Below are 72,089 nucleotides of genomic sequence, written 5' to 3'. Positions count from 1 at the left end.
AAGATAATAAATCGGAGGCTCATCCGTAATAAACTATATTACTTAACCAGACGTATCAATTTTCATTGTTATTTGATCAAAGTTTTTTTTAAAAACTGCCCATGTTAATCACTATATGGATTTTATTTTTTATACTTGTTTATAAAGTGTTCTGGTTAGCTTTACTTTTCTGAAAGCGTTATAAAATAATAAAAAAAATGAAATGAATTTAGTTATAGAAAAAAAAAATGCAGACAAAACAATGAATGGAATAAAACTACCACAATGAACAAAGTAGTAAAGCATATAAAACAATGAATGTAATAAAACTACCACAATGAACAAAGTAGCAAAAGCAGACAAAACAATGGAATAAAACTACCACAATGAACAAAGTAGTAAAGCATATAAAACAATGAATGTGATAAAACTACCACAATGAACAAAGTAGCAAAAAACAGACAAAACAATGGAATAAAACTACCACAATGAACAAAGTAGCAAAGCAGACAAAACAATGGAATAAAACTACCACAATGAACAAAGTAGTAAAGCAGACAAAACAATGGAATAAAACTACCACAATGAACAAAGTAGTAAAGCATATAAAACAATGAATGTGATAAAACTACCACAATGAACAAAGTAGCAAAGCAGACAAAACAATGGAATAAAACTACCACAATGAACAAAGTAGCAAAGCAGACAAAACAATGGAATAAAAAGTAGCAAAGCAGACACCACAAATGAACAAAGTAGTAAAGCAGACAAAACAATGGAATAAAACAGACAAAACAATGGAATAAAACTACCACAATGAACAAAGTAGTAAAGCATATAAAACAATGAATGTGATAAAACTACCACAAATGAACAAAGTAGTAAAAGACAGACAAAACAAAGTGGAATGGAATAAAACTACCACAATGAACAAAGTAGTAAAGCAGACAAAACAATGGAATAAAACTACCACAATGAACAAAGTAGTAAAGCAGACAAAACAATGAATAAAATAACAACTACCACAATGAACAAAGTAGTAAAATGCAGACAAAACAATGGAATAAAACTACCACAATGAACAAAGTAGTAAAGCAGATAAAACAATGAATGGAATAAAACTACCACAATGAACAAAGTAGCAAAGCAGACAAAACAATGGAATAAAACTACCACAATGAACAAAGTGGTAAAGCAGACAAAACAATGGAATAAAACTACCACAATGAACACAGTAGTAAAGCAGATAAAACAATGAATGGAATAAAACTACCACAATGAACACAGTAGTAAAGCAGATAAAACAATGAATGGAATAAAACTACCACAATGAACAAAGTAGTAAACCTGATATCAACATAAATTAACAGAAGAAAATAATACATGAAAGCTAAAAAGTTAAACATAATAATAAGAAAATATAACAGCAGAAGAAAACCTGCTGTAAATGCAGAAAACTAAATAAAATTAATAATAGAAGCAAATCGAATAGTGGAATGAAGCAACGTGTGAGCGCAGACAGCCCTCGTGTAGCTTTGCGTGAAATTCAAAACAAAACAACATTTGAAATCTAAAAAATTAAACATAATAAAAGGTAAAATGTTTAGCCAAAAAGAGCTATTTATAATAAAAAATAAGCGTATTGATTTTCCAGAATGTTTGAGGTTGATCTAAAAGTTCATAAGATCACCTTTCGTTACGTAAAAACTCAGACTTACATTATTTTGAACTTTAATCCAAACAGTACTTGTAGCAATTCTTAGAAAAAATATTACCTCAGACTTACATTATTCTGAATTTTAATCCAAAGAGTACTTGTAGTAATTCTGTAAATTCTCATTTTATCTAGCCTCGACTCCCTATAAAACAAAATTACTGAAAGTATTGAACTAGACAAAGGCTCAAAAGTAATGTTGGCGGGAGGCAACGCTAAGCCTGACTTTGGAACCAGACATATAAAAGTTTGAATTAACAGTTGCTAAGATTATATAAAAGCTTAGACTGCTAAATAACTTACTCTGGTGAGTTGTAAATAAGGTTTAGCGATTTTCTATAACAACCAACAGTCAAACAGGCGATGCTGTCTCGCGTAACAATTTCACAGCCTCTTTGAAGGAGATGTCCCGCAGTGACATGTCGTTCACCTAGAAAATCCGTAGGAGACAAAGGAAATGTTGTATTTTTTTCATATTAAATCGTGCTGGAATAAACTTTGAAACTCATAAAATGATTCGACTTATAGCCAACAAAACATCTCCCCTCTTTAGACGGCCATCTTGGAAAGCTGCACCATAGCGAAGAACATCTGTTACAACTATGGCCTCCTATAAGATAAGATGTGAGGTATTAAATAACAATTATTATTGTATTAGACTCACGACAAGTTCTATTGATAAGCTGCTTTCTCACTAAAGATCTTAAACTGTTTATTCTCCAAGCGAATAATTTACTTGTAAAACAAATTCTGATCTATAACGTAGAGTTAATATTTAAAATAAGCCATATAACGTTTAATTAATTCTAGTTATGCCATTCAATTATAAATCTATAGTTTTGTTTTTATTTAATACAGGCCGTGCATAGTTTGGTAATTAGAGCTCCTAACTCGCAATCTGTAGGCCACGACTTCGAAACCGCGTTTCTGAACGTGCTTGCCCTTTCAGTTATGGGGTTTACAGAGCCACAGTCAATCCCACTACTCTTTCACGGAAAGAGTTAACGGTAGGTGGTGTTGTAATTAGGGCGAGTGTTTCATGGTCCGCCACCAGAGAGTGACACGTGTAACGATCTCATTGTCCTACAAACCAGATACGATTATGTTAGGAAGTAGTATCAAATAATGCGTTGCTAGGAGATGCCATGTGATAATATAGTTAAGGGTTATTCAACATAGAGCGTGTTGCTAGGCGACGAACTAGTAACAGAGGGTGCACTCCTAGAAACAGATATTGTAACCAAGGGATCTATTAGTAGATGTTATTACCAAGCTTATATAGGATTGGAAACTATTACTTTCGTAGAACTGCTTATAGATTTCAGTTGTTCTCAACTTATGTTTACAGTTTTAATATATTTACCTGCATTGGTCTTACAAAAGTGGACGGTGCTTTCATAGGCAGAAGGTATTATTTGGTAAATTATTAAATTGGACAAAGGCGCATTGTGGGGTGTCTTAAGATGTGATTACATCAAACAATTTAGTTTAGACTTAATTATGTGTTCTATAATTTACAAATTAATTATGTGTCCTATAATTTACAAATAAAACTCTTATTTTATTATTTCAGTGTGACAACTATTATGACACTGTTATCAGTTTTTATCACACGTATTATCTTAATTTGTCCAATATTTGAATGAGACATTCTTTATAACCAATAATTTACCCTGCATCCATCATTATATGTATTAAACATTTCACTAATTCATTTATTCTCTAGTTTTTTGGTTTTATATTGACTTACATAGCATATTTTTGAATTTTGTGTCACAAGCCTAGTGTGTCACACATGACAAGTTATAAGATGTCTTCAAATAACGTTCACTTTCATTAAACCTAGTATGTCATACACCGACAAGTTATATATAACATGTCCTGAACTAACGTTAGCTGTCATAAGCCAAGTGTGCAGTGGCGGATTTAAGGTTGTGTGAGCCCAGTGGCTAATAATTTACATACAGTAAAATCTTGACAGTTATTGGTTTTTAACAAACTACGCACACTTTTCTGTCATCATAGCAATGTGCGTAAAAAAACAACAAATTGCCAAATCGTTAGTCTTAACTAGTAATTTACGCACTTTCTTGTACTAGTGTTTTGTATATAAGAACCAAACCTATTTTTCTTTATAGATATTTGGATTAATTAAGTTTTTCTGCAATGTTTAAATATTTTTAAAAGTACATTTTAAAGAATATTCAACATTGTTTTACCATAGAATTTGGAACTAATGTATATCTCTTAAGATGTCCGAATATTGTGATATATTATTGTCTGTTCTGGAATAGCTAGGTGGTTAGTACGATCGACTCGTAATCCGAGGGTCGCGGGTTCGAATCCCCGCCACACCAAACATGCTCGTCATTTTAACCGTGAAGGCCTTATAATGTCACGGTCAATCTCACTGTTCGTTGGTAAAAGAGTAGCCCTAGAGTTAACGGTTTTTGACTTTCACACAGAGCTACACGAGCGATATCTGCGCTAGCTGTCCTTAATTTAACAGTGTAAAACTAAAGGGAAGGTAGCTAGTCATCATCACCAACTTTTGGGCTAGTCTTTTATCAACTAAGAATGAGATTGCCCATAACATCACAACGTCCCACGGCTGAAAGGGCGAGCACGCTTGGTAGGATGGGGATTCAAACCCGTAACCCTGAGATTACGAATTGAATGCCCTAACCACCTATCTACACTGGAATTTGTTGTTTTTTTCAGCAATGGAACTCGAACAGAAATCGTCGCATTTCTAATCTTGGTAAGCTAACCACTAGGTTTCACCCAGAGCGAATAGATATTATTGGAATTACGGCCAAAAATGTCGTTAACAGTAATGGTTCCCAACTAATGCATTCTAATTATGATAGTTTTCTGATATTGACTAGGAACGTTAAGTATCTTTTATCAGCCTGTCACGGAGACTAGTATCTTTAAATATCAAATTTCTTTCTCGTTCTGATTTTTATTATTAGGTCGCTTGCTTCTGGTCACGAACAGTTCCGTCGAGAAGTATGAAGATGTCTTCCTTCTCACTGATCGTCACCAAACAACCTACGTTCGAAATAAAACCGGTAAAGAATCAATTTCATTCTAAACAGGATTTTATCATTCCTATTGTCATGTTACACACCAACAAGTGTCAGCGTCTTGAAACTTTAAGCATCAACAAAGGTCAGCGTCTTGAAACTCTAATCACCAACAAAGGTCAGCGTCTTGAAACTCTAATCACCAACAAAGGTCAGCGTCTTGAAACTCTAATCACCAACAAAGGTCAGCGTCTTGAAACTCTAATCACCAACAAAGGTCAATGTCTTGAAACTCTAATCACCAACAAAGGTCAGCGTCTTGAAACTCTAATCACCAACAAAGGTCAATGTCTTGAAACTCTAATCACCAACAAAGGTCAATGTCTTGAAACTCTAATCACCAACAAAGGTCAGCGTCTTGAAACTCTAAGCATAAACACAGGTCAGCGTCTTGAAACTCTAATCACTAACAAAGGTGAGCGTCTTGAAACTCTAATCACCAACAAAGGTCAGCGTCTTGAAACTCTAATCACCAACAAAGGTGAGCGTCTTGAAACTCTAATCACCAACAAAGGTCAGCGTCTTGAAACTCTAATCACCAACAAAGGTCAGCGTCTTGAAACTCTAATCACCAACAAAGGTCAGCGTCTTGAAACTCTAATCATCAACAAAGGTCAGCGTCTTGAAACTCTAATCACCAACAAAGGTCAGCGTCTTGAAACTCTAATCACCAACAAAGGTCAGTGTCTTGAAACTCTAATCACCAACAAAGGTCAGCGTCTTGAAACTCTAATCACCAACAAAGGTCAGCGTCTTGAAACTCTAAGTATCAACAAAGGTCAGCGTCTTGAAACTCTAATCACCAACAAAGGTCAGCGTCTTGAAACTCTAATCACCAACAAAGGTCAGCGTCTTGAAACTCTAATCACCAACAAAGGTCAGCGTCTTGAAACTCTAATCACCAACAAAGGTCAGCGTCTTGAAACTCTAATCACCAACAAAGGTCAGCGTCTTGAAACTCTAATCACCAACAAAAATCAGCGTCTTCAAACTCTAATCACCAACAAAGGTCAGCGTCTTGAAACTCTAATCACCAACAAAGGTCAGCGTCTTCAAACTCTAATCACCAACAAAGGTCAGCGTCTTCAAACTCTAATCACCAACAAAGGTCAGCGTCTTCAAACTCTAATCACCAACAAAGGTCAATATCTTGAAACTCTAATCACCAACAAAGGTCAATGTCTTGAAACTCTAATCACCAAAAGGGTCAGCGTCTTCAAAATCTAATCACCAACAAAGGTCAGCATCTTAAAACTCTAATCACCAACACAGGTCAGCGTCTTGAAACTCTAATCACCAACAAAGGTCAATGTCTTGAAACTCTTATCATCAACAAAGCACATCATCGTCTTAAAACTCTAATCACCAACAAAGGTCAGCGTCTTGAAACTCTAATCACCAACAAAGGTCAATGTCTTGAAACTCTAATCATCAACAAAGGTCATCGTCTTGAAACTCTAATCACCAACAAAGGTCAGCGTCTTGAAACTCTAATCACTAACAAAGGTCAGTGTCTTGAAACTCTAATCACTCAACAAAGGTCAGCGTCTTGAAACTCTAATCACCAACAAAGGTCAGCGTCTTGAAACTCTAATCACCAACAAAGGTCAGCGTCTTGAAACTCTAAGTATCAACAAAGGTCAGCGTCTTGAAACTCTAAGTATCAACAAAGGTCAGCGTCTTGAAACTCTAATAACTAACAAAAGTCAGCGTCTTGAAACTCTAATCACCAACAAAGGTCAATGTCTTGAAACTCTTAGCATCAACACAGGTCAGCGTCTTGAAACTCTAATCACTAACAAAGTTCAGCGTCTTGAAACTCTAATCACCAACAAAGGTCAGCGTCTTGAAACTCTAATTACCAACAAAGGTCAGCGTCTTGAAACTCTAATCACCAAGAAAGGTCAGCGTCTTGAAACTCTAATCACTTACAAAGGTCAGCGACTTGAAACTCGAAGCACCAACAAAGATCAGCGTCTTGAAACTCTAACATTTTACTTTTAATTCTAACTAATCACCCTTCACCTGTTTCCTTGATGAAATGTTTCACAAAATTTATGTAAATTTGTGTTTTGCGAAGTGTTAAACTGAGAGACAATCGTATAATTAATTTATATCTATTTTAGTTTGATTTCCCCGTTGTTCATTTGATTCATGTTGTCTCTAAAGAGTCGCTCGTGCCATCAATACTTTGAAAAAAAATCGTTTGCACGTTGCTGCACGTTACTGGCATTTCGAAAACGACCACATCAAATAGAACTCGAAACGTAAACACAAATTCCTTGATTCTTTTGAAGAATAAAAATAATTTTCCTTTGACATATTAATGGTCGTCATTGTTTTCAAACACGTTGCAAAGTATGCTTCACTTTTTTAATAATTGAATGACAATTTTAGAAAACTAAATGTTGTCCTTTTGTTTGTCTCTTGTTGATTACTCTATCGACAAACTGTGGTGTGTCGATCAAACTCCGATTTGATATTTATAAACCTTTACAGTTAATGATAAAACAAAACACAAACGTGATAATAGGAAACATTTATTAAATGTTTGGGAATCCTCAAAATAAAACATAATTTAATGATAAAACAAAACACAAACGTCATAACAGGAAACATTTATTAAATGTTTGGGAATCCTCAAAAAAAAATAATTTAATGAATAAAACAAAGCACAAACGTGATAACAGGAAACATTTATTAAATGTTTGGGAATCCTCACAATAAAATATAATAATAAAACAAAGCACAAACGTGATAACAGGAAACATTTATTAAATGTTTGGGAATCCTCACAATAAAACATAATAATAATAAAACAAAACACAAACGTGATAACAGGAAACATTTATTAAATGTTTGGAATCCTCACAATAAAATATAATAATAAAACAAAGCACAAACGAGATAACAGGAAACATTTATTAAATGTTTGGGAATCCTCAAAATAAAACATAATAATGATAAAACAAAGCACAAACGTAAAACAGGAAACATTTATTAAATGTTTGGAATCCTCAAAATAAAACATAACTTAATGATAAAACAAAGCACAAGTGTAAAAACAGGAAACATTTATTAAATGTTTGGCAATCCTCACAATAAAACATAACTTAATGATAAAACAAAGCACAAGTGTGAAAACAGGAAACATTTATTAAATGTTTGGCAATCCTCACAATAAAACATAACTTAATGATAAAACAAAGCACAAGTGTGAAAACAAGAAACATTTATTAAATGTGTGGGAATTCTCACAATTTCATCATCAGTAACGTGGGATAGAAAACAAGCAAACAATATTTGTAATTACAACAGAATAATTACAACACACAAGAATAAAGAACTTGAATATATAATTATAAGTTGAGGAAACGAAAATGTGGCACAACTGAAATAGTCAAATGAAATGGAGGTTAAATATAGTGAATACTGTGTAATATTTAATGATGAAGCAGAGTTTTTATGTATAACGTTTCTTTACCTTTAGGTCACGTAGCGGCCTTTGCTAACCTACAAGACATAGGTTTTTCTGTAGGATTTCTGCATCAATAGAGTTCTCAAGTGAAAGTACAAACACATTGTTGATGGTTCACTTTTAAGTTTTATTTAACCATCTCATAAGTGTAGATACCAGAAGAAGTTGTGTTGAAAAGTTATATTTAGCCTATTTTCAAATGGGGTATTCTGACTTTCAATATGATGTACAGCCAATAAAATCACTTTTAGCAGCGACTTGTTGCTGTTTCCCAATAGCTTTTGATGTGGTAATTAATCAACACAAGCAGGAGCCACAGTTTTTATCAACAAACTCCTACTAACGTCACGCGCTTCCTGGCGCTAACATCGTAAGGTTTCAGTTTTGACGTCTTTTCAATGTCAGAGTAAGAAGTATTACTTTTAATTGTCTCACAAGCACGAGGGTTGATTACATTTGAAACAATATTTGAAATGTTAGACCCTCTTCCAGCAGAATGGTTCTGTTTTAATTCAAAAAAGTATTCTCGTCAGTATTAAATCTCTACAGGATAGCACAAGTTTAGTGGAGTTCTTTACTGGTATACAGATATTTCCTTAAATCTCTACAGGATAGTACTAGTTTAGTGGAGTTCTTTACTGGTATACAGATATTTCCTTAAATCTCTAAAGGATAGTACTAGTTTAGTGGAGTTCTTTACTGGTATACAGATATTTCCTTAAATCTCTAAAGGATAGTACTAGTTTAGTGGAGTTCTTTACTGGTATACAGATATTTCCTTAAATCTCTAAAGGATAGTACTAGTTTAGTGGAGTTCTTTACTGGTATACAGATATTTCCTTAAATCTCTAAAGGATAGTACTAGTTTAGTGGAGTTCTTTACTGGTATACAGATATTTCCTTAAATCTCTAAAGGATAGTACTAGTTTAGTGGAGTTCTTTACTGGTATACAGATATTTCCTTAAATCTCTAAAGGATAGTACTAGTTTAGTGGAGTTCTTTACTGGTATACAGATATTTCCTTAAATCTCTAAAGGATAGTACTAGTTTAGTGGAGTTCTTTACTGGTATACAGATATTTCCTTAAATCTCTAAAGGATAGTACTAGTTTAGTGGAGTTCTTTACTGGTATACAGATATTTCCTTAAATCTCTAAAGGATAGTACTAGTTTAGTGGAGTTCTTTACTGGTATACAGATATTTCCTTAAATCTCTAAAGGATAGTACTAGTTTAGTGGAGTTCTTTACTGGTATACAGATATTTCCTTAAATCTCTAAAGGATAGTACTAGTTTAGTGGAGTTCTTTACTGGTATACAGATATTTCCTTAAATCTCTAAAGGATAGTACTAGTTTAGTGGAGTTCTTTACTGGTATACAGATATTTCCTTAAATCTCTAAAGGATAGTACTAGTTTAGTGGAGTTCTTTACTGGTATACAGATATTTCCTTAAATCTCTAAAGGATAGTACTAGTTTAGTGGAGTTCTTTACTGGTATACAGATATTTCCTTAAATCTCTAAAGGATAGTACTAGTTTAGTGGAGTTCTTTACTGGTATACAGATATTTCCTTAAATCTCTAAAGGATAGTACTAGTTTAGTGGAGTTCTTTACTGGTATACAGATATTTCCTTAAATCTCTAAAGGATAGTACTAGTTTAGTGGAGTTCTTTACTGGTATACAGATATTTCCTTAAATCTCTAAAGGATAGTACTAGTTTAGTGGAGTTCTTTACTGGTATACAGATATTTCCTTAAATCTCTAAAGGATAGTACTAGTTTAGTGGAGTTCTTTACTGGTATACAGATATTTCCTTAAATCTCTAAAGGATAGTACTAGTTTAGTGGAGTTCTTTACTGGTATACAGATATTTCCTTAAATCTCTAAAGGATAGTACTAGTTTAGTGGAGTTCTTTACTGGTATACAGATATTTCCTTAAATCTCTAAAGGATAGTACTAGTTTAGTGGAGTTCTTTACTGGTATACAGATATTTCCTTAAATCTCTAAAGGATAGTACTAGTTTAGTGGAGTTCTTTACTGGTATACAGATATTTCCTTAAATCTCTAAAGGATAGTACTAGTTTAGTGGAGTTCTTTACTGGTATACAGATATTTCCTTAAATCTCTAAAGGATAGTACTAGTTTAGTGGAGTTCTTTACTGGTATACAGATATTTCCTTAAATCTCTAAAGGATAGTACTAGTTTAGTGGAGTTCTTTACTGGTATACAGATATTTCCTTAAATCTCTAAAGGATAGTACTAGTTTAGTGGAGTTCTTTACTGGTATACAGATATTTCCTTAAATCTCTAAAGGATAGTACTAGTTTAGTGGAGTTCTTTACTGGTATACAGATATTTCCTTAAATCTCTAAAGGATAGTACTAGTTTAGTGGAGTTCTTTACTGGTATACAGATATTTCCTTAAATCTCTAAAGGATAGTACTAGTTTAGTGGAGTTCTTTACTGGTATACAGATATTTCCTTAAATCTCTAAAGGATAGTACTAGTTTAGTGGAGTTCTTTACTGGTATACAGATATTTCCTTAAATCTCTAAAGGATAGTACTAGTTTAGTGGAGTTCTTTACTGGTATACAGATATTTCCTTAAATCTCTAAAGGATAGTACTAGTTTAGTGGAGTTCTTTACTGGTATACAGATATTTCCTTAAATCTCTAAAGGATAGTACTAGTTTAGTGGAGTTCTTTACTGGTATACAGATATTTCCTTAAATCTCTAAAGGATAGTACTAGTTTAGTGGAGTTCTTTACTGGTATACAGATATTTCCTTAAATCTCTAAAGGATAGTACTAGTTTAGTGGAGTTCTTTACTGGTATACAGATATTTCCTTAAATCTCTAAAGGATAGTACTAGTTTAGTGGAGTTCTTTACTGGTATACAGATATTTCCTTAAATCTCTAAAGGATAGTACTAGTTTAGTGGAGTTCTTTACTGGTATACAGATATTTCCTTAAATCTCTAAAGGATAGTACTAGTTTAGTGGAGTTCTTTACTGGTATACAGATATTTCCTTAAATCTCTAAAGGATAGTACTAGTTTAGTGGAGTTCTTTACTGGTATACAGATATTTCCTTAAATCTCTAAAGGATAGTACTAGTTTAGTGGAGTTCTTTACTGGTATACAGATATTTCCTTAAATCTCTAAAGGATAGTACTAGTTTAGTGGAGTTCTTTACTGGTATACAGATATTTCCTTAAATCTCTAAAGGATAGTACTAGTTTAGTGGAGTTCTTTACTGGTATACAGATATTTCCTTAAATCTCTAAAGGATAGTACTAGTTTAGTGGAGTTCTTTACTGATATACAGATATTTCCTTTAAATCTCTAAAGGATAGTACTAGTTTAGTGGAGTTCTTTACTGGTATACAGGTATTTCCTTAAATCTCTACAGGAGTTTAGTGGAGTTCTTTACTGGTATACAGATACTTCCTAATTTTTTACGAAGTGTATGTATTGTTTACAAATCTGGGGTTTGAAGCTGAGTGTAACCATGTTGTTGGATTATACGGACTGTGAACCTGATGGTTAATGATTCACCGTACAAACAAACATGTTCACACTTTACGCCCATGAGTGCACTATACAAGTGTCGGTCCAATCCAAATATTTTGTCAAACAAAATAACAGTAGCCTGAGATTTGGTGGCGAGTGCTGCTTTCTCTCCTGTCTATCAGGTCAAAAATTAAAGAGTGCTATACGTAGGTAACCCTTTTGTAACCTTGCATGAAAATACGAGACAAAATGTAGTTCGCAAACTATGTTTCATAAAGTTTCAAGCAAAACATTTTACTCTTGAATATACAGAAGTGACAAGTATTGTTACTGATATCTAAAGAATTACCCTAATTTGGTTCAAATTTATTAAGTTTCAATCTCCTCAGTGTGGGTTTCTTAAAGAGTTAAGAATGAAGTCTCCATGAGAAATCTCAGACTAATTTAAATTTCGTTAATAAATATAATACTGCCGGCAGCTGAACAGTAAATATAAGGGCTTAAGAATGCTAAATTTCAGGGTTCACTCCTGTGGAAATACAATGAGGATGGACCATTGTGAATCTCTATGCTTAAAGTAAGTAAACAATGTTATTGTATAGATTGTTCTTCTGAAGCAGACTACTACAGTTATAAATGTCTCGTTATTGTAGACATTTGGTGACGTCACTTACAGTAGACTTATAAACTTAACCCGACCTAAGAATTGGTCATCAGTTTTTAATATCTTACCAAATAGGTGTCATTTCCCCCTGTGACACTAATCCCCAGTTCATTGTTGTCTTTCTTGAGGACAATAGTTGTATCTACAAAATCCTCAATAGTGGTGACAGCTGGATGCTGAGAAAAAAATACAAATGTTGTTATTGTTCATGGAAAAATGAAAAAAAATAATTATACAGTTTCATAAAACCGAAACTAAAAGAAAACTGCAACAAATTTAACTATGAATAACTGTAAATTATCTAGAGTTCGAAACGTGAAGTACATACAAACTGTAAATTATCTAGAGTTTGGAACGTGAAGTACATACAAACTGTAAATTATCTAGAGTTTGGAACGTGAAGTACATACAAACTGTAAATTATCTAGAGTTCGAAACGTGAAGTACACCTTTTTATTTCATTACTTTGACTTTCAAAACACGTTAGCGAAACACTGTAGTATCAATCTTTTATTAGAGATTTAATTTCCTATTATTGTAATAAACATGGATGTTTTTAAATAACAGGATATTTAATACTTTTATGTGAGATAACCTTGAGGTTTTATTTATCCCCATACATGTGGTGTTGATCAGAACTTTTAAAATATCTTGAATCAGACTAAACATGCGACAAAGTACGAAAACACTTGAAACTATCACTATCACAAATATACTAAGTACCCTTACCATTTATGACGCGAGGTTACTTTCATAACTATAGTTAAGGTTTCTGGTTATTATTGCTATTTGTAAGTGACACACTTTAATGACTGTTACCAAAGCCTTAAAACTCTCTTAACAATAGTTATCGTTTATTCCTTACTATGTGATATTTAAATATTTATCTCAAAATTTTCTTCACGCACCACAATGACCCACAATACTGGAACCACATCAGGTCCTCTAAAACTTGATTCGTGGACTGTATTATTAAACATTGCATGCTAAACAAAACTCTATTTAAGGAATAATGTATTCATCAAGAAACACATTTTCAGCCTGACTTACGCGGCCATCATCTGAAAAATCACAGGAGTTACTGGTCTACAGTGTTTTTTAAAGCAAAAACTATTTAAATGGCAAAACTGTAATTTGATAACCCCCAAACCAAATTCGTTCTAGTATTTATTGCAACTATAAAACTTATACAAGCCAAGTAATATTGGCAATAAAAACTTACTGAATTCTAGTTTTACATAATATGAAGTTTCATAAAGCAACTTTGTTCTTCAGTTATACAGAACAGACTTCATTACAGAATGAAATGCACAATCTTTTGTTCCACATTACTTAATACTTCGACTGACCATGTATCACTTCTCTCAAGCCAACACCATTTGCCACTGATGGCTTCTTCCAAATGTGATCGAACTTCCACGTTTCTAACCTAACGAGTCTTTTTCTGTCCATTAGCTCTTAGGGAACGAAACTGTAGTTCTAACAAACACAAATTTTGTTGCTCAAAATGTTGGTGCTTACACTCTTATCGTTGTAATTTTACAAAAAATGAAGCATTACGCTTCTGTTATTCACGTAAAAGCGTGAATTTATAAAACAAAGAAAATCGTAATTGGAATGTAAAATAAAAGAAAACCTGTTAAAACAGTAGTTTAAATTAAGGTAATGTAATGATAACTAGAAAATCTTATGAACTTACTTTCAGAAGACATTGGTATTTCAAAATACATACATTCATAATTAAGCTTACATGTATGAAGTATGGCTTTTTAAAATTATAGCTTTAATAGTACATACTTCTAACATGCGATTGAAATCACTTTATCTGACAATGGACGAGAACTTTAAAAGTGTGAAATCACATTTATTTTCAGAGTTAACATTTGATTCTATGACCACCTGCCTCTTCCTAAGCCTAACTATTGATAACTTATTGCACCCTTGTAGATCTTCACTTTTCTCTTTAGAACGCCCTCCAGTGGTTTAACGGTAATTTTGCAGAATTTCCATACTAAAAAAGTCGGATTTTGATACCTATGTTGGGCATATCATAGATATCCCATTGCATAGTCTTGTGCTTAAAAATAATCAAACCTAATCTCCAGATAATTTTTTCTCACGTCTCTATTAAACCAGTTTCTAGCCCTTCAATATTTTTTATACGTTATCTAAATTTTCTGATAAACTTACTGGATTCGTTACCAAAGGTCAAACAGAGTGTAACCTCTCCAATGGTTTTATTACTTCCTACAAGGCCAGCAGACTTTGCATTAAAGTTTTGACTTTGGCAATCACACCCTTGTGCAAATTAATTGAAACAAGACAGAAAATTACGATTTTTCAATTTTTTGCGTTTTATTTCTGAGAATCCAAAAAATTACTCACAAATTAATACATGATATGACGGTCTTTATTTTTCAGAAGATCATTACTCCGCTTTGTCATTGAATCCACGAGTTGACTGTAATCTTTACTAATTTTTGGATCGCGGTACCACACCTCAATTAGCTTATCTTTCGTAGTATAGTATTTTCCCCGAAGACTTTCTTTACAAATCGCTCAAAGATTTTCAATAGGATTTAAGTCCGGAGAGTTTCCAAGCCAGTCCAGCACCTTTATTCGCGTTTTAGTCATAAAATTCTTCACAAGTTTCAATGTGTGGCACGGAGCCAGATCTTGCTGAAAAATGCCAGATCCATCTGGAAATCTCTTTTTTCAATTCTGGAACGACTCTTCTCTGCAAAACTTCGATGTACTGTGGTTCTCGCCTCATACCTTCTACGACATGTAAGCCTCCGACGCAATAGCAGCTGAAAAAGCCCCAAAACATCCTCTTTAAGGGATGTTTTACGAACTGATTGATGTGATATTCCCGAAGTTTCTCACCTGGAGATCTGCGAACATGCAGACTTCTTTGACCCTGTACGAAGAAATGAGTTTACTCACTGAATAACACCTTCCTCCATTGTTCTTGCGTCCAGTTCTTGTATTTCAGACCCCATTCATACCGTTTTTCTTCATTGAGTTGGTAAGAAGTTGTTTAATAACTGATAAACTTACTTCTTATACCAAAGTATAAATTTCATCATATATCCCAAAAATAAATCGACCGTACTGCAAAACACAGCTAATGACGCCGTTTGTGTGAAAAACTTACTATTGAAGGAAATCAGCGAGGCTAGAAAGGCCGCCATGCTAAAAATATATACAAATATATAGTTATGCAATCTGTCTATATATATATACATACAAATATATAGTTATATAGTTATATATATACATACAAATCTGTTATGCAATCTGTCTATATATATACATACAAATATATAGTTATGCAATCTGTCTCTATATATATACATACAAATATATATATACATACAAATATATAGTTATGCAATCTGTCTCTATATATATACATACAAATATATAGTTATGCAATCTGTCTCTATATATATACATACAAATATATATATATATATACATACAAATATATAGTTATGCAATTTGTCATATATACATACAAATATATAGTTATGCATACAAAAATATATAGTTATGCAATCTGTCTCTATATATATACATACAAATATATAGTTATGCAATCTGTCTGTATATATATACATACAAATATATAGTTATGCAACTTGTCTCTATATATATACATACAAATATATAGTTATGCAATTTGTCTCTATATATATACATACAAATATATAGTTATGCAATTTGTCTCTATATATATACATACAAATATATAGTTATGCAATCTGTCTCTATATATATACATACAAATATATAGTTGTGCAATCTGTCTCTATATATGTACATACAAATATATAGTTATGCCATCTGTCTCTATATATATATACATACAAATATATATTTGTCTCTCTATATATACTGTTACCTAGGTGAATCAGTTGTTGTTAGTTAAGCACAAAGCTGTACAATGGGCGATCTGTGTTATGCTAACAACTGGTATCAAAACCCGGTTCCTAGCGTTGTATGTTCTTAAACATACCGCTGTGCTATTGTGGGGACTAGTGAATGAGATCTGATGTGTACCAGATAAGAGAGAGGGAAACTGTTTTTTAATAACTAAAACTCATTAAAAACTTCCATATTTAGGTAAACTCTCCCTAAATTACTAGTTCAGATGTAAACAACTGTTACATTTCTTGAGAAGTTGGTTGGCTGATTGTGTGGTGGTTATGGTTAACAACAGTTTGAGGTTTCGTGGTGTTCACCTCTTTGTTCACATCACTTTCATTTGTTGTTACTTTACTTTAAGTTCTAGATGTCAGGTATTTCTATTAGCGTGACTTTCTGAGTGAGACAAGAATTTAACACAAGCAGTACAATTAGCCAAACGATACACTTAGTAATAACGCGCGAAGTCAATAAAGTTTCTTTGTTTTGAATTTTGCGCAAAGCTACACGAGGGCAACCTGCGTTAGCCGTCCCGAATTTAGCAGTGTAAAACTAGAGGGTAGGCAGCTAGTCATCACCACCCACCGCAACTCTTGGACTACTCTTTTACCAACGAATAGTGGGATTGATCGTCACGTTATAACATCATTTTGAGTGAAAGAGCGAGCATGTTTAGTACGACGAGGATTTGAACCTGTGGCCCTCATACAAGTCGAGCGCCCTAACCATCTGGCTATGACGGTCACAAGTCAATAAAGACAAATAGATGTTGTTGTGTTTTTAATCTATAATTGGATATCAACCCTTGTTATGTTTAGAAGCCAATACGGGAAACAAATACAAGTTTGTCGCTATTATCAGAAATAATTACCAACTGGTTTATAATTCAGTTTTTAGTTGGTAATATGTTACCTTAACAGGACAGTAAATGAAACTGGAATGTTTTTGATAAAATTACATTTCAAAGTCACCAATGATTTCACATTATTCATACTGTATCGTATTTTGAGAACAAAATACTATCGAGAACAAATAACAGGGGTAAGCCAGCCACTAGGATTCTTGGTTGGTGGTTGTATTGGTCTCTATGGTGAAAGTAAGTTGTGATTTTCGGTTGATTTTTATGAAGTACCTTGATTAAATAACACATAACCTTATGAAGTAGCATTTAACTCTAAAATAACAGCTTGACCGACCACTTTACAGCTGTATTACTTTTGTGGTGTTTAATATAACACATGACCTTATAAAGTAGCATTTAACTCTAAAATAACAGCTTGACCGACCACTTTACAGCTGTATTACTTTTGTGGTGTTTAATATAACACATGACCTTATGAAGTAGCATTTAACTCTAAAACAACAGCTTGACCGACCACTTTACAGTTGTATTACTTTTGTGGTGTTTAATATAACACATGACCTTATGAAGTAGTACTTAACACTAAAATAAAAGCTTGACCGACCACTTTACAGCTGTATTACTTTTGTGGTGTTTAATATAACACATGACCTTATGAAGTAGTACTTAACACTAAAATAACAGCTTTATTTTACAGATACATTACTTCACCAAGCTGTATGTGACATGGATTAACGTTTTTTGATGAATCGTTTTAATATATAGATATTTCGTAAAAGGAATTGTTGATTTTCTAGGTGAACAGCACAAAGAACCAATTATAACAGTGTGACAGACTCTCACAGTTATTTACGTTGTTTTCATCCAATTACATAGTAGTCCAGTTATACATAACAACAGTTACAAAATAAAATACAGATGTAGAAAAATGTCCGAGTCTCACGGTTTCTTGTAAAATACATGATTTTACGATATTTTAAGAATGGTCACCTCCTTTGTCATTCAATAATAAGTCGGCTGCAGTTTTCTGTTAACCAAGGCTATCAGTCTTAGTTTATCATTAGTATATGTGGACTAATTGAATATATTTTAACGGTTTGCGATTCTCATGTGTATTAGGAGGAAATTCTATTGTATGTTTGTGTGTGTGTGAGTTTTCTTCTTCGTGCAATTCGATTGATAACTACGTGATACATTGCTTATACACTGACCAGTGAAGTGACTGTGATCAGTTTGTTTTTTTTCAGAACTTAACTGTGATAGCTTCTTGAGGTGTTTCGAAGTTAGTTAATTAAGATATGATAAAATATAATTTTAAAAAATACAATGTGCTCTTTAAAACAAAGTATGGACAGCTCATTACGAAAAAATGCTGTATGAACAAATGTTTAAAGGAATGGAAACAAAACTGACCTGTTATTAAATAAACAATCACACACACAGTACCGGATTGGTGTATAAGCCACATAGGTTCAAATCTAGAGTCACACTAAGCCTTATTCCTGTCCTTCACACACACATATCAAAATGAAATCTAATTTTGATTAAAAAAAAAACATGGATACGGCTTCTAGATGTATAACTGAGAATGTTTTCTCTGCTTAACGTGAACAACAGATAAAGAAAGCACTTGTCTGCATAGAGTAAGGATCTGTTAAATCAGTAAACAGAGAAAGCAAAAATAGGCTTGGCTTTTGTTATGACAGCGTGAAGAAAAATATTTTGATCTAAACAGTGGAAGGACAAGAACCTAACCCTTTGACTTCAGAATACTCAAGTCCTTTACAATAAACGTGGGTCAGAAGTAATGAATTATAAACTACCAGAAGAATAACCTGTTTGTTGAATCCAAGGTTAACAACTTTACATACGGAATAAAAATGAACCTCAAATACATTAAGAAAAGTTAATAAACTTCGGTTAATCTACTTCAGTATTAAAAGTTTGGTATTTAGATTTTATTTAATGATTGAATACTAACTACGACTGGTTGGTTTTGAATTTCGCCACAACAGGGCTATATGCGCCAGTCGTCCCTAATTTAGCAGTGTAAGACTAGAGGGAAGGCAGTTAGTCATTACTTCCCACCGCCAACTCTTGGGCTACTTTTTTACCATCGAATAATGGGATTGACCGTCACATTATAACGTCCTTACGACTGAAAGGGCGACCATGTTTGGTGTAACGCGGATTCGAACCCGTGACCCTCGGATTACGAGTCGAGTGTCTTAACTACCTGGCCATTAACTACGATAAAATTTCAATTCATTCTCGAGGTGACGTTTTCCTTTTGCTGACTGTGAGTGACCGAGTGGTTTGAGTATCGGAATTTGAATTGAAGGATCCAATGTTTCTGTCCCGTTGCGCAAGATCGGGCTTCGTACTTTGGAGTCGTGAATGATTTTTAAAAAGCGACAGTTTTGTTTGAATGGTTGTTGTTAAGCAAAGCAGCTAAATAATATGTTATCTGTGCTACGACAACTATGTGTATCGAAACCAAATTTTTGAGTTATAAGATTTTGGGATTACTACTGGGGTGGGAGGTGCTGTTAAATCACATTATTTTATTTAAACTTGATGGGTGATGTTCACTCGCTGCCGCCTTCTTTCAGCCCTATTTTAGAAACAGTGTTCAGGTTTGTGCGACTATTCAAGACACCAATAATTCAAGTTGCTCCTACCCAGGTCGTGAAGATTTTATAAAACACAATGAGAAGGCGCTGATTTACAATCATATAAGAATATAGTTAGACGGTTAAACCTAATTGAATGTTTTATAATTAGAACGTGTATGAATGTAACGAGGACACCTTATAAACTTTAGCAGGTGTAAAATACGTTATTAGGCAAACTTTGTTATGCCGGACTGTAGATCCGAGGTTCTGTGGTTCGAGTCACGTTACCGCCAAAGAAATTTGTGCTCTGACCTTTGAGCCCGTGGATCCGTTATAAGAATGAGATTCGAATCACAATAATCGATTAGAGTAGCTCACAGATGGGCGGTATGTGATACTGACTACCTTCCCTGAAGTCTGTCTCCGTATTAAGGATGGCCAGAGGAGATAGTGCTGGAGTGACTCAGAATATTATTTTTACACAGTTGCTCTATATGAATGACTTACACAGGTTTACTTCTTATGCGCCTCAGTAAATTTTCCATCGTATTATTTAAATATTACGGTATCAGACAGCACATTTTTACAATGTTTTACACACATAGAAAAGAAATGACTTAATTAAAATTCTTCAAGTGTGTATTAATAGATGAGTAAGAACGGACCAACTTCCTAATGTACAGTAATGGACACTTGTTTTCCTAATTAACATTACTGTTTAAAGTACTTGTAAGGTCAAATAATCCAGAAAAGAAAAACTGTCGCCACTGATAAGGACTCGTGGGTTTTGCTGCAGTGAAAGCACGTTGCTTGTCGCATCGATTCTGAACATCCGTCAATTCTCGTTTACGTTAGAGTGTTTCTGTTAACAAAAGTATTGTCATTACGTGCCACGTTTTAGGTTCTACAACGTGTCAATAGGAACGTCTACTTGTCCTCTACTCATAACTTTATACCTACCCACTGAAGCTAGAGGACAAAAAGCACTTTATTCCTCACTGTATGTATACAATCAATTTCTTTTAAATATATGAAACATATAATTTATTCATATTTTTTTCGATATATTCATATTAAAAATCACAACAAAAGGTTTTTGATGGTTTACTAAAATTACTCTTTCGTTTTATTAAGTTTATTCTAAAAGTAAGTCATCCTTATTGTTAATAATGCTTTGTTTGTTTTGGAATTTCGCACAAAGCAACTCGAGGGCTATCTGTGCTAGCCGTCCCTAATTTAGCAGTGTAAGACTAGAGGGAAGGCAGCTAGTCATCACCACCCACCGCCAACTCTTGGGCTATTCTTTTACCAACGAATAATGGGATTGACCGTCACATTATAACGCCCCCACGGCTGGGAGGGTGAGCATCCTTTGGCGCGACTCGGGCGCGAACCCGCGACCCTCAGATTACGAAGCGCACGCCTTAACGCGCTAGGCCATGCCAGGCCCTGTAATAATGCAACATTATCTTATAAGACAGTTGTATGTCATTATACACATGATTATTAAAAACTGTTTAATTAAAAAAACCCGAAGAGTTATACAGAAACTAGAGGGAAAGTTTAAAAGTGTTTAATTTCAGCTACAAATCCCTATTTTCACTCGAACCTTTAATTTGTTTATTTTTGTCACGTATTTTCATTTTAAGCTGTTTAACTTCTTTCTGTAATTTGATGAAAATCTGTATCCCACATCTCAATATTAATTATTTTGATAATCGTTTTATATTCACATATATCCATGATGGACATAAACCTGTCTAATGGCAAGTGTACTTTTAGATTGGTCCATCATGGACATAAACCTGTCTCAAGGCAAGTGTACTATTTATATTGGTCCATGATGGACATAAACCTATCTCATGGCAAGTGTACTATTTATATTGGTCCATCATGGACATAAATCTGTCTAATGGCAAGAGTACTATTTAGATTGGTTCATGGAGACTGGATGTAATTGATATCTCATGCACCAACAGTGTGTTGTATCGTGATGCACATACCAAATGTTATATATATGATTTTAAAATATCCATAGCTACTATAGTTATATATTTAATGTAAATATAAGACAATGTGTTGTAATAAGATATATAGTTTTAATATTTCTTATCCATGTTATATTTCTTCATCTGACTCTCCGATAGTCAGAGCCAGACAGGTCACAGTTCAGATGTCCTTTTAACGTGACACAAGGTTCAAAATGTGTTAATTAATATTTATGAATTGAATTAATAAATATTTACCTCCTTTGTTTGGGTTGTGTCACTTTATACACTTTATCTGAAACTAAATATTCTTGAAATAAAATATACATATATAAAATGCATGTCTCACTTTCCTTCAGAATCGCTGTTATTTTTACCATTGTCACTTCTTCAAGCATGGTTACTCCATCTGCAGTCACGTAATGTTGGCTACAATTCGACACTTACCATCAGCCACCACCGTGACTGCCGATCCGATGTTCGAAACTGAGCTTAGTGCTATGTACGGTTTAATAAATTCTGTCGGGGGAGACAACTTAGACGTTTCTATAATAAGGCCGAAATCAATCGTGCATTGGTAAAAAATAACTGTGATCTTCAGTGTCGTAAATAGGAGGAACAATACACAAACAAATGATACACGAGTTGTAATAATCACAATGCTACATGTGTCAGTGCTGACATATAAACATTAAATTACATCCACGGCTTGAAAACAGCTATATACATGTAATAAATTATGAGGCTCCACACAAAGTACACACTACATTAAAATGTTTGTTTTGAATTTCGGGCAAAGCTACACGAGGGCTGTCTGTACTAGCCGTCCCTAATTTAGCAGTATAAGATTAGAGAAAATGCAGCTAATCATCATCACCCACCGCCAACTGTTGGGCTACTCTTTCACCAACGAATAGTGAGATTGACCTTTGCATATAACGTCCCCAGGGCTGAAAGGATGAGCAAGTTTAGTATGACGGTTATTCGAATCCGCGATCCTCAAATAGCGACTCGAGCGCCCTAACTACATGGTCATGTGGAGCTCAAATTATAATGACTGGGTGTCAACCGTTATTCTGTGTAGGTGTAATTTGATACGTAATCAGATAAAGTTAAAAAGTACCTTACGCAATTTGTAATGATGCGTTTAGTAATACTGTCCAGGTTTTGTTACAATATTCACAGCCAGTTTTGCCATAGGCTGGCGGAACAATATTAAATAACAAAGAACAAATGTAGCGATTCCTATTATAAACCACAAACGTGGTTCATGCAACTTATGATTATTACATATTTTTCAACTCAAGTTAGCAACAACATTAAAAAAAAGAAGAACAAAAAACTGTAAATAAACCATCAGAATAATTTCTTTCTATATAAAATTACTAAAATGTAATAGCTAGTCCAGTAATTTGTTAAATTACTTTCTGAGTACTTTTAAATTATTGTCGCGTGTGTTATGTAATAGATTATGTTTAAAACACTTTCAGTGACCCAAGCCTTGCAGTCGAGCTCAGAAAAGTCGAAACTGCACTCCACAGCTGAAGACACTGTAAATCATAGAATGCATTAGGGCTTTAAGCAAAACTTTTGCAAATAAAGAAATATGCTTTTACTAATTTTTATCATACTCAAAATCACGCTTGGCATATTGCGATTAGGTACGTTTAAAGAATGACATTCAATTCATTTAGCGTGTGTGTGAGGGAACAGTACTACTGGTCAGTAGTTTAAAATTATTTGTTGTTTTTAGTAAGCACAAACCTACACAATGGGTTGTGTTGTACCCACAACTGGTATCAAAACCCGGTTCCTAACGTTGTGAGTTTTCAAACATACCGCTGTTCTATTGTGGGAAATAGTGAATCAGATCTGAGGTGTACCAGATAAGATAGAGGGAAACTGTTTTTCATAACTAAAACTCGTTAAAACTCTCCCTAAATTACTAGTTCAGATGTAAACAACTGTTATGTTTTTTGAGAAGTTGGTTGGTTAGCCTATTTCTTAGATTGATCATTGTGTAGTGGTTATCCGCTGAACTACTGGGGACTTTTAAAATTAAAAACAGCGGCCAGTAGCTTTACTTTTTAATAACTTTGTATTCATACAAAATATAGAAAATCAGTGTAATATGAGAAATAATATATAATATAATAATATTTGTTTTCGTTTGATAAAATACATAAAACACTTTCGTTAATAGTAATTTACTTCTTTGGTGGCCCGGCATGGCCAAGCGCATTAAGGCGTGCGACTGAGGGTCGCGGGTTCGCATCCGAGTCGCGCCAAACATGCTCGCCCTTTCAGCCGTGGGGCGTTATAATGTGCGTTCAACCCCACTATTCGTTGGTAAAAGAGTAGCCCACTAGTTGGCGGTGAGTGGTGATGACTAGCTGCCTTCCCTCTAGTCTTACACTGCTAAATTAGGGACGGCTAGCACAGATAGCCCTCGAGTAGCTTTGTGCGAAATTCCAAAAAAGATAAACAAACAAACAAACTTCTTTGGTTGCCAATCATTAGAGAAAACAAAAATAAACATTCGTTTAACCGCTTCTCATAATGTTACATTTTTCTCACAATACATTTTTTCGTTTTATTTCTTAAACAAATTTTTTGATGAACATTTCTCTTACTAAAACAAAACTATGAAAATATTATATTGGACTTAGATATAATTCTCTCTAACAATAACATATAATCACGCCTCCATATAGCCGGGTATTTAATGCGCTCGACTCGTGATCCAAATCTCCATCACCTAAAATATGCTTGCCCTTTCAACCGTGAAGGCATTATAATTTAACGGTCAATCTCACTTTTCGTCGGTAAAAGAGTAGTCCAAAAGTTGGCGGTAGGTAGTGATGCGTAGTTTTACACTGCTGAATTAGAGACGGATCTCTTAGATATTCGTTGCGCAAAACTAAAAAAAGAACAAATATATATAATTTTTCTTTTAGCAAAAATTAAACTTCGGAACTAGGATAATAAATGTCTCATTTTCTTAACCTAATACTTACAATTCATTTTCCTCTTTGAAAAGTTAAAAACAGTTCAGTGTTTTCAGTAACGCAGGTGGCCTGGCATGGCCAAGTACGTAAGGCGTGTGACTCGTAATCATGCTCGCCCTCCCATCCGTGGGGGCGTATAATGTGATGGTCAATCCCACTATTCGTTGGTAAAAGAGTGCCCCAAGAGTTGGCGGTGGGTGGTGATGACTAGCTGCCTTCCCTCTAGTCTTACACTACTAAATCAGGGACGGTTAGCACAGATAGCCCTCGAGTAGCTTTGTGCGAAATTCCAAAACAAACAAGTAACGCAGGTAGATGTTGAAACACGTGATCGTAGCACATGCAGATAAATTGTAGTATTTTTAACACAATTACACAAATAGTGTTATAAAACAAAAATAGTGTAATAAAACTGGAAGGTTCCATAAGTTTAAAATAATAAAAGGATTTAAGAAGATAAAATTAACATTAAAAAATCGGTAGATTTCACGAGCAAAATTAACACAATTTTCAATTATTTATAAAATAATAATAATAATATTACACTTTATTTAGTTGTCTTTAAGCACAAACTTTTACAAAAGATTATCTGTGTTGCACTCACCACAAATGATGAAGCCCAGTGCATTAAAGTATTACAAAACTGGATAATTGTAGTAATTAAAAAAGTAATATTATAAAACTGTAGGATTACAGTAACTAAAATTAATGTTACAAAACTGGATAATTGTAGTAATTATAATTTTATTAATACAACATACCAACAGTTTTGATAAAATTTTGTTGCAAAAACATATACATGATTTCAATTATTCGTATCAATAAATAATCTGAACATGTGGATATAGTCTCTTTGAATCTCTTCTGAATAACATGTTTCAACAATATCTTTACCATAATTGATGTTTTGGACTACATAGAATCAGATATTACTGTTATATCATTTAAATGTGTCATTATATCTGTGATCTGCCTTTACAGGTTAAACATACTGATAAGTTATGACGGTAAGTATTTTGTATAAAGAAAACCAAATAATTCTACTTTTGAAATTACAAACAGAAGGACCAATAAATACGTTTATCTATAGTTATTTATATATACACTAGATTACACACATAAAATTTGAATACAGTTTTGGTAATGTCAATTTTCAGCTTTGCTTTTCATCTGTAGTGTCTATATTTCTTTAAAAAAAGTTATTGTACGTTGATTGTGAATTTATGAAAACTTAATATTTCTAATACACCGTAAATATATTTCCGATAGATACCACTTCTCATAAGATGGCTTTACTGTTCAGTTTCTGCCGACACTAGTTCCACCTATCCAAGGTTTCAACAGGAACGTGACTACTTCTACTGTCGCAGCCGCTTCCCAGAAAAGAAGTACCAGAAGTGTGAGTCGATATCTTACCTAAACTCACACTGACTTGGTTGAGGAAACAGTGATGAGCACCCTTCGGAAAGTGTCCAAATGCATCTCTATTGGGTGCAACATCCCAACCCAGAGGAAAACACATGTGGGACAACGCTCATAACCAGATACAGTCTTCGCCCACGTTGACAGTACGTTTCACTAAACTGGGTGTCAAAAGAGGATGGCATCCTTAGTTGTAGATATGATGGTTGGTCCACCTTTCCCATGGCCTAGCCAACACAGTGCATCTAGACCAGTCTGTCTCCTTTCTATACCAGACCACCTTGGAATCAACCTTTTGAAAAGATATGACAGGGTGTCTTAACCAACTAATACTATTTGGTTGGTCCAGTACTTTTCTAAAACCAGTTTTACCACAAACTAACCAGCAGGAGATTGTACAGTTATAACATTCTCTAGTGTAGTATAGTATAGGAAAAATGATATATAGAAATGAAAAGTAAATAAGCTACATGTACAGTTAATCCAAAAGCCACGTTTGAAACCGGAGAGTGGTGATAGTGGAATGATAATTTGACACCGAGTCTGATGAATGAGTGATATTTAAGGGGAAGTACTTAGAGGGGTATTTTGTGAAGGATAAGGACTGGAAATTAAGTTTGAGCTGGCCATAAATGTGTTATCAAAAGGACAGATGCAGGTGTGGACTGAGTGACGTATAAAACCTTGAGAAGGAAACATATATAAGTAACTTGGTCTAACTAAATAGAATTAATTTACTATCTAAGCAAAACGATGTGGTATTGGAGACCAAAAGTTATGACTGTTCTTTCTGAGATGGGTGGTAAATGTGTACAGAGGTTGAGTATTTCACTGATTAGATAACTATCAGAACACTTGGGTATTGAAAGAACACACTGTAGGATCTTATAGGTATTGAGTAATGGATACCAGGTTCCATTGATTCTGTTATACTCAGTAACAGATGTGAAAGTGAGTGTGACTCAAAGGTATAAGGACTTCCATTACAGCTATTACCTCCAGTAAAGAAATTACTTCACTAGTAGACAGATTAAGACTGCATCAATCTAAACGAAAAGAAAGAAAATTCAGACCGATTGAGAAATGTGTTGAAAAATATCCCAGGTGAAAAGTGTATGAACAGTAACACGAAATTTAAGATTCGTGTTTAAATGAAGTGAATTTTGAAACTACAATTACTTAATAACTGTACAAAATAAACAGTAATAAACAGCATGAAAAACGTTAAAGTAAAAACAAGAAGGAAAAATTTTAACACATCATAAAACTATTGTGTCAAATGTAGAGATGAAGATTGAAACCCCCATTTTATTATCTCCAACTGGTTAGTTCAGAAGACATCTGGTTTTGGAAAAAGTTAACATTTTCTTACATGAAAATGTGTTTCCATTAGACGCTTACCATTTCACACAGATATTATATCTTCTGTGAACATCTGCCTTGAGTATCTGCGTGACACTAGTTTTTAGGCAACTTCAATCTGAACTCACGTAATTCTTATTAATGGATAATGATGTTATTGTTTAATAGCTCCCTCTATACTGCTCCACTCATGAAATTTCATTATTAAAGAAAAAATAAGTCGTAATTACCCAAATGAACACATACGCATCAGAAAACTTGTGAGTGAAGCGGCTATTTGATAGGCAGATCATGATACAAATGATCTGTTTTCAAATTAATCGCTTCAAATACATGAGAATCATTCAAAGGGAACAGCATCTCTATGAAGTACTTCTGACATGAAATGAAGACGTAAAGTGCAAGGAGGCAAACAAAGAAGGTTCAGGAAAAGACAGGGTAATTGTGTACTGGGTAGTTGAACTGAATAAATGGGTCAGCTTTCCAAAATTCAAAATTTATACCACAGTTTCTGAATCTAGATAGTGCATGTAAAAATAACTATAATTCTTAATCAGTGAATCAGTAAGACTACGAGGACCAGACATATAGTTCTGGAAATGTAGTTGGTGTAAAAAGAAATCAGTATGTATGCAGATGTAAGTAACTGATGAAAAAGAAATAATACATCACGATTAGATTTATACAAACGGGATTGTGAAAGAGGGAAAAAGACCTGGAATGGAATATACATGAGAAATTAAGCCCACATAATGAGAGGATGGTCGAATACTGTCCTCAGTGGGAAGTTCACATAGCCTTAGAAGTAGATGAACGTAAACAAACAAGCTGACCTTCTGCTGAATTTCCTATTGACATCGAAGGGATGAAAGAGTGTCAAATAGATGTGAATGAAGTTGCAGGCTACATAATGGTGTTCACTAATATATGAAAAGTGGGTGTCACGTCATCAACACGTAACTTTCATCTCCTCGCCACTGTTGAAATTTCACTTATTGGTAAACATTCTTCTCTCACAAAGGATAGAGAAATAGTGATATGGATTTCTACGTTAATAAATAGAAAAAAAATGTAATTCGAGAAACAAAGCAAATCTCTGTTATTAAAAACTAGTAAATCTACAAAACAAATTTTAAATACCACAGAGAGAACGAGAAAATAGGAAGTAAGTTTTTCTAAGATTGTTGGAAGACACATGCTGAACTATGAGAAATCTCATGAGCCAAGATGGCAATTGTTTAAAGACAAAAATCTCTAAGGCAAACGAACAGAGAAGACATCTTAACTGTGTTAAAAGGTTTATCTTGTTTCAGAAGGAGCTGTAGCAGCCAAAGAATATACTGAGAAAAACTCCATTCATACCATCTCCTGCAGGCTGGTTCTTTGGAGATCTGGTATGGAAAGGAGGTGGACCAGTTTAGATGTATTGTGTTGGCTAGGATGCCCCCCACCCAATCATTGGAAAGAGGGTGGACCACTTTAGATGTAATGTTTTAGCTCGGATGTTTCCCACCCTATCATAGGAAAAGAGGTGAACCCGTTTAGATGTATCGCGTTGAGAAGAATGCTCCACACCCAATCATGGGAAAGAAGGTGAACTAATTTATATATATTGTGTTTACTAAGATGCTCCCCACTCTATCATTGGAAAGAAGGTGGACTAATTTATATGTATTGTGTTTACTAAGATACTCCCCTCTCTACATAGGAAAGAAGGTGGACTAATTTATATGTATTGTGTTTACTAAGATACTCCCCACTCTACATGGGAAAGAAGGTGGACTAATCTATATGTATTGTGTTTACTAAGATGCTCCCCACTCTACCATGGGAAAGAAGGTGGACTAATTTATATGTATTGTGTTTACTAAGATGCTCCCCCTTCTCCACCATGGGAAAGAAGGTGGACTAATTTATATGAATTGTAATATATATGCAAAAACGGCTCGTTTGGGTTGAGAAAATATTTTACATAGAAGAGCGAACAACGTTTCGACCTTCTTCTGTCATCGTCAGGTTCATGAAGAAAGAGGTAACTGACCGAAAGCTGACCACATCTTTGAAAGGGGTTGTGTAACTGGGTGTCGGAATGTAGTGGGCGGTGTTAGATGTTTGAATATATAATATAATTTTATTTTATTACATTTAATATAGGTATAAAGGCGTTCCTCTATATTGGTTTATTTTGGGTTTACGTTGTTGTATAAGTAAGGCTTCTTTAATTTTGCGTTTGTTTATGTTTGTTTCTTTATTTAGTATTTGTGTGTTTTCTATGGTTATGTTGTGTTTATTTGACTTGGAGTGTTCGAAAACGAGTGAAGGTGACTTTTTATGTTCTTTTAATCTGGTTTCCATTTTTCTAATTGCTTCTCAATATAGAAGTCGTGGCAGTTATCACATTGTATTTTATAAATAACGTTTTTGTGGTGTTTGTCAGTGTAGTTTTTACATAGTATAGACAGGAAGAAAGCAATCAAATATCATTTCTTAACCTCAAAATTACAAGAACCGACACACAATTCAAAACAGAAATCCACCGAAAAATCACCCATACTGGACTATACATTCCTTGGGACTCAGCACATGAAACAAAATAAAACTCAACATACTAAAAAACCAAATAAACACAGCCAAACACCGATGCTCACCAGATAAAATTAACGATGAATCAGACAAAATAAAACAATACTTCATCAACATCAATAAGTTTCCTCCACAAACCGTAGAAAATATTATACGCAAACACCTAGACAGAAAGCAAAATCAACCAACTAAAGTAAACACATCACACGAATCAAAAAATCACGAAACCATATACCGCTGTATACCATATATTCCTGACATCAGCAAACAAATAACCAACATTTGGCAAAAACTAGTAACAAAATACGACATTCCAGTTAATACCAAATTTATTCAAAAACCAGGCACAAAACTGAGGTCTATACTATGTAAAACTGCACTGACAAACACCACACCATATATATTTCTCTACAAGTGGGTTTCTCGACAACACTGATTATATGTATTGTGTTTACTGAGATGTTCCCCACTCTACCATGAGAAAGAAGGTGGACTAATTTATATGTATTGTGCTTACTATAATGCTCCCCACTCTACCATGGGAAAGAAGGTGGACTAATTTATATGTATTGTGTTTACTAAGATGCTCCCCACTCTACCATGGGAAAGAAGGTGGACTAATTTATATGTATTGTGTTTACTAAGATGCTCCCCACTCTACCATGGGAAAAAAGAAAGATGGACAACTTTATATGTGCTGTATCTGCTAAGATGTCCCTCCCCCCAACATGGGAAAGAAGGTGGATCAGCCCGGATATCTACAGTTAAAAATGTCATTTTACACCCAGCGTCGTGACCCGTACTTTCAAGATAGGAAAAATAGTGTACCTAGTTATTTACACGTTATCCCACAAGTGCGTTCCTCCAAGAAGAGAAGTCACACTCCGAGGGCATCTTGTGGACACTTTCCGAGGACTGCTCATCTAGGTTCCTCCACCAAGTCAATATGAGCTTCTCAATGTGATTCCTGTTATTTTAGGTAAGATATCGTGTCAAAGTTGATGTTTTCTTACACTGAAAATATATTTCCCATTGATACTTTACTCTCCTCACACTTCTGGTACTTCTTTTCTGTCAACTTTGAAGACTGTGTTCTACAGTAAATAGGAAGCCAGCTTCCAGCTTTGATAGTAGAGTATGTTTCAGTGAAGCGTTGTGCTTGTTTATTTACATGCTACAACGCAGATGAACCATTGTTGAAACGTGCGGTAGATGAGAATTTCAAGGCTAGTGGAACCAAAATATTTTCGCATATTGAAGACTACACTGAACAATAATAGCTGTTATGTGAGAACAAAAGATATTCTATCGAAAATAGTATGAAACTAGATATTTTAGACTATGTACAATAATCTGGTATAATCTTCTATGAGTATATAGTTTTAAATATTTTTCAAAACGATGCCTAACAAAACATTTTGCGAATCTTATTACATTGTCCTTCCAAAATAAAGTTTGTGTCTGTCAATCAAACATTTCTAATACTCTGAATTCAACCAATTAATGTGGCAGACAAACAGAAATATCTTTTCTCCTTCGTTTCTTCTTATAGTTTCCATTAACACTTGAACCAGTAATTTCAAGTTATCTCAGATAATTATGCTGCAGTATATTTGGTAGAATTCTGTAAATCAAAACAAACCATTAACTATGAATACAACTATGTAAACAAAACTCAACATTTTACATGACAAATAATAATGTAATAATATCTGAAATCAATATTTAAATATAATCACGACTATTAACTTTATATCGAGTACAAAAGTCTGAATAAAAATATTAGTTAATTTGTTGAAAAATATATTGTGAAATAAACATTTTTCCAAGTATAACATTAAATAAAATTAAATTATATTATGTGTGTGTTATTTCTGTAGTGAAGCCATATCTGGCTATCTGTTAACTGAGAATAATTTAAACCATGATTTTAACGATGTAACTCTGTACAATAAGTGCTGTACCATATGGGGAATGAATTATATTAAAATATATGAAGCATAGTATTTGTTATATAATGGTAACGAAATGCTAGAATTAAATGTGTTCAAATTATCTGTATGTAACTGGAACCTAAAGTTGGTAAACATCTCAGAGAGAATACGAAACAGAATTTTTCAAACAATCCGTTTTAAAGTTCTCTTTATCTCTTTGCGTGTAGTGTTTCAACAGATGACTTTAATGTCCTTAAACATAAAATTAATTGTTCATTAGACAAAATTCTATATTAATTTGAATGATTGGTATATTTTGTTGTTATTAATCAAACTTTCTGAACCTATATTCCTTATACCAACAACTACAAGAAGTAATGATTGAGTATTTCAGTCATGTTAAGAACCACTCAACAATAACATACCGTTACGTCACATGTTGATGTATGAATCAGTGTTATTAATTCATAACACGTTGGTGTAGCTTTTCATTCTCAACATAAACAGGAGAGAGATGAACGGACACCACGGTTCACAGTATGTTGTATAAAACGTAGTAGATAACGTTCTCTGTCCAATCTGGATTGGATTTCCTTTTTTCTTTGTGACTTAACACTCAATGGATGTCACAAAATTATAAATTACAAAGTATTTCTGAGTAAAACTGTTCATACAGACTTAGAATTATTTCTTGCTTACAGTTTAATATTTAATATAAACGTGTGCACTCTACATCTGAAAGTTACTCACAAGTCGTGGTCGTTGTTCAGGTCAAATTCTGTAATATCATAAAAAGGTAAGATAAAACGATTGCAGAAAGTAAACCACTAAGAAAATTGTACGAAAAACAAGACATGAGTAATTAGTATGTGAAGAAATGATAATTAGTTAACAACTACAATCATAGGATTTGGAGTCAAAAATCAATAGGTAGGTTGTCTACTGGAGAAGCTCGTTCACATTTAAACAAACATGAAAGTCTGGATTGGTTTTAATTCTTGACATACACTGAATGAATGATTCATAATTATAAAGTCTAAAGTATTTATGAATAAAACTGTTAGTATACATTTATAATTATGTTTTACTTAAAGTTTAAAATATGATATGTGGGTGTGCACTCAACATGTGAAAGGTGCTTACAAGTTGGTGTTGGATAAAAAAAACAGTTAAGTTAAAAATAGGATAAAAAATACAGATCAATATGGTGATAAGTAACCACTTTTATAACTCACAAATTATGTTTTAGTTCCAGATTAAGTTTAACCCCATATCATACAGAAGGGAATTCTTCTGACTAAAGACATCCAAATTTATCTTTGTTCAGGGCTTGTCCATATTTTCACCCAAGAAAACTGCATGGCCTGACGTACTGAGAAAGCCGAACGCCATCTAGTAGTAAGAACTAATAAAATACGGGATTGTTCATGAAAACACACAGAAATGTTCGGTGACACATGGTTTTCGTTTATACGCTAACATAGTGAAGAAACAGGACACGAACGATAAAATATAAATATTCTTTGTAGGGATGATACTGATCTGGAATTCATACTTAAAGAAACCATCTACATCAAACAACTTTAACCAACACCAAATATCATGTAGTCTTCATTAAAATCGTTCCATTTAATATATGTACAGCATTTTGTTATTTTTAGAAATTTACTTTCTATATATTTTAGTTTTGATTAAATAATTGTTATTTCAGCAATGTATTTTAGTTATTTAGGTAGAAATAATGTATTATTTTTGTTTTCCTTTAAATAGTGAATGTGGAATATGTAAGCTATTTTACGCTACATATTAACAAATGCAGCATTATATAACATTCAGGATATATATTTTAGGTAAATCCAATATAAACAATTAATTAAGTTATATTTTCTAATCTCACTATTATATAAACGACATAACGTGCATATCTGTGTCTATTTGACCGAAATAATAAATACAGTGTGTCACTATTTATCAAATGTCTCTATTAAGAAAAAACTATAAAAAATTCTCACTTAAGCATTCTAAATTCGGATAATTTTAAAAGTAACTATGATACAAACAACAAGCGTTTGTTTTCCATAGAAATGAATATTAAGTACTCTTCGTATAACAAGAGCCCTACTTTCACTAGGAAGATTTGATTATATCTTTTTTTATTGATATAATTTATAGATACAGTTTTAAGAAATGGAGTTTAAAGCTTATTTTTCAATAAACGGTACCACATTTAACAGATAATAAAATATAGTGTATATTAGAACAGTCCGAAAACCTTTCCCATGCAGTACGTGTCGTAAAAAGATTCTCTCTTTCTTTATAGAAAATGTTCAATTTTTCTAAACTTTTCAACACGACGTTATTGAAAACAGACAAGTATTTGCTAACATTAATTACTAGGCTTCTCACTGGTTGTGGAGTAAAGTTAATGTTACTTACTAATTGTCTAACTTTTGTTTCTTATTTTAAGAATTTAATTCAGATGTATAAAATGTTTCCATGGGAATATACAATTAAAATATTTATAGAAAACGTTATACCTACAAATTGTGCTGGACGAAGTACCCATGAAATGCAGTGTTAGAAACTTTCTTCCATAAGATTTTGTTTTTCTTCGCACAGTTCGGTTCTCATTTTAATATCTTGTCTCCTTAGTTACTATTCGTGGCCGCTCTTTCAGCCGTTGAGGTGTCATTATGCGACCTTCAATAACACTATTCGTTAGTAAAGGAGTAGCCCAAGATTTGGCGATGGTTGGTGATGAACAGTTTAGATGTTACACTGAGTTAGTTTGTGGGTAAATAATTTGACTTAAGTTTAAGTAACGATAATTTCCCACTGTTGTTCTTTTAGTCAGTTCAGGAGACTTACGAATTATAGCCATATAGTTGTGGTTATACATACATTGAGATGCCAGAGAAATGATTAATAAATATTCTGTCAGACAGTTTTCGAACTGTCCCCCCTCCGCTGGTACAGCGGTAAGTCTAGGATTTACAACGCTAAATTCAGGGATTCGATTCCCCTCAGCAGATAGCCCGATGTGGCTTTGCTATAAGAAAACACACACACAAACTTACGAACTGTGTAAGATACAGAAATAATAGTAACTGGACGGACCGTAAGGTTTAATATCCAGCACTGTCAAGGATTTGGAAGCGATGTGAAAATAACAGATTTATGGCCAGTAAGAACCACACCCACATTTTTCTGCTTTCCCCGTTCATATAAAATCAGACTTGAAATACTTACTTGGAGGACTACAACAAGGCGTTAGTTACCATGTACTCCCTCTCTAGGTGAGTATCGTCATGAGGACTGATGCAGAAGATAAGTGATTCCGAGTAAACGGAAAAGAAGCGCAGTAGCTTTGATGACTTTCCTATAAAAACAGTTATTTATTCTCTTCTGACATTTATTTTCCTTTGGAAAGCTGTTTACATTTCTTTACAATAAAATCCCTAATACGTTTCGTGGACTTTTGTTTCTAGTGATTCTGAGGTTAGGACTGATTTTTATTTTATAGATTTTGAAAAATCCTTTAAGCTGTATCTATTTATTTTAATATTTAATCTTATATAACAGTCACAACCTGATATAAATTTTATTGTAATAAGTTAATGTGTTTTTTAAGAATACACAGTTCTATAAATCACTTAACATCTGGGAATTCTGATGTATAGAAGTACATTAAAAGGTTAAGCTATTGGTTAAAAGAAAACAAAACAAACCTGAAACTGTTTACAGTTTTATTATCAATGTTCAAGTGTGAAATATGTTGAGGAGTGGTAATTGAAGTAATCAATAAAAATCTAAACAATGCCAAACAGGACAAACACCAGAACATTTTTGAATTTCTATGTTACTACTTAAAAAGAATTACTTATAAAGTAAAAAATACAACAAATACTTCACTAAATATACTGATATTTTCCCATAGTTTTCTAGATACTCATATGTTTATTTTTCTTCAAATTTTAAAATAGTTTTACCATCGCTGAGCTTGTTATTAAATCAGACAACCACTAATATCTACCTGACATGCGCAGTTTCTGTGGAATTGTCCATACGTAGCTTCGTCATCAACATTCGTACAACGTTGACTGAGAAGACAGTGTTACCCTAAAAAAATATCAACATTTCTATTTAAATTCCCGTCCGTCTACATCTATGTACATACGTATATATGTGTATATATAAATACAGTTATCATAGTAAATGGTGCGAGAAAGTGTATGAGAACCTACGTAAATTATTTATATATACATCAACTTGTAGTGATTTGAGTCGAGGAACCTAATGGTATATGATGAGTTATACACCAGCAAATAGTACAAAATAGTAGACCAAGACTTGGCGGTTGGTTGCGATGACTACTTGACTTCCATCTGGTCTTTCTGCTACATTATGGCTGACTAGCGCAAATAGCCCTCGTGTAGCAGTGACTAAAGACTAATTGTAAGATTGTATAATACTGTAGAGTAAGTGTGTTACATGAGTTTTGATTTTCTATGTTTGTATAGTAAGTGTTCTGCTAAGAACAATTTAACAATAACAAACCGTTATGTCACATTCTGATACATAGTGTTATTAATTCATAACAAGTTAGTGTAGAATATCCTGTTTGTTGTTAACATTATTCATACCTGTTATACTGTTATTTACAAAGTTAATGTTGTACTTTGACTTCATCCATAGCTTTTCACACTCAACATGAGAAGTGAAGCCGTCATAAACAGGAGACAGATGAACTGATGGACAGACACCACTGTTCACAGTATGTATAAAACAAGCAGTACATAATGTTCTCTGTCCAATCAAATATTGTCTACAGCTGCTTTCAAAGTCGGGCTTCACTGATAGGTGTTGATATCGCATTCTGTAACATTATAAAAGGATGAGATAAAAGTCTGTCAAAAGTAAACCTCTAAGAAAATTGTACAAAAAACGAGGCTTGAGTATTTACTATGTCAAGAAATGAGAATTAGATAACAAATACAACAATATGATTTGGGATTAGAAGTTAAAAAAACAGTAAATAAATTGTCTATTGTTAAAACACGTCTATAAGCTCTGAGATTAAGGGTTAAAAACAACAGGTAAATTGTATAATGTAGAATCTTGTCAGACTTTACATATAAACAAACATGAAAGTTTCGATTGGTTTCTCACATCTTTGTGACTTACACTCAATAAATCTTACAAAAGTATAAAGTCTAAAGTATATCTGAGTGAAATTGTTCGTACAGATTTATAATTATTATTTAAAGTTGTATGTTGTTCAGATGTACCAGTGAAGTAGTCAACTGGGCATGTATGATGTTCAGTTGTACAGGGTAATTTAGTGAACCAGGTATCTGTGTTGTTCAGTTGTAGAGGGTAATTTAGTGAACCAGGTATCTGTGTTGTTCAGTTGTAGAGGGTAATTTGAACCAGGTATCTGTGTTGTTCAGTTGTACAGGATAATTTAGTGAACCACGTATCTACGTTGTTCAGTTGTACAGGGTAATTTAGTGAACCAGGTATCTGTGTTGTTCAGTTGTAGAGGGTAATTTAGTGAACCAGGTATCTGTGTTGTTCAGTTGTAGAGGGTAATTTAGTGAACCAGGTATCTACGTTGTTCACTTGTACAGGGTAATTTGAACCAGGTATCTGTGTTGTTCAGTTGTACAGGATAATTTAGTGAACCAGGTATCTATGTTGTTCAGTTGTAGAGGGTAATTTAGTGAACCAGGTATCTACGTTGTTCACTTGTACAGGGTAATTTGGTGAACCAGGTGTCTGTGTTGTTCAGTTGTACAGGGTAATTTAGTGAACCAGGTATCTCTGTTGTTCTGTTGTATAGGGTAATTTAGTCAACCAGGTATCTATGTATGTTGTTCAAAGCTATTAATAAAGTGGTAAACGAGGAATGCATGTTGTTCTCAAAGCTATTAATAAAGTAGTGAACAAAGAATGTATGTTGTTCAAAGCTATTAATAAAGTAGTAAACAAGGAATGTATGTTGTTCAAAGCTATTAATAAAGTTGCAAACAAGGAATGTATGTTGTTCAAAGCTGTTAATAAAGTAGCAAACAAGGAATGTAAGTTGTTCAAAGCTATTAATAAAGTAGTAAACCAGGAATGTACGTTGTTCAAAGCTATTAATAAAGTAGTAAACCAGGAATGTACGTTGTTCAAAGCTATTAATAAAGTAGTTAACCAGGAATGTACGTTGTTCAAAGCTATTAATAAAGTAGTAAACCAGAAATGTATGTTGTTCAAAGCTATTAATAAATATTAAACCAGGAATGTATGTTGTTCAAAGCTATTAATAAAGTAGTAAACCAGGAATGTATGTTGTTCAAAGCTATTAATAAAGTAGTAAACCAGGAATGTACGTTGTTCAAAGCTATTAATAAAGTAGTAAACCAGGAATGTATGTTGTTGAGTGGTTACAGGAAAGTAGTCAACACGATATGTATGTTTTACAGATACTTACGTAAAGTTGTCAATCAGGCATATATATTGAACAGATGTACTAGTAATGTTTAGTCGCACGGTTGAGTGCCCCAAGTGAAAATTACGGTTTGCCTGTCAGGGTGTAAATTCGGCCTTTCTCCTAGTTATAGCTCAGCTAAAATTGGAGGGAAGACCTTCTCGTGGTTTATGACGCTTCCATACACGACACTGCAGATAGCAGTTTGCCCTTGTTTTGACAGTACAATAAGCATGTTTTGTTTCATCAATTGTTGAATAGCTTTCCTTGTCTGTTTCTGTATTTAATTAATTCAAACACTAAATATTAAAAATGTGTTGGTAAAAGAGTAACATACGAGTACTTACCATGAAGAACTCGATAGGACTGTATCGATACGACTCGTGTATCTGTATGAAATTTGGCAAACTTTCAGTACACATAATATATATTTGTGCTGACATTTAGTGATTCAATAAAGAGGAACATTGAGTGGTACATGTTGTCTTCATTTGTTTGATAACAATGTTACCTGCAAAGTAAAACTTACTTTAATGATATCGAGAAAACCCATTTGTAGAGAATATATATGTAAAACGGCTAGTTGGGGTTGAGAAGATATTTTACGTCAAGGAGCGAACAACGTTTCGACCTTCTTCGGTCATCGTCAGGTTCACAAAGAAAGAAAGAGGTAACTGACCGGAAGCTGACCACGTTGTTCGCTCCTCTACGTAAAATATTTTCTCAACCCAAACGAGCCGTTTTTACACATATAAAACTTACTTTGTATGTAATGCTATTGAGTAACATAACAAATTAACAATGACAGAATGAACAGACAAACATTACGACAGTGGTTTTGAAGCGTGTGTCGCGGACACCTATGAACATCGATCAAGCAAGTTCCTTTTGGCTGTGATCTGTCTAGCAGTGTCTAGTTAGCACGAGCAATACATTCCCGATACTTAGTCACATAGTAAAAATTTCAATCTGCCCGCGAGACCAGTTCAGGGTGTAAATTCGGCCTTTCTGCTAGCTATAGCTTAACTAAAATTCGGGAAAGACCTTCTTGTGGTTTTGTTGTTTCTATGCACGACACTGCAGATAGCAGTTTGCCCTTATTTCGACAGCAAAATAACCACGTTTTATTTTATCAACGGGTAAATAAATTTCCGTATCTGTTTATGTCAGTGGTGCACAAAATCAGGCCCGCGATGTCCAACAGGAAACTCAAACATAGAGAGTTCGCGCATTTAGAGTTCGCGAAGATTAAGCGCTATAGAAGAATATGCATTAGATTAGGCACTGGTTCCATATTTGTGTCGAGCAATAAAGAAAATTTGATAAGAAAATCTCGTTAATGCATAGGCATATAATCTTTGGCTTAATGACGTAATATTTCCTTAATTACGAAATCTCACGCGTTCCAATTGTTCTTCGAGATTTACTTACGAGCCCTATTTTGATATTATTTCGTCACAAAATGGTAGCTAATCGTAAAAGAAAAGTTGATGACAAAACCGGCAGTTTCATGATGATTGTACTGCACAGTACTGTTTTCTTTAAGAACAGAAGAACGTGATTTGTCTGCTGTGTCATTCGACAGTAGCAGTGGCGAAGGTATTCAATATAAAGTGTCATTATGAGTCGAAGCATAAAGATTTCCACAACGTAGTCATTGATGAACGAACAGCTCGAATAGAATCTCTGCGGCAGTCGCAGAACGTTTTCTCAAAGCAGTCAGCAGATTTAGGTGCAGCATGTGAGGTCAGTTACGATATTTCGTTGATGATAGCGAAATCTGGCCAACCGTTCATTGATGGTTATTTTGTCAAGCAATGCATGATTACTGTATCGGAAAAGTTGTGTCCGGAAGCAGTCCGCAAGCTACAGATGGTGGCTTTGAATCGTACGACAGTTCAGTGAAGAATTTCACACCTCTCAGCAGATGTGACAAGACCGCTTTCAAATAAAGCAGCCAACTTTGTCTACTTCTCTTTAGCAGCAGACGAGTCGACTGACATCAGTTCAACAGCACAGCAACTAGTTTTTTTTTCATGGTGTGTCGTCATCGTTTGATATCACAGAGGAACAAATCAGCATGGTTCCATGAAGGGTCAGACAACTGGGTCTGCTCTGTTCGAGGAGACAGTAGTATAGTAGTGTTTCATTGGATTTCACGAAACTGGTAAGTGTGACAATGATGGAGCACCAGCCATGACCGGAGAAAGTAGCGGGCTGGTAGCACTGTTGATGAAGCATTGAGGAAAGCAGAACAATAGTTGGTGAAGTTGCACTGCATTATTCACCAACAGAACCTGTGCATTAAAGAACTTCGTTTTCAGGCACTGATGGCGTTAGTGACGAAAACCATTAAATTCATCAAATCACGAGGGCTCAATCACAGTCAGTTTCAAAGTCTTCTTGAAAAAAATTGATTAAGACTATGGTGACCTTGTGTATCACTGTGAAGTACGCTGGCTGAGTCGAGGGAAGATGCTCAGAAGATTATTGGAGTTGATTAATGAACTGACAGAATTCCTCAGAAGCAAGAACAAAGATAGAAATACTTTCCATGACTGATCCAACATGGTAAGCTGATTTGACCTTTCTGGTCGACATGACACAACACTTGAATGATCTGAATTTGAAGTTGCAAGGCAAAATCAGCTTGTCTGTCAGCTTGCAAATTACGCCTCAGCTTTCAGGACAAAGTTGCAGTTATTCTGGCAGCAAACAACATCAGGCAACTTCGCGCACTTTCCCACTTTTCAGTCACAGCTACAGAAGAATCAGGACATTGACACACAAGTTTATGTTGGGAAGCTAGATACTTTGATCCAATCCTCCAACTCACGGTTTCACTCACGACTTTGACCAATGCAGATTGTTGATGAAACTTTTTGCTGATCCGTTCAGTGTGTCAGTGGATGACTTTTCAGCAGAATATCAGCTTGAACTTACTGATATCGAAGCATCTGATGAACTGCGTGTTATTTACCGAGAAAACAGTTTGTTTGACTTCTACAAAACGTTGCCTGATACATTTGCTAATCTGAAAGAGAACGCACTTGTCCACACCACTTGTGAACAGGCTTTCTCGTATATGAAACTGAATAAAACAACACTCGCAATCAGCTGACTGATGATCATCTGGAAGCAATCTTGCGTCTTTCAACGTCAAGCTGAACATTTCTAAGTTCGTAGATGACATGCAGCACCATCCATCGCATTGACTTTGTGACAGTTGACGTATTGTAACATTTCTCAGAATAATGTGCAAACACTTTAATGTAATCGTCATTTGTGTGTTCTTAAATGTGATGTCCATCTTGTGTGAAACAACTGTGGGACGATTTTAATCTTCACTTTTGTGGCCCCAACGGTTACGACTTTTGTGGCTGACTCTAAAAGTTTGTGCACCACTGGTTTATACCATCGTCCCTAAGACATATGTCCAGCAACGGCCACTTGCGAACTCTCTCTTTCTTCATCTGAAGATGATCTTGGAAGGTCGAAATGTTTTTCTCCTTCTCAGTAAATGTGTTAGTACCCATACCAGCCATTCAGATATACATTTTTATCTGAAGTAGGTTTCTCATCATCAAGATTTTGTTTACTTTAAATACTGAATCTGTAAAATATTGAAAACTTTATCTCTGTTCCCTTCTGTTGTATGAATCTATTTCTTCATCTTCAATATAGTTATACCATTAATCATCAACCTTGAAATTTGCTTTTTTTCAGAATGCATTCTTCGAAACGTGAATCCAAAGTATCTCCACTTTAAAGAACCAAACCAAAATGTTCAAAAGTTGTTAGATTATCAGATTTGTCTGAAGATACTATTGCTTTGATTTACATTGGGCTGAAGCTACACGAGGGCTATCAACGCTAGTCGTATGTAATTTAGCAGTGAAAGAATAGAGGTACCTCATCATCACCATCCACTAACCACTCTTTCACAAACGAATAGTGAGATTGACCCTAACAATGTTCTCCCTCCCCCACACAGACATCATAAAGGGTGAGCATGTTTGGTGGAGTTGGATCAAGAATTTCGTACAAAACATCAACAGAACATAAATTTTACTGGAAAAGTTCAAAGTGTTCTGTACTAACCTTAGAATGATTGATACCAGTGTTGATTGCACCGATGTACTGAACAAGTGGAACTAATAGAACGAAGACAAATTGTGCAGTGTGAACATGTCCAAAATTTGAGGCTGAATTGACTGATTAACAGCATTCATTCCTTGTTTCATCCTGGCGACCAGATTGTTAACCTATGTAATTATAACATAAATAATCAGTGTAAATCAGTGATAGCTAAAGGTCTTCAGTTCTCTCTTCCACCACGTAAACTCTATGTACCTAACATAGTTTACACTTTCAAATCACAATACAGACACCTAAAGGACCTTCTTGTGAAAGACAAAATAACTCTTTATCGATTGAGTAACATTTTTATGACGAAAATAAAGAACTCTGCCTTTTCTACTTCTTATGATTTTATCCCTAATGTTCGTCCTTATCGTTTAAGCCCTGAAGAAATATTTTAAAAGAACTGTCGTTAAATAAAAATATTTATGTTACATCGTCCGACAATAACATTGTTATTCTTAACTAAAATAATTACTTGATCAAAATGGTCGTTATTCTTGACAACTCTACCACTTTTAAATTCCTTATCAAAGCCTATTCATTATCATCCAACGTGAGGAAACATTCCAAAGATATCTGATTGAACTTAGAAAGAAAAATATCGTGGACATTTGACTGATGATGATTACGATACGTACGACAAACCTTTGTTAATGAAAGAACAGAGTTTTAAAGTTCTGACCTCATAACAAGAACCAGACTTTCACTAGGACTAAATCTGCTTATATATTTATTGATGTAATTTGTAAATATAATTTTAAGGAAAGAAGTTACACAACTCTTAATTTATAAATAAACGATAACACACTTAATAGACCAAAAATAATGTTTGCTTCACACAATGAGAACAGTTTTCCACTGCATAAATTACTGTATAAAATAATATTTTTGTCTTAGAAAATTACACATTTTTCTAAAGTTTTCAGTACAACGCTATCTGAAACAGCCCAGTATATACTAACTCTAATTGCTGAGCCTCACAGGTTGCAGAGTAAAATGAATATTAATAATTGTCTGACTTTTGTTTCTTATTTCAAGAATTTAACTGAGATTTTTAGAATCATCTTATGTGAATATACAATTAAAATATTCATACAAAACTTTATACCTACAAATTGTACTGGTCGAAATACCTATGAAATGTAAGGTGGGTAATTTTTTGCTATAAAATTTTGTTCTTTCTTCTCAAAGTTCGGCTTTTATTTTAATGTCTGGTCTCCATAGTTACTATATGCAAATATTCAGTAATTTTGTGGTTCCACTTTATTGTTGCCTTTCTTCACAGTTTGTATTGGTTTCAAGTGTAACTATACTCTTGAATCAGTTGTTGTAACAAAGTGACGTAAGCCAAAAAGAAGGAAATGATGCAAAAATAAAACTGATAAGTGAGGGGTAGCAATGGGAAAGGCCTGGCATGGCCAAGCGCGTAAGGCGTGCGACTCGTAATCCGAGGGTTGCGGGTTCGCGCCCGCGTCGCGCTAAAACATGCTCGCCCTCCCAGCCGTGGGGGCATATAATATGACGGTCAATCCCACTATTCGTTGGTAAAAGAGTAGCCCAAGAGTTGGCGGTGGGTGGTGATGACTAGCTGCCTTCCCTCTAGTCTTACACTGCTATATTAGGGACGGCTAGCACAGATAGCCCTCGAGTAGCTTTGTGCGAAATTAAAAAAAAACAAACAAACAAACTATTTTTATCCTTGCAATTTGATATTCATATGTCTATTATTCATATCTTTATAACTATCTGGCTTCAATATCTTTATTCTTCACCTCTTTTCTAACTATTAATTCTTTAGATCTCCATTTTGCATTATCTTAACGACTGTTTGACATCGTCTTGCTATTTGAACGTCACAAATCTATGCTTCATAATTTTATAACTATTTGACATACAACTTTTTAATTATTTGATATGCAGATCTCTATTCTTCCTCGTCTTCCTAACTATTTGACACTGAAATGTTTATTCTTGTCCTTTTATGTGTTTAATACCCAGATCTCTATTCTTTGTTATGTTACTCACAACTTCCCATCCACATCTCTATTGTTCTTCGTTTTGCTATATCAAATCAATATATCTATTATTCATATCTTTATAACTATCTGGATTCTATATTTTTATTCTTCAACTCTGTTTTAACTGTTTTGACATCCATATTTCTATTATTTATCGTCTTAACTATTTGACACACAAATCTCTATTTTTGTCCTTCTTTCTATACAACACCCAAATCCCTATTATACATTGTATTAAAGACCACAGTACTGTATTTTTTGATCGTCTTGCTATTTGAACTTCATATGTCTATTCTTCATATTGTTATAACTATCTGATTTCCACATCATTATTCTAACTGTTTGACATCTACATCTTTATTCTTCATCATCGCATTATCTTACCGACTGCTTGCAACCAAATCTCAACTATCAGATCTCCATTTTGCATTATCTAACTATCTGGCAACCAAATATTTATTGTTCACCTCTTTTCTAACTATCAGATCTCCATTTTGCATTATCTTACCGACTGCTTGATATCCACGTCTCTATTTTTAATCGTCTCACTAACTATCTGACAACCAAATATTTATTGTTCACCTCTTTTCTAACTATCAGATCTCCATTTTGCATTATCTTACCGACTGCTTGATATCCACGTCTCTATTTTTAATCGTCTCACTAACTATCTGGCAACCAAATATTTATTGTTCACCTCTTTTCTAACTATCAGATTCCATTTTGCATTATCTTACCGATACTCTTTATCCACGTTCTAACGTATAACTATCTGGCAACCAAATATTTATTGTTCACCTCTTTTCTAACTATCAGATCTCCATTTTGCATTATCTTACCGACTGCTTGATATCCACGTCTCTATTTTTAATCGTCTCACTAACTATCTGACAACCAAATATTTATTGTTCACCTCTTTTCTAACTATCAGATCTCCATTTTGCATTATCTTACCGACTGCTTGATATCCACGTCTCTATTTTTAATCGTCTCACTAACTATCTGACAACCAAATATTTATTGTTCACCTCTTTTCTAACTATCAGATCTCCATTTTGCATTATCTTACCGACTGCTTGATATCCATTTTTAATCGTCTCTATTTTATTTATTGTTCATCGTTTCTCACTAACATATCTGACTGCATACCAAATATTTATTGTTCACCTCTTTTCTAACTATCAGATCTCCATTTTGCATTATCTTACCGACTGCTTGATATCCACGTCTCTATTTTTAATCGTCTCACTAACTATCTGACAACCAAATATTTATTGTTCACCTCTTTCAGATCTCTAACTATCAGCTTGATCTTTTTAATCGTCTCATTTTGCATTTTTCTATCAGATTCCATTTTGCATTATCTTACCGACTGCTTGATATCCACGTCTCTATTTTTAATCGTCTCACTAACTATCTGACAACCAAATATTTATTGTTCACCTCTTTTCTAACTATCAGATCTCCATTTTGCATTATCTTACCGACTGCTTGATATCCACGTCTCTATTTTTAATCGTCTCACTAACTATCTGGCAACCAAATATTTATTGTTCACCTCTTTTCTAACTATCAGATCTCCATTTTGCATTATCTTACCGACTGCTTGATATCCACGTCTCTATTTTTAATCGTCTTGCTAACTATTTGACACCCAAATCCCTATTATTCATTGTATTACCGACCACTTCTCACCAAGATCTATATTCTTCATCGTCTTGCTATTTGAACTTCATATATCTATTCTTTATAATTTTTATATATCTGACATCCATATCGTTATTCTTAACCAACTTAACAATTGAGACTAAATCTTTTATTCTCAGGTTGGAAAGAAATGGTATAGTCAAGGCTTCTTATTATAAACAAAACATGATCATGCTTGTATAAAAAATAACTCACAAATTGAATATTTAGTTCACTGTTTTATATTGTCCCGACAAGTTGATAAGTTTCCATGTTTTGTATCGTTTAGAAACAGGTTTGTTTAAATAACGTTATTGTTGTAAGGCCTCATTCAACCAAGTGCTAACAATGTTACTAACTCGGTACAGGATGTTTTAAAGTGAAACAAAAGGATGGCGTTAAATTTATCAGTAATCAAGTGCATTCTAAACTACGATTTTGTAACCTGCTCAACGCAATACCTTTAACTCAGTCAATAATAAAACAATAATATTGATTTTTTAAATAATAATACCAGTACCTGAATGGCGTTGACCATATTTAATCCTTGAAACATTTGAAAATGTGTCTGAATGTTTGTCGTTTTCAACACCAAAAAGTAATGATATTCTACATGATTACAAAGTTTCAACAAATCCGTTCGTTTTTGAATAAGATATAAAACAAAAGTAGTGTACAAAATCGGTCTCCATGGTAACAAATATGATTTTTTTCGTGAACTTGCTGTTATCTTTGACATCGGCCCTCCAAATATTAATCACTTCTGAGTTGGGTCATAGTCCAATTGTATACTAACTTTCGTTCAAATCTACCCAAATGTTTTCGAGAAATATTGCTGATAAACACACACACACACATGGATGCAAACATAACCCCAGTTTACCTTTGATTTCGGTAATAATAATGATGTTGAAACTGCTTGAACAATAGCAGTATGATGTTTAAGCTCCATGTAACAAGAGCTAAATTGAGTAATTAATATAGTACCAAGTAGGTAAGGTTTAAAACTAAACCCATCGTAACAAGGCACAACAAATAAATAAAATAAGATTCGTATTATTCTCAAATACTTACCTCAACCTATCAAGTAGTAAAGTTTGAGTGGGGCATCCTTACTGAAAACAGACTGCAATGTAGTAGGAGACATTCTATGAACATCCAGTTTTTGCTCGTACATTTTGAGGAATAATGTAGTTTTACATAACCAGTCCTGTAAATAAAATAACTCAAGACTCAAAATGCTTACGAATTAGACATACTTTGAATAACGATGAAAATATTTTAGTAAGACACTAGAAATCAAAACGCATCCTGCAGAGTTGTGTTGTTCTTTGTGTATCTTAAGGTATTTTAAAATAATACTTTGAAGGCTTATATAAATGAATTAATGGCTGTATTTTCATTCCTTATATTAAATACCAGTGGGTAATAACAATTTTCTTTTAAATTCTACAAAGTTTAAAATATTCTTAAATTACTACTTACACCTATCACACAAATTTGATAAGTAGTAAACATCTTCAACTTGGAAGGTATACGTAAGTGATTAAATTATTATAAATTACACAAAGTCATTGTATTTAATTTACACACGAGCAGTTAAACCACTTAAATGGACTAGACGTAAGGTATTAATTAAACTACTGAATAACTTGCACATAATGTGAAATGTAACTTTAAAAGTACATCAAGAGGTACACACAAGCTAATAGTTATTAATAATACATACAATAGCTTTGTTGTACAAATTACATTAATATTGACTTAAGATCAAAGCAAGCTACCTACTTAGAGTGATTCTAAAAAAAACAACAAATAAACCTTTTAATAAGTATAGATAATTAAATGTCTTTTTTTAACGTTTTTTTTTTATAAAAAGTATTATTTTCGGCCTTAATCTCAATAACATCTCAAGAGGCTAGACCAGCCTAGGAGATTCAGGTTAGTCCTAAATACGTATATTAAGTTGATAATGCGAAACAAAATCTATAACTAAAATTTACTAATAAATAAATATTTAAAAAAGTAATATAATTAGATAATATAGCTAATATTATTAACGAAACTACCAGTACAGAGACAAAAGAGGGTACGTTATCTATGTAACACGAAACGAACCAACTGTTGTCTCTAAGCGCTCTCCGTTTCACCAAACTTTTACCACACGTTTAAAATATATTAATGAAATCTCATATAATCCTAAACTCCACGAAGGTGCAGTTCATAAAAACTTCAAATACAGTACATAATTTACATGACCAGAATTATTGTTACGTAATATTTGAATTTACATGGCCAACATTACCATTAATAACGCTTAAATGTTACGTTAGGTGTCATATTTACTTAAACTACACTCTTGTACACGTGTAGTGCAGTAGTTCAGAAACCACCGACTGGTTCTATTTAACTCGCGTACGCAGAAGAATCAGGGTTAGGGTAGTAGTATTATCAAATAAATCTGTGGAACAAAGTAAAGATTAGAAGCATAACTTTACTGATAAAAGATGTGTCGTTAACAGCAATTAAGATTTAGAGAGATAACAGAGATGTTCGCGCCCGCGTCGCGCTAAACATGCTCACCCTCCCAGCCGTGGGGGTGTATAATGTGACGGTCAATCCCACTATTCGTTGCTAAAAGAGTAGCCCAAGAGTTGGCGGTGGGTGGTGATGACTAGCTGCCTTCTCTTTAGTCTTACACTGCTAAATTAGGGACGGCTAGCACAGATAGCCCTCGAGTGGCTTTGTGCGAAATTCCAAAACAAACAAACAAATTATTCAATAAACAGCAGCACATAATGTATAAAAAATGATTGTTTGTATTAGCACAATCAAGTAGCTGCCGTAAGAAGAATCTTTTTTTCTCATAAAATGTTCACTTTTTTTCTAAATCTTTCAGTGCCATACTATCAAAAACAGCCCCATGTTTGCTTACCCTAATTACTAAGCCTCTCACAGGTTGTAGAGTAACATGAATGTTCCCTACATATTGTTTAAGTTTTGTTTTTCATTTCAAGAATTTAATTCAGATTTATATAATAATCTCATGTGAATATACATTTAAAATATTTATACAAAACTTTATACCTGCAAATTGTACTGGCCAAAATACCTACGAAATGTAATGTTAGAAACTTTCGACTACAAAATTTTACTTTTTCTTCGCACAGTTCGGTTCCAACTTTAACATCTTGTCTCCTTAGTTACTATATGCAAATATTCAATAATATTATAGCTCCATTTTATTGTTGTCTTTAACAGTCTGTATTGGTTAAAAGCGTAACAATACTCGTCAATAAATTGTTGTGTAAATACGTGACGTAACCTAAAGAGAACGTGTATGTTTTTTTATAGCAAAGCCGCACCAAACTGTCTGCTGAGTCCACAGGGGAGAATCGAACGCGTGATTTTAGTGTTGTAGATCCGTAAACTTACCGCTGTACCGAACAAAAAGGAAAATTAATACAAAAATATAAAACAGATAAGTGAGAGATAGCAGTGGGAAAAATCAGATGTTCAAAGTTGAGTTATAAAAAAGACAATTTCTCCTTTAAAGGTAGTTAACAAATTATACCTAGGTTATAAATAAAGGGTTGTTCTAGAGTAGGTGTGTCAAAAGAGTTTTAGTTTACTATGTTTGATGTTCCATGTTTGTATAGAAAGTGTTCTGTTAAGAACCACTCAACAATAACATTCCATTACGTCACATTTTAGCTTATCAGATTTGTCTAAAGACACTGTTGGTTTGTTTAAATTTGGCTAAATGCTACACGAGGGCTATCTGCTATCGCCGTCGATAATTTAGCAGTGAAAGAAAAGAGGAAAGGTACCAAGTGATCACTACTCACGAAACACTGTTTTACAAGGAAATAATTGGATTGACCGCTACAGCATACCGCCCAGTCACGAGTCATAGCCCATTGTATAGCTTTGTGCTTAATTCAAAACAACAACATCCTACCTAAAATTGTTATTTTAACTAAAATAACTACCTGATCAAAATATTGCTTGTTGTTGTAAACTCAACCACATTATCAATGCCCCTTAATTGAGTATCACCCAACGTGAGAAAATGTTCCATACACAGCTGAGAAATTGAAATGTCGTAAACATTTTAGTAATGATAATACGACACCAGGTGAACCATCACAGTGTATTAAGTTGTTGTTAGTAATGATAATACGATACTAGGTGAACCATCACAGAATATTAAGTTGTTGTGGGTTATATAATTATAATTATGAAACTTTACTAAAATCACGAACAAAAAGCAAAGTTAATTAATAATACAACATAGTATGGGCTGTATATTAACAACTGTAGCATGTTACAACGTTGAATAAAAATATTTTTGGTAAATTCAATATATAGAATTACGTCATATTTTTTAATCTTACTATAAGATGGTGTTTATATCTGTATCTATCTACAGAAACAATAAATACATCATAGCATATCTATAAAATGTCACCACAAATCAAAATCTATTTAAAAATTCCCACATTTGGTATTCTATATTCATACAATTATAACACTAAATACGATACTTATAACATTCCTTTGTTTGAGATCGATAGAATGTTAAGTACCCTCCTTGTGACAAGAACCCAGCTTTCACTTGGACTAAACCTGAAAGTTTGATTGTATCTTTATTGATGTAACTTATAGTTATAAGAAATGGTGTGTGCTTTCTTACAATGAAGCCAAAGGGAATCCAACCCCTAATTTAAGCGTTGTAAATCCGGAGACATACCACTGCACTAGCGGGGTGCTTTAAGAAACGCAGTTTAAAAAAATAAAACAAACTTGTTTTTATCAATAAACAGTAGCAAGTTTAACAGATGACCGTTTCTATCAAAAGACTCCCAACAATTTCATTATTGTCTTTCTCAGTTTGTATTGAGCAATACTTGTCAATCAATTGTTGTATATATATGACGTAAGGAAAATAAAGACAGAAATATAAAACAGACAAGTGAGGGATAGCAGTTGGAAAAGACAGAAGATGTTCAAAGTTGAGTTTTAAAAAACAATTTCTCCTTTAAACTTTTTCAACAAATTGTAGCTAGAGCATGAATAAAGGGTCGCCCTTCGCGATTAAGTGTATAACCGTTTGTTGGTGTATATCTCAGAGGAAAAAGTTTGAGATGTGACAAGTCATACATGTCGTCTGTAGATTTATATATATGTGTGTTTATACATATATATATATGTATTATCCAGTCGTAATATGTGAAAAATAAAAATAGAAAGAACCACATCCAAGAGTACCATTGTTATTCTTACCCGAAATGACCACTTAACCAAAAAGTGGTTATTCTTGACCACTTTACCAAATTTAATATCCTTATCAATGATCCTTAAATTATTACTTAAGGAAACATTACAAAGATGACCAGATGATTAAGGCGCTTGATTCGTAATCTGAGGGTCACAGGTACGAATCCCATCACACCAACCATGCTCGTCCTTACTCCCGTGGGTTCGTGATAATGTTACGGTCAATCCTATTATTTGTTGGAAAAAGAGTAACCGAAGAATTGGTAGTGGGTGGTGATGACTGGTTGCTTTCTCTTTCGTCTAACACTGCTAAATTGAGGACGGCTATCGCATATAACCTTCATGTATCTTTGTGTGAAATTTCAAAATCAACAAAAATGCTTGAGAAAACTTAATAACAAAAGTGTTGTAGACATTTGTCTGATGATGAGAAGACACCGTGTAAACCATCACAGTATATTAAGTTGTTAGCGTAATTGTTGTAAAAATAATTACCATAAATTTACTAAAATCACGAAGTAAAAGCAAAGTTAATTAATAATACAACAACATAGTATCGGCTATGTATTACCAATTGGAGCATTATATAGTGTTGAAGATATATATGTTTGATAAGTCCAATATAAAGAATTAATAACGTCACATTTTCTAATCTTACTATAATATGGCATGTATATCTGTATCTATCAGTGTATGTGACCGAAACAATAAATAAGTTATGGCATATCTATCAAATGGCACCACAAACAAAAATCTATTTAAAATTTCCACTTTTGGTATTCTAGATTTAGACAATTACAAAAATAAGTACGATACGTATAAAATTCCTTTGTTTGTCACAGATATAATTTTAAGTATTCTTCTTGTAACAAGAACCTGGACTGAACCTGAAGGTTTGATTATATTTTAATGATGTAATTTATAAGTATAGTTTTAAGAAAAGAAAAACTGGTGGGTTTTCTTTAACAAAGTGTAGCACATTTAAGAGATACAAAATGACTGTTTGAATCAGCACAACCTGAACACGTTTCCCCTGCAGTATTTGCTGTAAACTGAATCTTTTTTTTCGGAAAATTTTTACTTTTTCAAAGTTTTCCAGTACGACGTGATGTAAAACAGCCCAGTAATCGCTAACCTTCTCATAGGTTGTAGAGTAAAGTAAATGTTACCAGTTGTCTAACTTTTGTTTCTCATTTCAAGAATTTAATTCACATTTAAAATATTTATGCAAAACATTATACCTACAAACTGTAATGGCCGAAGAACATGGGGAATACGAGGTGAGCAGCCTTTGACCATAAAGATTTTGTTCTTTCTTCGCACAGTTCGGTTTATATTTTAATATTTCGTCTCCATAGTTACTACATACAGATATTTAATAGTATCGTGGTTCAACTTTATTGTTTTATCTCACAATTTATATTGGTTAGAAGTGAAACAATACTGCTCAATCAATTGTTAAATTACGTAATGAAAGAAAGGGAAAATGAAAAGAGAAATATAAAACTGAAAAGTGAAGATTTTAAAAGTAGAGTTATACAAAAGACAGTTTCTCTTAAACTTAGTTAACAATTTGTACCTAGAGTGTAAATAAAGGTCGTTCTTCACGATCACGAATGTAACGATTTGTTGGTGTAAATCACAGAGAAACAAGTTTGAGATGTTTCTCTTCTGTAGATTTATTCTGCATATACAAGTTTAAACGTATATATATGTTTGTATTACATGAAATATAAAAATAAAGAGAACCACGATTGTTTTCTGATTAGTTTGTTTTTAGCAGCATCTATTTCTGTGTTTTAAAGTTGAAAGGATACACAATTTTCTAGTTGTGATAAAAACAAACTGTAATATTGTGTGATACTTTACAATAAGTAAGTGTTAAAGTAAAAGTAATAATATCAAATATATTGTTATTGTGTGTTGTTTTTATGTTTTTGAACATCGGTTTAATTACATGTACCGTCCATTGTATCTGTTTATTTTTGTATTTATTTCGTTAACGGGTATAGCTTCCATTGTATTTATCTTTTTTAAGATCTTTGGTTTACTGTAAGATAGAAACTTTAAATTGTTTTAGTTTTTATGTTTCGTTTCAGTATATTAAATGTTCTGCTCGGGTGGTTTTGTGTTGTCCATACGTATATAATGAACTGATGTGTTCTGAGATGTGAAAAGGTCTTCATACGTACACAGACACACATAAACTGGGTTTCATGTATTTAGTTACGTGTTATTGGGGAAAAAACAAACACATTTTTTTTAATCCATGATGACGAGAAAAACAACTTGTAAAGAAAAGTACATATTTTAAAACGGCTGGTATTGGTTGAGAAATTTATTTATGTAGAGGAGCGAACAACTTTTCGACCTTTTTCGGTCATCGTCAGGTTCACAAAGAAAAAAAAAGAAGTAACTGACCAATAGCTGACCACATGTTTGAAGGGGTTGTGTAAATATAATCAAACATCTAAGCATGCCCTCTACAGAAATAGATGCTACTAAAACAAACTAATAAAAATTTTGTGGTTCTCTTTATATTTATATTCAAACATCTAAGCACGCTCTTTACATTCCTACACTCAATTACACAACACTTGTAGCACTTGTAAGTACTTAGGGTGCTCAACTAGCAACCTATGGGTCACGTGCTGTAGTGTGAGTTTTAATATCTAAGTGTAACATTAAATACTACATACATGTCATTAGTCAGTCTTTGAAAGTGAATTAACCTATTAACGACTCAATGTATTCCAAATTAAAACGGGCCCGGCATAGCCAGGTGCATAAGGGTAATCTGAGGATCGCGAGTTCGGATCCCCGTCACACCAAACATGCCCGCCCTTTCAGTCGTGAGGGCATTATAATGTTTCAGTCAATCCAACTATTCTTTGGAAAAAGAGTAGCCAAAGAGTTGGTGGTGGGTGGTGATGACTAGCTGCCTTCCCTCTAGTCAACGCTGCTAAATTAGGGACGGGTAGCGCAGATAGTCCTCGAGTAGCTTTGTGCGAAATTCAAAACAAACAAACCAAGTCAAACACACGTGCGCGAATGTCATTAAATTATGTCTTTCATGATATAAAACACTTCATTACACAAACAGTCTCTGACACTGACATTAAGTACCAAATAAATCTCTTTAGTTATTCTTTGGAACAGCTTGAACTTATTAATGACTCGTTTTGGTACAAATCAAAACACACATTTAGAGGAGATTACCTTTAACAGCGCTCTGAAGATCATGGTGTGGAAGTGTTTATGATTGTTTAATCTTTCCAAGGATTAACATGTTGCTGGTGGTCCTTCTGTTGATTGACAACGTGAACTATTTCAAATGATGTGCTTCTGTGTCATCAGTGTAAGTTATAAACAACATAAAACGTTAGTTTTACACTTCTGCATAATTTATCATTGAAAGAAACTAAACAAAATAAAGTAAAACAAAAAATATAATCTATAATACTGTGACATTATGTTGAGTTATCTACATTCTATTTGAGAACGGCTTTTATTGATAAGGAGAGAACAACGTTTCGACCTTCCTAGGTCATCTTCAGGTTAAGAAAGAGAGTTTGCAAGTGACCGTTGCTGGACACAAGTCTTCAGGACGACAGTTTCAACAGGTGTGACAGTTATTAATTAGTATAGATATAAAGATGTTCCTTTATATTGGTTTAATTTTGGTTTTAGTTTCTGTAAAAGTAGGGCATCTTTCATTTTACGTTTGTTTATATTTGTTTCCATACTTAGTATCTGGGTGTTTTCTTTGGTAATGTTGTGTTTATTTGATTTGCAGTGTTCAAAGACGTGTGAAGGCGTTTTTTTGTTGTTGTTGTGCTTTGAATCTAGTTTTCATTTTCCCGCTTGTTTCTCTAATATAGAAGTCAAGGCAATTATTGCATTGTATTTTATTGTTGTGTTTGTCAATGCAGTTTTTACTCATAACAGACTTTAGTTTTGTACCTGGTTTTTGAATAAATTTGGTGTTTACTGGAATGTTGTGTTTTGTTATAAGGTTTTTCCAAATGTTGATTATTTTTTTTGCTGATGTCGGGAACATGTGACATTCAGCAGCATGAGGTTTTGTTGTTTATTGTTGTTTGTTTTGGTGTGTGCGTATAATTTTTTCCACGTTTTTTTTAGGAAATTTGTCGATAAAACGTTGTTTTATTTTGTTGATTTCATAGTTAATTTTATCAGGTGAACATAGTTTTGTGGTTGTGTTTATTTGGTTTCTTAATACGTTGTTTTTTGTTTTGTTTCATGTGCCGAGTCCCAGGGAATGTATAATCCAGTATGGGTGATTTTTTTGTGGATTTCTGGTTTAAATTTCATTTCAGTTCTAGTGATCTTGAGGTTAAAAAATGTTATTTGGAGAGTTTTTTTCTGTTCACAAGTGAACATATTGTAGGGGTGAATAGAGTTAACGTAATTGAAAAACTAAGTGTGTATTTTGTGTATGTGAATTCAGCATTTGTATCATCAACGCACCAGTACATTGGTGGGTGGAAGGCTGAATTTACCGCTTGAGATTCAGTCGGTGTTATAAAAATGTTGGCTAGAACTGTTGACATGGGATTCCCCATACTTAGGCCATTTATTTGTTGGTAGTTTTGGTTATTGAACATAAAGTTAATTTTGGTGGTAGTGAATTCTATAGGGGGTTGCTAATTGGTTGCTGGAGATATGTATCAATCCCGTACCCATTTATACTGTCGTCCCTAAGACATTTGTACGGCAACGGAGAGTTGAAAACTCTTTTTACTAACCAGAAGATGACCTAAGAAGGTCCAAACGTTATTCTCTGCTTATCAATAAAAGTGTTAATACCCATAACTGTCGTCCCGAGATACATTTTTATTTCAATTGAGTTTCTTGTCATCAGGAATTATGTATATTTTCACTTATCTTTCAGATTTGAACGTGATAAGAGTTATAAAGCTACTTTTATTCTTTTTTATTATTTTGTTTTATTTCCATGATGTTTTTATTTGACACTAGTTCCATCTATCCGTGAACCTTCATCACTAGATCAAGATTTCCAGTGAGTGAAATTAATGTTTGATAATCTTGTATACATGTTACTAACACTCCTGAAAATATCAAAATCATACATATACATTAATCGTAAGATCTTTGTAGTGATGTTTTAGTACGTCTATCTACCCGACTAAAAGTTATCTATGAATATCTAATTTGCTTTGTTTTGTTTGGGGAGGCACAATGTCAAAGGTGAGCCATTAGTGGACCTACTCCCCTTAACCATCAAAAGGCATCGTTAGATATTGTAGATTCATTTATAGCCTCAACTGCAAGTACAATAGAAATCTATATATCAGTCGAACCTATTAAAACAAATAAGTTTCTTTAACACCCCTTCCCCCTGTTCGACAGCCTAGACTATATGCAAGTTTAACAGTTGTAAACATACTCGCATCATATATAGAACACCTATATATAATTTAAAAACATGTTTAACTGACGCAGAGTTAAGTCTTTGAGAGCACCATATTAAAAGGATTTTATTCTAAGAGTAATCTAAGAATTCCAACTTAATACCTGATCTTCACATTATCGTTTCGTTTTGCTTTTGTGATTTCGCCAGAGTGAATAAGTGATTAACATGTCGTCTTCTTCCAGAAATTACTACTGGAACAATGCATAACTAACGAGTGTTTCTTTAATCTTCCACTTAAACTTTCAGAAAAAATAGTAACAGATGATTAAACTAACAGACATTACTATCCGGATGTTTAATTAAAAACATTTAAGTCTATCATGACAATAAATTTAGAGTTAACATATTTGCATCTTCACGATAATTCTTCAGCGTTATTTCCGTTTTTCTTTAAATAAGAAAATACAATTATTAGATCACACTATTTCACTAGTGTTATTTTAAAATTTGCCATTCATCGTTGCCGATACGACGCCTCTAATCGTTCTTCTAATATCCAGTCTCAAACTCAAACTAACGTGCCAGGGGTTTAGTTTAGAGAGAGAGAAATCAGAAGAGTTCTCTCTCCAACTGGGGTGTTCAAGAACGTTGTGGTTCCTCTTCGTCCCCTTTCGCGAGTTATTAGGATTTTTTTTTTAAATTCTTTTTTTGGGTGGAGGCAAAGGCAGCACCGGAAAAAATGGCCGGGTCCCGTCCCGAAAGGAAGAAGTCAAGTAAATATGAACATGGCTACAATTCAATTCAAACGACCCAACTCAGGGTCTGGCAATAAATTTCCCTGGGCTGGGATCTAGAAATCCAATGCCTTAGTATTTGCTGTGGTGGGAAACGGGAGTGCCCCGAGAAAACCCACTTTCACAGGACAGGCGTCGAAAGTTTTGCCTGTCGTGTTCCCGATATATCCCGAGTTCTACTCTACCTACCATCCAGCATACATTCTTGCGTCCTTCCAAGTCGCTAACTACGCAACGAGTCACGAAAAACGCCTTAAATAACACTCATGGGCCTTTTCACTGTATTCTAGAGCAACAAATAGAAAACATAGCTCTCATATTCTGACGCAAAGTTTCAACTTCTACATCTTTATTAAGCACCAAACGTATTTAAGAGTTATTAACATTTGTTTTTATAAAAGGTTAAAGGAAAATTGTTTAACATGCTTGACGAAAAGTCAAAAGAACATTTTAGAAATTTTGCGGAAGTGCACAACCATATAACAGCTATTACCAAACTTTTGTATTGCGAAATAATATCCCGTATCGCCATCTATTATCTCAAACAAGAACAAAAAGAAAAATCCTGTTGCATTATAGCGCCATCTATCATCACGAATATTATTTATAAAATTATAAAAAGGAAAATCCTGAAGTATTAACTAAATTTAAGTTTTCCCGATATACAAGCCCAAACTATTTAAAAGTTGTCTTTTAAACAATTTAGAGTTATAATCAAATATATCAAAATCTAGTTGATTGTAAACTTGTTTAGACCTTGTCCTACGTGTTCAAAATTACGAACAAAGCTCTTTCAAATATTTGATTAATTTAAAAATTATTAACCAAAACTCAATCAACGAGAAAATGAACATACTTTTTAAGTTTACTCGATAAAATAGGCAAAATAAAGCAATATTACTTTTACGTTTATTTCGGAAATATAGCACATTATGACAAAAATCACACAAAGTTCACACTTCTACGTTAGAAGTGCTTGTAATAATTCACCATATGATTATACAAACAAATCCACAACTCGCAATGATTTCAAAATATATTCTTTTTCAGTACAAGTACATTTAGTATTTCTTTCCCTCCGTACATTTTGTTTTACATATTAAACCACGTATTGTTCTTCTTGAGGACAAATAATCCACTCGAAACAAAAGTGCATCTCGGAATGGTTAACTTGAAAATATTTTTGGAAGATTGAAACGTTGTTCTCTGCTTTATTAATAAAATGTTAAAACGCATAGCAGCCATGTTTTGTTTGTTTTATAATCTGTAATGATATATTCTTACCTGCAAAAACATGTTAGCATACATTGTAACATTGAAAGTGAATAAAACAGGTCAGCAATTAGCTTCACTTTGTTTAGTGTAATTATTTATTTTTTAAAATAAATTCAAGCAATGACATGAAAAATAAAATTATTTCCTTATTTTGTACAACTTATTATTTACGAGTTCGTAAAGATAATATATATTTTAAAACTGCACCACAACTTTAATTATATCATGTTATACCTTCAATTTGTTCATTAGTTCTTTTCAACATAAATTTGGTTTTATACCTGACTCATAAGAGCATGCTTGTAATCAAGTTAAATTTCTCAATTCACACAAATGCATGTTGTTACGCAATGATTAAGATGACGCAGCATGCAGTCTCCTGTCCCTGTTACTAAATATTACGTAGGGTGAGTCATATTCTGTCAACACAAAATGATAAACTAAACTGTTTGTTTGTTTTGGAATTTCGCACAAAGCTACTCGAGGGCTATCTGTGCTCGCCGTCCCTAATTTAGCAGTATAAGACCAGAGGGAAGGCAGCTAGTTATCACCACCCACCGCCAACTCTTGGGCTACTCTTTTACCAACGAACAGTGGGATTGACCGTCACATTATACACCTCCACGGCTGTGATGGCGAACATGTTTAGCGCAACGCGGGCGCGAACCCGTGACCCTCGGATTACGAGTCGCACGCCTTACGCGCTTGGCCACGCCAGGCCGATAAACTAAGCCTACTGCAGCTAAAATTACTTTCCGATGCACTGCAACGAGGGAAGGCAACATGCGTGAAGTACTGACAATAAAGTAATCAGGTGACCAAGGACTTACGACTAACCTGAGGTGTTTATTTTATTATTTGAGACAGAAAACCCTAACCAAAACAGAATAACAGGACTGATCCGCCGCCAGGATCTACTGCAGCCCACATCTGAACTTGTAGACCAGAGTTGAATTACAATAATTTTTTTTCCAACTGATATGCTTGGCCGGAATAGCCTACGACAACGTTTCTCATCCTCCATGTTTACTACTAAACGCAAGAGTAAAAAACTCAGATTGAAATAGCTAACATTCCCAAGCTATTGGCAACGTAGATAAGAAAACTGTACTGATTCGAGAATGAACAGGGCCTTCGCTTAACTTTTTTAAGGAGTCAACAGAGCTCACAGAACAAGTATTTTTAGCGGTAAATCCTATAGTTCATTTAAAATGTACTCTTTCGTGCAAATTCTTATAAAATTACGGAATAGAAAATTTTACGTAAATTAAAAGAAATGTAACAGAATTTGTATTGTTGTGAATTCGTATTTCATATGTACAAGTCAAACCATTTTATTTTTTTCAAACCACTTATTTTAATTCACACATGATCTTTAATTTTTCCCTGAAGCATGGCACAACAGTAACTTTCTGTTTCCCTTTGAAGAAAATCTTTACGTCACTGTCAGTGTAATCTAATTTTGTTCCTACATAACCCTTTACCATCTAGTTGATATGTATTTGTGAATAATATGTCAAACACATTTAGTGAAGAGATGGAAAAATCATACCATTTACATTACCACTGACTTTATAGCAATTAGTTCTTTCACATCTTAAAACAGTTGTTAATTAGTTGTTCGTGAATATGAATTTGTAGTAAGCAAATTTCTAAAATTAACAACACATGGAAAACATGTAAATAGCTTTAAAATGGTTAGGTAATGGTGAATTAAATTTATATTGATGTCCTTTTCTAATCAAAATAAATAATGAAGGTATTTCTTTTGAGGATCATCCACATTGTGTGTGTGTGTATAAAATAAAAAGGGGGGGAGGAAATGGAGCAATGAACATGAAAAAGAGGAAAATATGTTACAGGTTCAAATGCTGTTTGTGAAGTTAGGTCTACCAGTGATCACAGTCTACAGCAAATCCTACAAAAGAAATGAACTGATCTGTTACTTACATGACATTTACAACATGTTAATATTTTCCTACATTGTACTTTTGAAAGATTCTTATCTCTTCTCACACTTCCCATCTTTCTATGTTTGTTTGTTTTTGTGTGCCTAATCTTGATTTGAAAATTAGATTATACTGCACAGAAAGAACCAGCTGTATCAAAAGGACGTGTTGAATCCCTCTTGATGGAGGATTTTCACATTTTCATGCATGCTGTCAAGCAGCAGTCTTGTGTAAAAATATGTGAAGGCAGGTGAGAGTATCAAGGCTAGCAAGGAGTAAATATTTGTGCAACCAGAGGGCAGTACAAGTAAAAAAAAATGTAAGAGGTAAGAAAAGATCCAATGATTGAACATGTTATAACAATATCATAAGATCTCAGGTAAGATATTATATCTGAAAAGAACCAATGATAGAACATGTTATAACAATATAATAAGATCTCAGGTAAGATATCTGAAAAGAACCAATGATAGAACATGTTATAACAATATAATAAGATCTCAGGTAAGATATCTGAAAAGAACCAATGATAGAACATGTTATAACAATAAGATCTATCTTTGATATAACATACATGCATTTTTAGCAGAATATAGTATCCAATTTTAAGTATTGCTGCTGTAGTTCTGTTTTATGTCAAGAATATATGGCATTAATTAAATTAATATATTCAAAATATAGCAATACATATTAAACCAAATAAAATAAAACATTTGACAGTACCCAGCCATATTGGCCAGTATTGATACAGCATGAAGTGAGGATGGGTTATGAAGAAACAATGTAACGATACTACCTCATTAAATTAACTTTAAATAGGCTTTAAAAGGAAGAAAAATATATCTGACAGAAAGACTCAACTATCTGCACCAAACATCCCATAAAAAGTTAAAATTAAAGTAAATTTAGTAAAATTCATAAAAGGAAATTAAGGTAAAACAAAACAAAGTTATTTACATTTAGTCTAAAACATTAAAAGAAAAACTACAGTTATAGAAGTCATAAAGAACTTTCTGCAGAATAACTGTAATTATCATAACCTGCTAGGAAGACTAACAGGAAAGTAAAGAAACCACCTAAAGTTGGCCTTTCCAGTTCTGGTTCTGAGTCATTTGATGTTATGGCCATTTTCAAAAAATAAAGTAATAAAAGTTTTAAAAGACATGCAGCAAAATTTTAATAATAACTCACCAGGATGACTAACGGGTAATTCAAATAACAACGATAGTCACCTGAAGTTGGTTTTCCAGTCCTGGTGTCGAGTTATTTAACGTTACAGCCAGTTTCTAATTTCAAATCGAACTAATTGGATTTGGATTCTTAAAATGGAACTACATTAAAAAGGTTGAATGTAGAAATTAAAACTCTTAAATGGCATTAAAAATATTAATGGTCACTAAAAACTAAAACTTTACCAAGATGGACAGTGTCATCATCACCAATAACTAACGTCATGGATAACATGTTTAAAATGGTGCTGTTGTTGAGAGTTGTAACAATAGCAAGATAGTAAAATGTGGCTTATTGTGATCTGAGTGTTACACAGACTACACACTGGTGCATCAGTTCCAGATAAATGATTAGTTAAAAAACTGTAGCCAATGCGTAATCTAGTTAGAACAACTTCCTCTTTCCAATCCTTATGGAAGCAAGACGGCCAAAGTTCAATATAGGGTTTTATTTGGAAAAGCTTGTTTTCACATTGCTCACTTCAAGTCGACTACCAGCTGGCATGGAGCAGAGCCTTGAATACAGGACCATAGTCCATGTATGGAACAGGCACATTGGTGACAGTGCCAGAGCAAGTAGATTTAGCTGTGGTGTTGGCTAAATCCTGTTCCTGCTAACACCAACGTGGCTTGGAATTCAGAAAAACTGGACAGAAGTAGATGTTAAAGAGAAATGGGCCAGTTGGTTTTGAATATTGGCAAGAACAGGGTGTGAACCAACGTGAAGCGATTCCAGGGCCAGTAGAGAACTAACCGAGTCAGTAAAATAGTGAAGTTGGAGTACTGCTTAGCTTTAATATGATCCAGGACAAGAGAAATGGCATACAGTTCAGCAGTGAACACAGAAGCTGCAGGGGAGATTCTGCGTGCAACCACCGAACCACAACAAACCATGACAGAGCCCACAGAGTCAGCTGATTTTGAATCATCTGTATAAATGGCAATAGAAACACTAGATATTCGGCAAAAGCTTTTACCTAGAGTATAAGCGATACTCCAGGTATCAGCTACTTCCTGGTCATCAGAGAGTAAGATTGAGAGGGAACAAAATTATATTGCCCACTGACCTTTCAAATCTTGTCCCATTTGACTTTGGAACTGGTGGTAGAAGATATGCTGGTTGTGAACTTAATTCAAGATTCCTTCTGGCTTTGATGTCTTACCCACCAAGCATGTGCATGGATCCGCTGGAAAACGATGTGGTGTGAGAGTGTGGGATACCAACGAAAAGTATCCCAGGCTCATTTTGAGTCATGGACAAGTATATAGTGGAAAACGTGTCAAGGTTTTAAGAATACATTGAGCAGCTGCTTGTATAATACAGTGGCTGCTGCCACACAGTCGTCTATTGATGGCTTACACACAAGGGCAGTTCTGCGAGAGCAGTGAAAGAGGGCCAGTTTGTCTGATCCAGCTTCCACCGGGGCACGTGGGTTGGGTGGCATTGACCACAGTCAGTCTCTCTCATAATTATAGGAAAATGATCACTGCCTCGTAAATTATTATCAACCCTCCATGAAAAAAGGGAGAAAAATAAAGGGGAGCAAACTGAGAGATCAGTAGCAGTAAAGAACTGACTAGGTGGATGAAAATAAGTAGAAGAACCAGTATTGAAAAGAGAGAGGTTGTGATCAGAGAGCATATGCTCTACAGAGGGACCCCTCCTATCAATATCCTCAGAGGGGATGATGTCCATTAAAGTCCCCGAGGATTAAAAAAAGGAGACAGCAGCTGTTCAATGTGAGTACCAAGGTCTGATTGATCATATGTCTCTCCAGGTGACAGAAGGAGAGAACAAACAGTAATGGTATGACCCAAGGAAACACGGATAGCTACGGGCTTCAAGGGTGTGTCAAGTGGTAAAGACAGAGTGGATACATGCTGATCACCCAAAATTGCCACCCTTCCATGCACTTATCCATCACACAGCCTGTCATTTCTGTACAAAGAACACTGCCAAAAGGTGACTGTATCAGCAGGTTTCAGAAATGTTTCCTGTAAGGGAAGACATACAAGATGGTAGGAAACAATCAGTGTTTTGATGCCATCCAGATTAGAACATAAACCTTGACAGTTCCGTTGTACCAAGGTGACCATTTTTAATTATGTGTCGGCAAATTGGGTAGAGAATCCTTCTGTTTATGACCACATCTTTTTTCCTTACTGCCCTTATTTGAGGGAGGTCTTTGCTGTTCGAAGGGGATTCTAGTGACTGAAGATGCAAGTGAATGATTGTTTTGCACCTTGAGGTGGGAGAAGAAGATGTATCTGAGGAAATGCCTGTACCCGGAACTAAGGGATGTGGATCTTGGGGTTTGGTGGAATGTATGTAAGGGACAGAGATGGGTGTTGAAGTTGACCCATCAACTTTTTTAGCAATGGAGGTCAAAAGGCTTTTCACTTGTTTTGAGAACAATTCTTTTGGAGGCACAGAGAGATATGTATGCACTCTCACTGTAGTTGTGGAACGAAGTGCAGCAGCATATGTCCACGATAAAGTGGTGGAGAGCAATTTTCGAGCCTCAGGATAACTAATGTTATGAATCATTTTCAAAAGCTGCACATTTTTATCTTCCAACTATTTAAGGCAATAATGAAAGTAGGACGGGTGAGAGCCATTGCATTTGATGCAGTGAGGATCCATTTCACACTCATAGGCATCATGGTCCTTGCCACAACGAGCACATGTCAGGGAACAACAACATGACATCTTTGAATGACTGAACTTTTGACACTAGAAACATTGAAGAGGGTTTTGAATGTGTGACCATACCCTACAATTAAAATAACCTGCCTTAATGGTGACAGGTGGTCATAGTGATGCAAATGTCAGAACAAGGATACTGGTTGGCATTGTAATTCCATCTTTGCGACTGGAGATACGCCTCACTGCAGAAACTCCTTAAGTGGAGAAACCAATGAGAATCTCTGACTCGGGATATTCTTCAAATCCCTCTCAACAATAACTCCTCTGACTCGGGATATTCTTCAAATCCCTCTCAACAATAACTCCTCATGATGAATTCAAATTAGCATGAGGTGTAACCTCAATAGGTATATCCCCAATTGCCTTTGAATTCAAGAGCAGTTCACTGTGTTAAAATGTGAATGTTTCCACCAATATGCCACCAGATCTTTACTGACTTTGGAGAGCCAGCAAGTCTCTCCAGTCCCTTCTGAATAAAAAAGTGGACATTTGCCCTAAAGATTTGTTTGAAAGATGTTGGTGGTACAGATGTTGAAGATTGCTGCTCAGAAACTTCAAGACAGTTATTTACCTGTAGACTGTTTTGATTTAAATTTTTATTTGGAAAATTCATAATAAAAAAAGGGAAATTTTAGTGCCAACTGACCCCACCCACCGTGAAGACCTACGAGGGGATGCATTAAAATGTGAAACAAGAACACTGCAGCAATGCCAGGGTTTCATGAGCACTATACCCAAACACCAGCATCAGATACAACATCCACAATGTCTGTTTAGAACATCCAACACTGGTACTTGGTTGACCCTAACCCAAGTGCACCACTCCAAGGCAGCCCACCTTCAGGAATTCAAAACCATAGTGGTGTGTTGGGGTTGGACCCCTCAACCACCAGGATCATCTCCTCCCCTTCACAGGTTGCCACACATGGGTGGATGTTCAGATCCAAGAGGAGGTAAACTGAAAGAACAGAATCTTCCCTAGGAGGTCCCCTCACCACATACTGACAGACAGAATGGCAAAAACATTATAAACACAGCACTAGGTAATAATAATAATATAAGTTAAAGTCCGTAGACACATGACATAACACAAACACAGTACTGCATAATAACACCTTAATAGCTAGAATTTCATAGAAATTTGATACTACATAAACATAGCACTAGATAATAATGTCTTAATGGTTAGAAGTCCATAGAACCATGACGTAACATAAAAACACAGCAATCAATATTAACATCCTTTATCCATGACCTATGACAATTACGGTCAGTATTATTTAGTGATAATCTGAAAAGTATAGCTATTTATGACCAAGACAAATACATTTTGTATAAATAAATTAGAACTGCACATGACCAAGGCAAAAACATTCTGTACAAATAAAGTAGAACTGACATGACCAAGAGAAATATTTTGTATAAATAAAGTCCATGACTGACAGTTCATTACAATATAGTATTACCAGCTGATAAGTGCCTATATGATCTTATGAAACACCCTATTTCTACATAGCCTGTTGAAACTAGTAGTAACAATCATACAATTGAATGCTAGTGTGGAATTGGACTGACAGAATCACAGCTGTTTGGGTAACATTTGTCACAAAGTGGAATCCAATGAAAGTAAGATGTTAGGGATCCTGGGAAATAGAGACAAATCTGTAACTAAAGTACGCCTTCTCCTCATAAACCAGCAGATGTGGTTAAAAAATGGCCAAGGGACAGGAAATTACTCCCTAAAGAAAGCTGTCTGAGCATGTAAAGAATGTGAGAGAAAAGCATTGGTAGAAGTCATAATACTGGCCCATAAAACGTCCTCCAGTGGATAAATGGAATGGGCAGAAAAAGCAAATGTGTTGAAATTGGTGAGATGTAACTTAGAAGATACCTCATGTGTAAAAAACCAAAAGTATGTAAAATGTACATTTCAGAACCATCTTCTATGAGAATGGGAAAAATTGAGGAAAAGTGAAGGATCCCATTGGAAATACGGTCAAGATGATCACCACAAAAGGAGGTAAAGTGGGTCAAATAACACTTCCAGGCCTGACAGACCAAACCAAATTATCAGATTAAAACTGATTGCAAAGGTGAAAAATACATGGAAAAAGAATCCTTTCCTAGCACCCAGAAATATAGTAGGAAAGAACCTATAAGGATATAAGAGGATCTAAAGGGAGAGAGAAAGTTCTACGAACATGTTAACAACTCCAACTTTTGACATCAACATAGCAGCAGCAAAATATAGTTCCAACAGGAAGTGGAAAACCAAGAAATGTAAACAGACAAGAAAGATATATAGTCTATCTCTCCTATCACATAATAAAACAGTAAATCTCACAGCCCAAACCAGAAAACATTCAGGAAATAGGAGAAATTAAATAGTCCCCTTCCACATACATGGTAGAAGTACACTCAAGGGGGGAGAAGGAAAGTCCCAACATTCTCACAAATCCAAATGATTCATGGAAGAAAATGAGTCAGATCCATGTTGGGCTCTTGAGTAACCTATATAATAAAGTCAGAAAACAAAATCCAACTTCCACCCAGCCTCAACAAAAATACACAACTTCAGAAGCCTAGGAGAGTGTTTCCATCTCTCAGTGGATAAAAACATAAACAGCTCCAACTAAAATTGTCCCCACCACAGAGAGACACTAAACAACAAAGGTATGAGAGGTCTAATTAGCCACCATGCTGACAAGAGTAATAAAAGAATTCATACCCACAAATATCATATCTAATACAGTTTTTTATATATATGTTGATTATAATTACACTGAAATCTACAAGGCATAACAAAATTCACAAACCATAACTTCAACATAGAAAATCACGATCTATGCTTTGTCAAGGAAAAGTGATTACACTATTTAACTAAGGTACTTTTTACAATACTTGGATAGATGGCACATTGATAAGGGTGGAGAAAATTGGAACTCAGATGTTGCCAAAGACATTGAAGTGGGTCAATGTTTAGATAATCATAGCATATGTTGAAGAATAGCTATATTGTCAGCAGATGGTAAGGATGTTTAGAAAGAATAACTGCATCTGCAAGAAGAACAAAAGTGCATCATCATTTCTATCTTTGTACAAGGCTTTAATGAGTAAAATATGTAGTAGGCAGTGTATAAAAATGTTCAGACAAATAAAAGAAACTGACCCAATTCCACTTTTTCACATCATTAATCAAATAAACCCTTATGAAGATGGATGTGTCTGAGGATCACATTAGGCATATAATGCTTTAAGAATTTATAAAAGGCAATAGCAGAAACGACATTAAACATGGTAAAAATACAGTATGGTTAACATTCATGAAACTTATTTAGATTTAACTTAGTTCTTAAATCTATATATGAATGTTGGCAACCAGTATTTGATGGTGATTTCTTTGATAATTTGCAACTCCTGGATGTTAATCTTGAGAGCAATTTATGTATTATTTGCATCTTTAAAAACATATTGGTTAACCAACTCTTTTAAGACCAGGAATTTTATATTTCTAAAAACCAAGCATTATTATGAATTTACGAAAATACCATGGTTTTATACTTGATTTATTTTATATTTTATTACAGAAAGGCTAAAACATGTATTAGTTGATTCAGTATTACAAAATCTCTTATGAAAGTAGTCCACAAAGTCCATGGGAGGTTTATTTTTGAAAGACATCCTTTTTGTTAGGATGTGATAATAATGATAATTCAAAGTAGAAGACTGAGAGTTAACCTCCAGGTTAAAATGCACATGAACAAATATTAATAAAACAAATTATCTATTAAAAATTATGACTTTTCATGTGCAACAGTCTTGTAATGTTTAGTAAAATCTACCAAGTTTTGTGAATATACACTGAATATATTAGAAGTTACTAGCAGGTAAATTAATGAGTACAAATAGTTATGGGTTTGGCCCAATGGGCCTAGGCAGTTTCAGTAAAGTTCATGAACTAGTATAAAAAATTATGAACTGAAACATTTACCATGGAATGATAAAATCTTATATCAATATATATTAAAAGTTACAAGTTTAGATTATAATGCTCCAAGTCAACTACCAGCTGACACAGAGCTGAGCCTTGATTACAGGAACATAGTTCATGTATTGGATAGGCACAGTGGTGATAGTGCCAGAACAGATAGACTTAGCTACGGTGTCAACAATCTCATTCCCGCAAATACTAATGTGGCCCAGTATCCAGAAAAACTGGATAGAAGTACATGTCAAAGGGAAATGGGACATTCGGTTTTGAATATTGGGGAGAACATGGTGTGAACCAACATGAAGTGATTCCATGACCAGTAGAGCACTGGCAATTTGAGTACTGCTTAGTTTTACAAAACCCAGGGCAAGAAAAATAACATACAGTTCAGCAGTGAACACAAAAACTGTAGAGGGGATTCTTCGAGCAACCACAGAACCACAACAAACCATGGCAGAGCCCACACAGTCACCTGAGTTTGAACTGTATAAATGGGAATAGAAGAATGGTTCAAAAGATGTTCAGCAAATAGCAGACAGTATTTCCAATCAAGCATGTCTACCTTAAAAAATGGTCATATTTGGGAACTGTAAGAAGCCATGGTGGGATTGGTTGACCAGTGGATACAGCAATGGTATCCAAGGATAAATATGAAAAATTATTTTGATTTTATAAGTCTATAGCTGCCGTTCAATATACCTCATGCTCGACGACTGATGTGAGAAATGAAAGTCATCGACATAGAGCCCATTTGTAACAGTGAGAGAGAGTTATTCAGTAATGGCATTAATTTTTATACTGAAAAGTGTGAAACATAGAACACAGCTTTGAGGGACTCCAAGAAAAAAATGGAAAAGTGTTAAACCCACACAAACTTGGAATTGCCTGTCCATTAAAAGTGTTCAATAAAAATGGCAAATGGCCACATAACCCATATATATGGAGGTCTCGCAAAATGCCATACCTCCATGTTGTATCATAAGACTTCTCAATGTCAAAGAACATTGATACAAGATGTTGTATCAGGTGGTCCATGGTTGAGTGTTGTCAGCAGAACCCACACTGGGTGGGCAAGAGGAGGTTCTTTGATTCAAGGAACTAAACAAGACAAGCACTAATCATCCTCTCTAACATCTTACAGAGACAGCTCGTCAAAGCAATTGGATGGTAGTTTGAAGGAATCTTGGGATCCTTCCAAGGCTTAGAAAAAAGGTAGGTGCCAGGCATTAGAAAAACATTTTCCTGCCAGATCCAGTTAAAAACAATTAGAAAAATAGCAAGAGAAGAAGATGATAGATGGCACAGCATGTCATAGTGTACATAATCTGGTTCAACCAATGTACTGCCAGACCAATGAAGGGGCAGTTTCAGTTCCACCAGTGTAAAGGGACAATTATAGTTATAGAGACAATCACCTCAAAATGAAAGAGATGATTGTTCAGCCCAAGTCTTGATGGCTAAGAAGAAGGAAGAAGAAGTGTTAGAGACCTGGCAAAAGCTTTTACCTAGAGTATCAGTGATGCTCTGGGTATAAGTTACTTCTTGGTCATCAGGTGGCAAGATCAAGAAAGGGACAGAATTGTATTGGCCACAGACTTTTCTAATATTGTCCCATATGACTTTGGAACAGATGGTAGAAGATATGGTGGTTCTGAACTTAATCCAAGAATCCTTCTGGCTTTGACGTCTTATCCACCTAGCATATGCATGGGCCCGCTGAAAAGCAATGCAGTTCAAGAGTGTGGGATATCTTCAGAAAGTATCCCAGCCCCATTTTTTGAGCCTTCAGTTCCACGTGGCAGGCAGGATTCCACCATAAACGAGGATATAGTGGAAAATGTGTCAAGGTTTTAGGAAAACACTGAGCAGCTGCTTGTATAATACAGATAGTTGCTGCTGCCACACAGTCATCTATTGATGGTTTACAGATGATGACAATATTAAGCTCTGCGAGAGCAGTGAAAGAGGGCTAGTTTGCCTGATCCAGCTTCCATTGGGGCACGCTGATCATGTGGCTTCGACCACAGTCAGTCTCTCTCAAGATTATAGGAAAATCATCACTGCCTCGTGGATTATTGTCAACCTTCCATGAAAAATGGGAGAATAATGAAGGGGAGCAAATTGAGAGAAACAATCATATTAAACATTTTAATGGTTAAAAAAAGGCAAATGACAATCTCATTGTATGTGAACTAATTTTAAAATATGATAATTATTTAACATAATATATTATAACACTTGGAATACACAAACACTTTTGAAAGTCAGAATTCATTTCATCTTCATTTAGAAACTGTGGAAGCAAAAGAGCACATTTATATTAAATCAGTAATTTAGTCTAAACGTATTACAAGCTCAATCTGTTTTATAAATAAAATACTATTAGCATGCTGAAATAGTTCCTCAGAGCAGTGAACTTTCATATTAATACAAAGTAACTCCTTTGATTCTCAACATAAACAAGAACCATAACTTAAAGTTTTGAAGTACAGGAATAGATCTACAGTTTAAATTCACAAACAGCAAAATAATGTTTTTGTTATTTCAGTGATATTGAGAAACAAAAAATGTGTGTGATACAGCATTACATTTTTCTGTTGATGTATACACACCCTGTACCAGTGTGGGAATTACAAAGACATGTGGGGGTCCCAACTGTTGCACCATAATAAAATGTTTTGCAACACTGTTGGGTAAATCCACTTGTCGTACCAAACAGCTTTAAATGTCAAGTCAGATAAATCCAATGATGGCATCCAAAGAGTTTAAAAAAAATCCCACTTGCCAGATTATAAAAAGGTTGGATGAGAAAAAGCATAGACTTGCAAACAATCTGTACACTCGTTAAGGTCACTTCACTTTCTCTTACAATCCTGTTCTTATTGTGTAAGAAAGGATAGTATTTATTCAAAAGTATTCAAAGAGCTACTAGGATTACTTCATGAGTAGAAGAACTGAATCATGGGGATGGGTTAATCATACAGTCTAAGTTCAGTTG

At 34.2% G+C, this 72,089-nt stretch overlaps 1 long non-coding RNA gene across 3 annotated transcripts; it reads right to left on the bottom strand.

The window, feature by feature from the left end:
* Positions 1-32,076: 32,076 nt before the first annotated feature.
* LOC143234740 (uncharacterized) lies at positions 32,077-58,187 on the bottom strand. 3 transcript variants are annotated; one of them, XR_013018783.1, is made up of 7 exons: positions 57,308-58,187; positions 54,968-55,093; positions 47,543-47,678; positions 42,723-42,886; positions 38,969-39,132; positions 36,790-37,022; positions 32,077-36,265 (listed from the first exon to the last, which is right to left on the bottom strand). It is a non-coding gene; the product is annotated as an uncharacterized LOC143234740 (long non-coding RNA). The 3 variants fall into 3 exon arrangements; XR_013018782.1 differs by lacking the exon at positions 38,969-39,132 and having other exon boundaries at positions 36,140-36,265; XR_013018784.1 differs by lacking the exons at positions 36,790-37,022; positions 38,969-39,132 and having other exon boundaries at positions 36,154-36,265; positions 57,308-58,186.
* Positions 58,188-72,089: the final 13,902 nt, after the last annotated feature.

The sequence above is a fragment of the Tachypleus tridentatus genome, chromosome 12, assembly GCF_004210375.1.
Source record: "Tachypleus tridentatus isolate NWPU-2018 chromosome 12, ASM421037v1, whole genome shotgun sequence".
NCBI lineage: Eukaryota > Metazoa > Arthropoda > Merostomata > Xiphosura > Limulidae > Tachypleus > Tachypleus tridentatus.
The sequence above is the reverse complement of the archived record's forward strand: the minus strand, read 5'-3'. Positions and strand labels throughout refer to the sequence as shown.